Genomic DNA, 72,089 nt, shown 5'->3' on the forward strand with positions numbered 1-72,089 from the left:
CTGTCCATCGTACCTTGCTACTCCAGACAGCAATGCAGTGGGGGAAAGGGTCTTTTCTTTGGTGGCAATTGTGAAAAATTGTAGAAGGTAGAAAAGCAAAAATTTGATTGGTAATGAGACATTGAATGCAATACTAAGAATCCGTACACATTTGCTGTTTCAAAATATGTGTTGTGTTAATTTTAAGGTTACCGTACTTCAGAAATGTTGAAACTCTTTACAACAGACAATAGGCTATGTATGCTGATGGTGGTGAAAGTGATGCATTTGTAGACATTTAGATTGATTTATCATTGTAACTTTGTGATTAAGGCTTGGTTATAATTTGGCAAAATTTTGTAATTAAGGCTTGGCTATAATTTGGCTATATTTTTGAAGTAGTTTGGCTATTTCCTCAGTTGACCACCTGGCAACCCTGATCGACGTAGGATAACATCGGCATGGGACGATATCGTGGCTCGTGGGACTGCGACGACGTGTTCAGGGGACGACATCTGTCATTGGAGTGGAGCGTAGTTACGCCAGCAGTGGTTCTGCTGTCAATCTGTCATCAGATCAGGGGATTATAAACATTCAATAAAAAAAACTTAAAACCCCTGCATTGTGAACATCTCTAAAGACTGATGATGTCAAAGGCATAGCAACCTTTTAAGTTTTAACACAGGTCATGACAACACCACCGTCATTCTGGCAGAATAGTTTTTCCGCTTTCCGCCTAAAAAAGTCATCCGTGAATAAGTGCGAGGCATAAAATGCGACCTGACATACCTTCGAAAAACCTTAAATAAAACAAAAACTCGCAACACGTGCCACTTAAATTTTGCATGCATCGGATTCGGTATTAAATTACCTTTCCAGGGATGTGCATCAATAGGTGGGCATTTGGAAGGAACTCCATGCAGAACGCTCCAAAGATGGAGGATATATTTACAATAAACATTAAAATAATACGATTTTTGCATAATAGACACCACTTCAAACATCTTCGAATAGAACTATAATCCGCAACACGTGCCACTTAAATTTTGCATGCATCGGATTCAGTATTAAATTACCTTTCCAGGGATGTGCACCAATAGGTGGGCATTTGGAAGGAACTCCCAGCAGAACGCTTCAAAGATGGAGGATATATTTACGATAAACATTAAAACAATATGATTTTTGCATAATTGACACCTCTTCAAACATCTTGAAATAAAACTATAATCCGCAACACGTGCCACTTAAATTTTGCATGCATCGGATTCAGTATTAAATTACCTTTCCAGGGATGTGCACCAATAGGTGGGCATTTAGAAGGAACTCCCAGCAGAACGCTTCAAAGATGGAGGATATATTTACAATAAACATTAAAATAATACGATTTTTGCATAATAGACACCACTTCAAACATCTCGAAATAAAACTTTAATCCGCAACACGTGCCACTTAAATTTTACATGCATCGGATTTAGTATTAAATTACCTTTCTAGGGATGTGCACCAATAGGTGGGCATTTGGAAGGAACTCCCAGCAGAACGCTCCAAAGATGGAGGATATATTTACGATAAACATTAAAATAATACGATTTTTGCATAATAGACACCACTTCAAACATCTTCGAATAGAACTATAATCCGCAACACGTGCCACTTAAATTTTGCATGCATCGGATTCAGTATTAAATTACCTTTCCAGGGATGTGCATCAATAGGTGGGCATTTGGAAGGAACTCTATGCAGAACGCTCCAAAGATGGAGGATATATTTACGATAAACATTAAAACAATACGATTTTTGCATAATAGACACCACTTCAAACATCTTCAAATAAAACTATAATCCGCAACACGTGCCACTTAAATTTTGCATGCATCGGATTCAGTATTAAATTACCTTTCCAGGGATGTGCACCAATAGGTGGGCATTTGGAAGGAACTCCCAGCAGAACGCTTCAAAGATGGAGGATATATTTACGATAAACATTAAAACAATATGATTTTTGCATAATTGACACCTCTTCAAACATCTCGAAATAAAACTTTAATCCGCAACACGTGCCACTTAAATTTTGCATGCATCGGATTCAGTATTAAATTACCTTTCCAGGGATGTGCACCAATAGGTGGGCATTTGGAAGGAACTCCCAGCAGAACGCTTCAAAGATGGAGGATATATTTACGATAAACATTAAAATAATACGATTTTTGCATAATAGACACCACTTCAAACATCTCGAAATAAAACTTTAATCCGCAACACGTGCCACTTAAATTTTACATGCATCGGATTTAGTATTAAATTACCTTTCTAGGGATGTGCACCAATAGGTGGGCATTTGGAAGGAACTCCCAGCAGAACGCTCCAAAGATGGAGGATATATTTACGATAAACATTAAAATAATACGATTTTTGCATAATAGACACCACTTCAAACATCTTCGAATAGAACTATAATCCGCAACACGTGCCACTTAAATTTTGCATGCATCGGATTCAGTATTAAATTACCTTTCCAGGGATGTGCACCAATAGGTGGGCATTTGGAAGGAACTCCCAGCAGAACGCTTCAAAGATGGAGGATATATTTACGATAAACATTAAAACAATATGATTTTTGCATAATTGACACCTCTTCAAACATCTTGAAATAAAACTTTAATCCGCAACACGTGCCACTTAAATTTTGCATGCATCGGATTCAGTATTAAATTACCTTTCCAGGGGTGTGCACCAATAGGTGGGCATTTGGAAGGAACTCCCAGCAGAACGCTTCAAAGATGGAGGATATATTTACGATAAACATTAAAACAATATGATTTTTGCATAATTGACACCTCTTCAAACATCTTGAAATAAAACTTTAATCCGCAACACGTGCCACTTAAATTTTGCATGCATCGGATTCAGTATTAAATTACCTTTCCAGGGATGTGCACCAATAGGTGGGCATTTGGAAGGAACTCCCAGCAGAACGCTTCAAAGATGGAGGATATATTTACGATAAACATTAAAACAATATGATTTTTGCATAATTGACACCTCTTCAAACATCTTGAAATAAAACTTTAATCCGCAACACGTGCCACTTAAATTTTGCATGCATCAGATTTAGTATTAAATTACCTTTCCAGGGATGTGCACCAATAGGTAGGCATTTGGAAGGAACTCCCAGCAGAACGCTTCAAAGATGGAGGATATATTTACAATAAACATTAAAATAATACGATTTTTGCATAATAGACACCACTTCAAACATCTCGAAATAAAACTTTAATCCGCAACACGTGCCACTTAAATTTTACATGCATCGGATTTAGTATTAAATTACCTTTCCAGGGATGTGCACCAATAGGTGGGCATTTGGAAGGAACTCCCAGCAGAACGCTTCAAAGATGGAGGATATATTTACGATAAACATTAAAACAATATGATTTTTGCATAATTGACACCTCTTCAAACATCTTGAAATAAAACTATAATCCGCAACACGTGCCACTTAAATTTTGCATGCATCGGATTCAGTATTAAATTACCTTTCCAGGGATGTGCACCAATAGGTGGGCATTTGGAAGGAACTCCCAGCAGAACGCTTCAAAGATGGAGGATATATTTACAATAAACATTAAAATAATACGATTTTTGCATAATAGACACCACTTCAAACATCTCGAAATAAAACTTTAATCCGCAACACGTGCCACTTAAATTTTACATGCATCGGATTTAGTATTAAATTACCTTTCTAGGGATGTGCACCAATAGGTGGGCATTTGGAAGGAACTCCCAGCAGAACGCTTCAAAGATGGAGGATATATTTACGATAAACATTAAAATAATACGATTTTTGCATAATAGACACCACTTCAAACATCTTCGAATAGAACTATAATCCGCAACACGTGCCACTTAAATTTTGCATGCATCGGATTCAGTATTAAATTACCTTTCCAGGGATGTGCATCAATAGGTGGGCATTTGGAAGGAACTCCATGCAGAACGCTCCAAAGATGGAGGATATATTTACGATAAACATTAAAACAATACGATTTTTGCATAATAGACACCACTTCAAACATCTTCAAATAAAACTATAATCCGCAACACGTGCCACTTAAATTTTGCATGCATCGGATTCAGTATTAAATTACCTTTCCAGGGATGTGCACCAATAGGTGGGCATTTGGAAGGAACTCCCAGCAGAACGCTTCAAAGATGGAGGATATATTTACGATAAACATTAAAACAATATGATTTTTGCATAATTGACACCTCTTCAAACATCTTGAAATAAAACTTTAATCCGCAACACGTGCCACTTAAATTTTGCATGCATCGGATTCAGTATTAAATTACCTTTCCAGGGGTGTGCACCAATAGGTGGGCATTTGGAAGGAACTCCCAGCAGAACGCTTCAAAGATGGAGGATATATTTACGATAAACATTAAAACAATATGATTTTTGCATAATTGACACCTCTTCAAACATCTTGAAATAAAACTTTAATCCGCAACACGTGCCACTTAAATTTTGCATGCATCAGATTTAGTATTAAATTACCTTTCCAGGGATGTGCACCAATAGGTGGGCATTTGGAAGGAACTCCCAGCAGAACGCTTCAAAGATGGAGGATATATTTACGATAAACATTAAAATAATACGATTTTTGCATAATAGACACCACTTCAAACATCTCGAAATAAAACTTTAATCCGCAACACGTGCCACTTAAATTTTACATGCATCGGATTTAGTATTAAATTACCTTTCTAGGGATGTGCACCAATAGGTGGGCATTTGGAAGGAACTCCCAGCAGAACGCTCCAAAGATGGAGGATATATTTACGATAAACATTAAAATAATACGATTTTTGCATAATAGACACCACTTCAAACATCTTCGAATAGAACTATAATCCGCAACACGTGCCACTTAAATTTTGCATGCATCGGATTCAGTATTAAATTACCTTTCCAGGGATGTGCACCAATAGGTGGGCATTTGGAAGGAACTCCCAGCAGAACGCTTCAAAGATGGAGGATATATTTACGATAAACATTAAAACAATATGATTTTTGCATAATTGACACCTCTTCAAACATCTTGAAATAAAACTTTAATCCGCAACACGTGCCACTTAAATTTTGCATGCATCGGATTCAGTATTAAATTACCTTTCCAGGGGTGTGCACCAATAGGTGGGCATTTGGAAGGAACTCCCAGCAGAACGCTTCAAAGATGGAGGATATATTTACGATAAACATTAAAACAATATGATTTTTGCATAATTGACACCTCTTCAAACATCTTGAAATAAAACTTTAATCCGCAACACGTGCCACTTAAATTTTGCATGCATCAGATTTAGTATTAAATTACCTTTCCAGGGATGTGCACCAATAGGTGGGCATTTGGAAGGAACTCCCAGCAGAACGCTTCAAAGATGGAGGTATTTACAATAAACATTAAAATAATACGATTTTTGCATAATAGACACCACTTCAAACATCTTCAAATAGAACTATAATCTGCAACACGTGCCACTTAAATTTTGCATGCATCGGATTCAGTATTAAATTACCTTTCCAGGGATGTGCATCAATAGGTGGGCATTTGGAAGGAACTCCCAGCAGAACGCTCCAAAGATGGAGGATATATTTACAATAAACATTAAAATAATACGATTTTTGCATAATAGACACCACTTCAAACATCTTCGAATAGAACTATAATCCGCAACACGTGCCACTTAAATTTTGCATGCATCGGATTCAGTATTAAATTACCTTTCCAGGGATGTGCACCAATAGGTGGGCATTTGGAAGAAACTCCCAGCAGAACGCTTCAAAGATGGAGGATATATTTACAATAAACATTAAAATAATACGATTTTTGCATAATAGACACCACTTCAAACATCTTCGAATAGAACTATAATCCGCAACACGTGCCACTTAAATTTTGCATGCATCGGATTCAGTATTAAATTACCTTTCCAGGGATGTGCACCAATAGGTGGGCATTTGGAAGGAACTCCCAGCAGAACGCTTCAAAGATGGAGGATATATTTACGATAAACATTAAAACAATATGATTTTTGCATAATTGACACCTCTTCAAACATCTTGAAATAAAACTTTAATCCGCAACACGTGCCACTTAAATTTTGCATGCATCAGATTTAGTATTAAATTACCTTTCCAGGGATGTGCACCAATAGGTAGGCATTTGGAAGGAACTCCCAGCAGAACGCTTCAAAGATGGAGGATATATTTACAATAAACATTAAAATAATACGATTTTTGCATAATAGACACCACTTCAAACATCTCGAAATAAAACTTTAATCCGCAACACGTGCCACTTAAATTTTACATGCATCGGATTTAGTATTAAATTACCTTTCCAGGGATGTGCACCAATAGGTGGGCATTTGGAAGGAACTCCCAGCAGAACGCTTCAAAGATGGAGGATATATTTACGATAAACATTAAAACAATATGATTTTTGCATAATTGACACCTCTTCAAACATCTTGAAATAAAACTTTAATCCGCAACACGTGCCACTTAAATTTTGCATGCATCAGATTTAGTATTAAATTACCTTTCCAGGGATGTGCACCAATAGGTGGGCATTTGGAAGGAACTCCCAGCAGAACGCTTCAAAGATGGAGGTATTTACAATAAACATTAAAATAATACGATTTTTGCATAATAGACACCACTTCAAACATCTCGAAATAAAACTTTAATTCGCAACACGTGCCACTTAAATTTTACATGCATCGGATTTAGTATTAAATTACCTTTCCAGGGATGTGCACCAATAGGTGGGAATTTGGAAGGAACTCCCAGCAGAACGCTTCAAAGATGGAGGTATTTACAATAAACATTAAAATAATACGATTTTTGCATAATAGACACCACTTCAAACATCTTCAAATAGAACTATAATCTGCAACACGTGCCACTTAAATTTTGCATGCATCGGATTCAGTATTAAATTACCTTTCCAGGGATGTGCACCAATAGGTGGGCATTTGGAAGGAACTCCCAGTAGAACGGTTCAAAAATGCTGGAGGAAATTTTTGCGATATTTAAGAGAATAATACGATTTTTGCATAATTGACACTTTTCTAAACATCTTCGAATAGAACTATTATCGGTGTGATATACAAGGTTTTCCTACCGCGCCATTGAGGCAACCTCATGCGGTCGCTAGGTTTTTTGTTGAGGCAGGACCTATCGCCAGTAGCCATATTCTACCTGCCTGGTGTGTATCTGACTGAACAATGACGACAACCATGCATAGATACGTGACAATTAATTGTGTCAGGATTTACATTAAACTTGATATTGGCGAGGTTGTATGCAAGTGCACTTTCTACTAATGATTCCACATCGCTCTCATTTGCAGTTTTTACAATTTAGGCCAGGGTTGTTGCCGGGGAAATATTCCATTCACTAGGTGCCGCTGAATGGAGAGCAGTCCTAAAAAGGCATTTCTCAAGCGCACACCCCGAGAGTTCAACTTGCGCCGAATGATCTTGAGCCAGGCGCGTAACCACTGAGCTAACGGGGCGGACAAGCATATTGACCCTATAACCATGAAATTTTGGTTTTACACTTTTTTTATTAATTGGTACAACTAAAAAAAAGTAACTTTAGTGACAAAAAAAATCGCTTTTGTAATGAGTGATAGGCGAGCATTTATTGATTTTTCTGCTAGCGAATTCAACGACTGCTTTCGCAATTTCGCTGTAATTGACAAAGACTTAGCTGATTGCTATTTACTTTTTTCTGTGTGAACCTGATGAGGTTCAAGTTCATTGAGCTTCGCTAGACACTTCAACATAGACCATTAGGCTACTCTGTGCAATGGAGAAAAAACATCAAGAAACGCTTAGAAAACATTGTAAAGCTGAGTAGACCAGACATTTCTCCATCATTGTATGGCAAAATTGTTCCTACTTTAGCATATGTGGAGCGATGATTTTCCTTTTTGAAATCAATGCTATATCCAAACATAAATTTTGCAGACGCAAACATTGTATATGCATAGGTCCAATAAATGAAATTGTACTTAGATGCATTAGAGTTAGACATTTGAATTCTTCTTGAGATTTTGAAGTGATATAACGTAAAAGTTTGGGTTCGTTGTTCGAATATGTTATTCGAATTCGAATATGTTATTCTTAATTATGAAAATTAGCATAAACTTGATGTTTAAAAATTAAAGTCATATATTGTCATATACAGGGTGACCCAAAAAGATTCGTACCCATGAAAATTTCAATTGTGACTTTGATTGAAAAGCTATTTATTTCAAATTACAACCACACATTATTCAGTTTATGAAAGACCATTGACCAGAGTTTTAGCTTTTTCTGTCAATTTTTAGTCAATTTATGGCTTTTCCAAGATGTGTTCCAAATGTGAAAAAATCGAATAAAACATGGGTACGAATCTTTTTGGGTCACCCTGTATCTCAAAAAATAAAGTCATATCTTTTGATTTTTTATATCATAAAAAAGCCTTTTATTAAAGCCCTTGATTAATGATGTAACAAAAGCAAACGTGCTTCCAAATTCTTATCAGCAACAATGATTCTAGCTAATTAATTATGTGAAAACAGATAAAAATGAATATGAGAAATAGCTCGCGGCACCCCAGAGTAGGCTGTTGTAAATGGCACCCAGGTTGAGAACCACTAAATTAGACAATGGAGAATTAGTTGGAGCGAAGTTTTTCGGTAGATCTGTAGGCTATCCTATTCATAACAGCGGGTTAAGTTTGGTGCAAAAATAGTAATTCTTGAAATAAGTTGGTTAATCAACACAATTGCTATATTGGTGAATAATAACATATTTCGAGAATTACTATTTTTGCACCAAACTTAACCCGCTGTTGTTACATGGAACCCTTATTGTTTAAAAGTTGAGTACATAGGCTAGGCCTACCTCTTAAAAGTTTCAATTTGCATAGCCTAAACCAAAGTATAGGCTACTAAAACGTGTAAATGTTGATAAACAAGTTAGCCGATCTAAAATGCAGAACTAAGTCTGTGACTCGATAAAGACACAAATAATAATGATAACTATAGACATGTTGGCGTAGCATGGTGACTATAGAAATTGAGAGCACAAGACAATGCTTTCAGATTAGTTTACTGAATTATCATTGACATCAGTTAAATGCAAAAATAGTAAATGTTTTTAACTCATGTGTCACAAATAGTCTCCTCACCACTCTTGTTTGAAATTTCTATAAATGTGTATGTGTCTATTCACGTTTTGTATCGTTTACGCTTTTAGTTTGTACGTAAAAATACATGTATCCGCAATCTTGTATTGTTTTTACCATGTCACTGTATGAAATCGATCGAACTAATTTGTCATCAAATTTCCAAACCGCATTGTATTTTTCGATGCATTAGCAGATATAATGGCCATTCTCCTTTTCCTCACCTAAATGTGCAATGACACTTACGAGTTTATAGTTATATTAAAGCCCGTGTGCATCTTCAAGAGTTAAATTTTTGTCTGCTTTGACTTGTCTTTTGGATTTGCGCAGGCCAGTATTTCTAGCTAAACACAATACTAGAGCTTTGGGTAAACGTAAAAATTTTGTATTTGTGGTATGAATCACCATTTTGCAATTATTACAAAGTGAGAGTTCTTTACTATTGAGAAACGTTTTAATATAAAGCGATAAAAAATTATTCTCCTGAATAGAATCATACATTGGTAACATCAGCAAGACTTCTTCGCTTCTTTTCTCATCAAGCCTACTTTTTCTGCCACAAGAATTGCACTGATGAACTGTGACGTATTTCGATATCGATGTCACGTCACAGTGCTTCAATAGCAATGGTAATGATGACTCGGCAAAAAACTCTGCTGGATCATGTTGACGCCCCAATGGAAATTTATTTTTAATATCATTCAAAGCATTTTTAATTTGTTTTTCCTCTACAGTCGCATTACCAACAAGATTACGTAATAACAGAAACATATTTTTGTCCAGTGTTTCAATATGTTTGTCGTTTTCATAATGCAACATTGGAACATCACATGCTGCTATTACACATTTAAGTGCTTGCAATACAGTATTAAACCAGCAAGAGTTTCCTACGTTCATCAAGCCCAGTGGTAAATTGGCATTACATTTGAATGCATTTATTAAATCAGAATGAACATTTATAGCATTTGAAACAATATAATAAATCATCCAATGTCGATAAGATGTGAAAAAATTAAGATCCATTTTTGAATGTTGAGATTTCAGATCCATGTCGCTGCAAAGAATATCAGCAGTTATGCAAACTGCCACCCCACAAGTATTACTGTCCGGTTGCATCACGATATGTTTAGAACTTACACTGTAATTCCCTGTGTATAACTGATTAGTTACCAAGAAATCTACTAGGAAATCTGCACCATCATGTAGAAACTTTGAAAAGGCTGTACTCATTTCTTTATTCGAAGAATCGTAACAATGTATGAATTTATTTTGGGTGGAAAAGTGTAACAAACGAAAGTGGCCATTGCACAAGAAAGGAAGGAGAACGACCGGTAGCAATTTTTCCTCAGTTTTTGTCATCGCTGTTTTGAAAAATTTCACGGACTTTATTGGGGATTTTTGCAAAATCTTCCCTGTGGAGTCGCAATCTAAAACCCCTATGGCGTTTCGGTTTCTTGGTTCACTGGCTTTTAATAAAAAGTAGGCGTCTACGAGACGTTTGCTTAACCAACTGTTATAGTCGTCATTTTATTTACGTTGAATATATGTAACTCGTGACCAGCGTCACTACATAATCACCGTTCAGCGTTTTCTGGTACAGACGTTGGAATTTTGGTATGCTTGGCAACTGCAGAAGAATTTTGGTAATGCTTGGCAAGTTCGTTCGTAATTTTACTGCAAGGATTGTTACATGCTGTGAGTAAATCTAGCCAAGATACTTCGTGGTTTTTATCGATTACAACGGCGGTATCCGACAAACAGTTACGATTTATTGCCAAACCGTTTCATACCCAAGTTGAAAATTCAGCCATGTATTCAAAATCTTTGGCTGTTGCTGTCCAAAAGTCACGAATCTTTGCATAATTGCATTTCGAGTGGGCAAAAGCAGTCGCATTGCACATAGAAATTGTGGGTGCGGACTCGCTAACAGCATTGACATATCGAATATGTTTTTTAGATTCATTTGTAGTATAAAATCCATCTGAACGTCGTTTTTTTGGCTTTCTAAATTTTGAAACTACCAAGTTAGTGCGATGTTTCGAATGTTTACTTGAAGCTTGATCAGCATACGTTTTGGCCGAAATGTAACTTTTTTCGTAACCCTGGTGAATATAATGAGCAGAAAATATTTTTTCACTCATTCTCATTTGGTTTTCGTACTCTTCTACAAAATGATCGATACCTACAACACGTTTTCCTTTTAAATAAATTTGTTTCAAATCCCAAAAATGCTGCTCGATGATACCTTGTGTTAAATTATCCCGAGAAATATTTTTAAGTTTGGATGAGATGACTTGCTTAAACCAAAAAGAATACTGGGAGTAAGCCTGGTAATTTGGCCGTTCATGTGACGAATGCCGGGACAAATTTCCAAGAATTAGCTGCGAAGTGGTACATATTCTACTCAGAATAATTACAATAAGTTTTAAACAAAAGTTCTTATCCATGTAAACATTTTCGTGCTGCAACTTTGAATGAGAAGGATCATTGAGGTGATCCAAAAAGTCAGAAGAATTTAGAAACGCCATAAGTTGGTTGTGGTAGCGTAAGTAAAATGGAGAATTTAATTCTTGTTTTTGGTCGTCACGCATACTGGTATGAAAATAGTCGTTGAGTTCGTCTTTTTCGTTTTCTTCTATTTCGTTTGTTACGTTTCACAAAAGTTCTGAAAATTTAAAGCCCTGATGCAGTCTGTTAAAATGATAGTCAACTTTGGAAGACGTACTCTCGCAGTTGGTTACCCAAATAATACTTTCCATTATTTCATCTAGTTCAGACAGGGTTGTACATGCAAATAACAAAGAAATCCAATGCATAACTGTTAATGTGTGTTTCTTAGGTTTGTAATATTTTTTAACCATAATTTTAGCTGCACGCATGGCGTGACTCAAACAATTATGAACGAAAGTTTTTTCCAAGTCGTATTTTGTCGCCTCTCCTGAAACTACACGCCAGCATCTGTTGTAATAACCTAACCTTGTTTCATTACACATCGCACTTAGTACAGCATTCCACATAGCCATTGATCCGTCAATCATCATTAACGCTGGTTTTTTTACCTTTCCACAAATTTGCACAGTGTCCATTAGAAATTTACCTAAAAAACTCCGTATGCTTTCAGAATCATGATTCGTTGCAATGTTTGTTGCCACTGGGAGCGCTGGACCTCCTACGTAGGGGCTTCTGACTAAAAGCGAATAAATTTGAAAATCTTTTTCACCTTCCTGCCTTTTAACTATGCTTCCTGTCGCATCAAAATATATTATATCTACAGGGCATAAATCTCGATAAAGTTTCACTTGTGCATTAGAATACAATATAACGCCAGGGGGGTATGTAGTTATGCGTCTTATAAAGATTCGCTTTTTTTTTCAAACTCATACTTCAAGCGATTGATGTTATACATCCAATTTTTGGAATATCTATTGCAAAGCTTACCTTCACTTTTTATATTTCTCAAAACAGACGAGGCAGGAGCAAAATTGTATGCACCGTGATATAGTTCATTTTCAGTTAAGTCATCCACCAACTTTCGGCCAACTTCGCTAGGATGTTTACATTGTAATTTCTCCATGAATAATTTACGCTGCTTCCCCGCAACCGGCCTACGTTTTACGCAATGCATTTCATGATTACGTTTCCCCATCACATTTACGACAACTTCAACTTTATCAACATATGAAAAAATACGTACATCCCCTTTTACTGAGCATCCACAACAACCCGAGTGCTTGCAATACACGTTGGTATGACCATTGTAAAATTTTGAATCACCATTACTTAAGGATTCAACCGCTGCTGGTTCTACCAAATAATTATTTCTAAAACAAAAAACGCAACTGTCATAAATTTTTCTAAGTTGTTTGCATATAACATCGCGATACAGACTGGAGGAAAATCGATGCTTGGTGCGATTGAGGGTCATCTCTTTCCATTCATCCAACGTAAGGAAAAACGACTTATTAGTCACATCAACCCATTCACAACGTCGTTCACGCTTTTGTGATATTGGTTCGGCAAAGTTTCCTAACTCATTCAATGTTTCATCGGAAATTGAAGGTATCTGGTTGTCATAGCGTCTATGAACACCATCTGTTTCGTCATTTTTAGTTTCTGCGTCATCATTGTCAGTTTTTGCGTCATCAGTGTCGGTTTTTGCGTCAATAATGTTGTTTTTTGTCACTTCAGTTGCATTCTTTGCATTATCAATGTCAGTTTTTGCGTCATCTATGTCAGTTTTTGTGTCATCAGTGTCGGTTTTTGGGTCATCAATGTCGTTTTTTGCTCCCTCAATTTCGTTTTTTGTGTCATCATTGTCAGTTTTTGCGTCATCAGTGTCGGTTTTTGCGTCAATAATGTTGTTTTTTGTCACTTCAGTTGCATTCTTTGCATTATCAATGTCAGTTTTTGCACCAAGAATTTTGTTTTTTTTATCATCAATTTGGATTTTTGGTTCAGAAACTTTTTTTTTTTGGTCATAAACTTCGGCTTTTGGCTGATAAGTTTTGTTTGTTTTCGCCTTATTCATATCAATTTTTGTTTCGAAAAAAGTTATTTCAGCTTTTCCGTTGTGAGTTGCAGCTTTTCCCAAACTTTCATTACAGCGAGATATGTTTATATCTAGGCCTATCATATTATCAGACAATGATAAATCATCAAGATGAGTTAAAGAAAGATATTTTGCATCATTATTAATGAAACTTGATTTCTGCTGAAATGGTGATGATGAAATGTTTAAAGCCTCAATGGACTTAGTGTTTACTTGAAGAGTTTTGTGACAAAATACCGAATTTGACGAATGCATCACTACGTTTACACCCTCACATACAAGGCGACTACCAACGCGGTCCCATTGTTTTTCTGTGAGCGCTAATGCCAGATTGTTTGGGGGGCATCAATAGGTCTCCACAAATCCGATGCATGCAAAATTTAAGTGGCACGTGTTGCGGATTATAGTTCTATTTGAAGATGTTTGAAGTGGTGTCTATTATGCAAAAATCGTATTGTTTTAATGTTTATTGTAAATATATCCTCCATCTTTGAAGCGTTCTGCTGGGAGTTCCTTCCAAATGCCCACCGATTGATGCACATCCCTGGAAAGGTAATTTAATACTGAATCCGATGCATGCAAAATTTAAGTGGCACGTGTTGCGGATTATAGTTCTATTCGAAGATGTTTGAAGTGGTGTAAATTATGCAAAAATCGTATTATTTTAATGTTTATTGTAAATATATCCTCCATCTTTGGAGCGTTCTGCTGGGAGTTCCTTCCAAATGCCCATCTATTGATGCACATCCCTGGAAAGGTAATTTAATACTAAATCTGATGCATGCAAAATTTAAGTGGCACGTGTTGCGGATTAAAGTTTTATTTCAAGATGTTTGAAGAGGTGTCAATTATGCAAAAATCATATTGTTTTAATGTTTATCGTAAATATATCCTCCATCTTTGAAGCGTTCTGCTGGGAGTTCCTTCCAAATGCCCACCTATTGGTGCACATCCCTGGAAAGGTAATTTAATACTGAATCCGATGCATGCAAAATTTAAGTGGCACGTGTTGCGGATTATAGTTTTATTTGAAGATGTTTGAAGTGGTGTCTATTATGCAAAAATCGTATTGTTTTAATGTTTATCGTAAATATATCCTCCATCTTTGAAGCGTTCTGCTGGGAGTTCCTTCCAAATGCCCACCTATTGGTGCACATCCCTGGAAAGGTAATTTAATACTGAATCCGATGCATACAAAATTTAAGTGGCACGTGTTGCGGATTAAAGTTCTATTCGAAGATGTTTGAAGTGGTGTCTATTATGCAAAAATCGTATTGTTTTAATGTTTATCGTAAATATATCCTCCATCTTTGGAGCGTTCTGCTGGGAGTTCCTTCCAAATGCCCACCTATTGGTGCACATCCCTGGAAAGGTAATTTAATACTGAATCCGATGCATGCAAAATTTAAGTGGCACGTGTTGCGAATTATAGTTCTATTTGAAGATGTTTGAAGTGGTGTCAATTATGCAAAAATCATATTATTTTAATGTTTATCGTAAATATATCCTCCATCTTTGAAGCGTTCTGCTGGGAGTTCCTTCCAAATGCCCACCTATTGGTGCACATCCCTGGAAAGGTAATTTAATACTGAATCCGATGCATGCAAAATTTAAGTGGCACGTGTTGCGGATTATAGTTTTATTTGAAGATGTTTGAAGTGGTGTCTATTATGCAAAAATCGTATTGTTTTAATGTTTATCGTAAATATATCCTCCATCTTTGAAGCGTTCTGCTGGGAGTTCCTTCCAAATGCCCACCTATTGGTGCACATCCCTGGAAAGGTAATTTAATACTGCTTCCGATGCATGCAAAATTTAAGTGGCACGTGTTGCGAATTATAGTTCTATTTGAAGATGTTTGAAGTGGTGTCAATTATGCAAAAATCATATTATTTTAATGTTTATCGTAAATATATCCTCCATCTTTGAAGCGTTCTGCTGGGAGTTCCTTCCAAATGCCCACCTATTGGTGCACATCCCTGGAAAGGTAATTTAATACTGAATCCGATGCATGCAAAATTTAAGTGGCACGTGTTGCGGATTATAGTTCTATTTGAAGATGTTTGAAGTGGTGTCTATTATGCAAAAATCGTATTGTTTTAATGTTTATCGTAAATATATCCTCCATCTTTGGAGCGTTCTGCTGGGAGTTCCTTCCAAATGCCCATCTATTGATGCACATCCCTGGAAAGGTAATTTAATACTAAATCTGATGCATCCAAAATTTAAGTGGCACGTGTTGCGGATTAAAGTTTTATTTCAAGATGTTTGAAGAGGTGTCAATTATGCAAAAATCATATTGTTTTAATGTTTATCGTAAATATATCCTCCATCTTTGAAGCGTTCTGCTGGGAGTTCCTTCCAAATGCCCACCTATTGGTGCACATCCCTGGAAAGGTAATTTAATACTGAATCCGATGCATGCAAAATTTAAGTGGCACGTGTTGCGGATTATAGTTTTATTTGAAGATGTTTGAAGTGGTGTCTATTATGCAAAAATCGTATTGTTTTAATGTTTATCGTAAATATATTCTCCATCTTTGAAGCGTTCTGCTGGGAGTTCCTTCCAAATGCCCACCTATTGGTGCACATCCCTGGAAAGGTAATTTAATACTGAATCCGATGCATGCAAAATTTAAGTGGCACGTGTTGCGGATTAAAGTTCTATTCGAAGATGTTTGAAGTGGTGTCAATTATGCAAAAATCGTATTGTTTTAATGTTTATCGTAAATATATCCTCCATCTTTGGAGCGTTCTGCTGGGAGTTCCTTCCAAATGCCCACCTATTGGTGCACATCCCTGGAAAGGTAATTTAATACTGAATCCGATGCATGCAAAATTTAAGTTGCACGTGTTGCGGATTATAGTTCTATTCGAAGATGTTTGAAGTGGTGTCTATTATGCAAAAATCGTATTATTTTAATGTTTATTGTAAATATATCCTCCATCTTTGGAGCGTTCTGCTGGGAGTTCCTTCCAAATGCCCACCTATTGATGCACATCCCTGGAAAGGTAATTTAATACTAAATCTGATGCATGCAAAATTTAAGTGGCACGTGTTGCGGATTAAAGTTTTATTTCAAGATGTTTGAAGAGGTGTCAATTATGCAAAAATCGTATTATTTTAATGTTTATTGTAAATATATCCTCCATCTTTGGAGCGTTCTGCTGGGAGTTCCTTCCAAATGCCCACCTATTGGTGCACATCCCTGGAAAGGTAATTTAATACTGAATCCGATGCATGCAAAATTTAAGTGGCACGTGTTGCGAATTAAAGTTCTATTCGAAGATGTTTGAAGTGGTGTCTATTATGCAAAAATCGTATTGTTTTAATGTTTATCGTAAATATATACTCCATCTTTGGAGCGTTCTGCTGGGAGTTCCTTCCAAATGCCCACCTATTGGTGCACATCCCTGGAAAGGTAATTTAATACTGAATCCGATGCATGCAAAATTTAAGTGGCACGTGTTGCGGATTATAGTTCTATTCGAAGATGTTTGAAGTGGTGTCTATTATGCAAAAATCGTATTATTTTAATGTTTATTGTAAATATATCCTCCATCTTTGGAGCGTTCTGCTGGGAGTTCCTTCCAAATGCCCACCTATTGATGCACATCCCTGGAAAGGTAATTTAATACTAAATCTGATGCATGCAAAATTTAAGTGGCACGTGTTGCGGATTAAAGTTTTATTTCAAGATGTTTGAAGAGGTGTCAATTATGCAAAAATCATATTGTTTTAATGTTTATCGTAAATATATCCTCCATCTTTGGAGCGTTCTGCTGGGAGTTCCTTCCAAATGCCCACCTATTGGTGCACATCCCTGGAAAGGTAATTTAATACTGAATCCGATGCATGCAAAATTTAAGTGGCACGTGTTGCGGATTATAGTTTTATTTGAAGATGTTTGAAGTGGTGTCTATTATGCAAAAATCGTATTGTTTTAATGTTTATCGTAAATATATCCTCCATCTTTGAAGCGTTCTGCTGGGAGTTCCTTCCAAATGCCCACCTATTGGTGCACATCCCTGGAAAGGTAATTTAATACTGAATCCGATGCATGCAAAATTTAAGTGGCACGTGTTGCGGATTAAAGTTCTATTCGAAGATGTTTGAAGTGGTGTCTATTATGTAAAAATCGTATTGTTTTAATGTTTATCGTAAATATATCCTCCATCTTTGGAGCGTTCTGCTGGGAGTTCCTTCTAAATGCCCACCTATTGGTGCACATCCCTGGAAAGGTAATTTAATACTGAATCCGATGCATGCAAAATTTAAGTGGCACGTGTTGCGGATTATAGTTCTATTCGAAGATGTTTGAAGTGGTGTCTATTATGCAAAAATCGTATTATTTTAATGTTTATTGTAAATATATCCTCCATCTTTGGAGCGTTCTGCTGGGAGTTCCTTCCAAATGCCCACCTATTGATGCACATCCCTGGAAAGGTAATTTAATACTGAGTCCGATGCATGCAAAATTTAAGTGGCACGTGTTGCGGATTAAAGTTCTATTTCAAGATGTTTGAAGAGGTGTCAATTATGCAAAAATCGTATTGTTTTAATGTTTATTGTAAATATATCCTCCATTATTGGAGCGTTCTGCTGGGAGTTCCTTCCAAATGCCCACCTATTGATGCACATCCCTGGAAAGGTAATTTAATACTGAGTCCGATGCATGCAAAATTTAAGTGGCACGTGTTGCGGATTAAAGTTCTATTTCAAGATGTTTGAAGTGGTGTCAATTATGCAAAAATCGTATTATTTTAATGTTTATCGTAAATATATCCTCCATCTTTGAAGCGTTCTGCTGGGAGTTCCTTCCAAATGCCCACCTATTGGTGCACATCCCTGGAAAGGTAATTTAATACTAAATCTGATGCATGCAAAATTTAAGTGGCACGTGTTGCGAATTATAGTTCTATTTGAAGATGTTTGAAGTGGTGTCAATTATGCAAAAATCATATTATTTTAATGTTTATCGTAAATATATCCTCCATCTTTGAAGCGTTCTGCTGGGAGTTCCTTCCAAATGCCCACCTATTGGTGCACATCCCTGGAAAGGTAATTTAATACTGAATCCGATGCATGCAAAATTTAAGTGGCACGTGTTGCGGATTATAGTTTTATTTGAAGATGTTTGAAGTGGTGTCTATTATGCAAAAATCATATTGTTTTAATGTTTATCGTAAATATATCCTCCATCTTTGAAGCGTTCTGCTGGGAGTTCCTTCCAAATGCCCACCTATTGGTGCACATCCCTGGAAAGGTAATTTAATACTGAATCCGATGCATGCAAAATTTAAGTGGCACGTGTTGCGGATTAAAGTTCTATTCGAAGATGTTTGAAGTGGTGTCTATTATGCAAAAATCGTATTGTTTTAATGTTTATCGTAAATATATCCTCCATCTTTGGAGCGTTCTGCTGGGAGTTCCTTCCAAATGCCCACCTATTGGTGCACATCCCTGGAAAGGTAATTTAATACTGAATCCGATGCATGCAAAATTTAAGTGGCACGTGTTGCGGATTATAGTTCTATTTGAAGATGTTTGAAGTGGTGTCTATTATGCAAAAATCGTATTGTTTTAATGTTTATCGTAAATATATCCTCCATCTTTGGAGCGTTCTGCTGGGAGTTCCTTCCAAATGCCCACCTATTGGTGCACATCCCTGTAAAGGTAATTGAATACTGAATCCGATGCATGTAAAATTTAAGTGGCACGTGTTGCGAGTTTTTGTTTTATTTAAGGTTTTTCGAAGGTATGTCAGGTCGCATTTTATGCCTCGCACTTATTCACGGATGACTTTTTTAGGCGGAAAGCGGAAAAACTATTCTGCCAGAATGACGGTGGTCATGACAACGTGCAGTTTAAAATTTGACTGAAGGCATCTGTTTGTAGCCTAGCTAAAATTGCTAGTATAAGTTGATAATTTGAGTATGAATTATAAATATAATCTTTGTTTATATTTTGTATAATTTTGTGTAACTTCTGCACAGTGTTGTACGCGTCAATGAAATTAATTTACGGTGTAAGCTGGCTCTGGTGTCAGCGTTAGCGCAAATTACCTAAAAACTTCACGGCGTAAAGTACGGTACTGCGTAAGCTCTTAAAGAAATTGACAGCGTTAGCGCTAATTTCTAGCGCTTTTTTATCCAGGGTCTGACAAAATGGAAGTATTTTGCCTTACCAAGTTTAGGCTAGCAATAGCTATAAATAAAGAGCAGGTACCATACCGTATTATGTTTTGAGACTGTAGCCTATTCATATTCTAGTTAGCTGCTTAGCTTATTAGTAATTTCCTTGTAAAAACATAAGCGTTTCAAATTGTTTGTCTGGTCAACAATCTGCTTCGTTTGGGACGCATAATGTCCTTTCCAAGTGAAAACATGCGTTCCACAGCAGCACTGGATGGTATTGGTGTGTTGCAATTTAGAAACAAGTCTTGAAAATGTTTACTCGAAAACGAAAAATGACGCATAGCGCGTGACGCTTAAAATCGGCAAAATAGTTGACGGTGACAACGTACAACACTGCTTCTGTGCTATTGTTATCATTATCAACCAACCATTCAAATAACGGATTAGGTTTTGGCAAGTGTGGCAAAACATCTGGCAACACTGCATAAGTCAAAAACATACCACCAGTCTTCAAGCGAAAATGCCTGTTTTCTGTTATGTTTAGGGCGATTTTTTTGTAACCTAAAAAACTCAAAAATGTCACTTTCATTTTGCGAAAAAGTAACTTTATTCAACAAAAACAAGAAAGCAAATGAAAAACCAGCAATTCAACATAAAAAGCATCTAAATTAGTTTCAATTTGTGCTCAAATAATAATTACACATATGTAGTGTTTTAAATCAAATATATAGTTATTACTATCTAAACCCTTGACAGCCTGTTTCACCTAAAAGCAGGATCATCAGAAGGTTCTTATTCAAATATTTCTGTCAATCAAGCACTTCAGCTGTTACAGAAAAAACAAGTGGCTAAATATAGTTAACACAATTTGTTTCATCAAAAAAATTACTTAACGTTTACGAATATTTCGAGAATACACGCGATATGAACAAGCATGGGCTTGTGCAAACCTTAAATCCGTACCATAGTAGAAGATATATTAAAAGTCTTGGCATTACATAGAATGTAAATTCATCTCTCCAGTAGCAAAAAAAGATAAATAAATAGGGGAATTAGACAAAAAACGTATGCAAGATAAAGTAACTTAACAAATGAAAAGTAACCTAAAAGCACAAAAAGTGACTTTTAGTAGCCTAACTTTATAACTTCATAAATATTGACCCCATAACCATGAAATTTTGGTTCTACATTTCTTTTGTTAATTGGTACCAATCCCTGATTGATACAACCAAAAAAAAGTAACTTTAGTGGCAAAAAATTGCCCTAGACTTATGTCCTTTGAAAATGGACAGTTTCATTTTGCTATAGGCTTATTTGTGTAGCCTTGTCTTTTTGTTTGCTCCTGACAATTTTACTAAACTGGTCATTATTTTTGGTAGTTTTGCATGTTCAATCGATGAAGAATTAAGTTCAATAATCTTTAATTTAATTCATTTGAAAAAATATGGCTTGTATGTTTGTACGACCAAAGCATTTGGCCACTGTGTGTACCAAGTTGACCAAGCAGAACAACCTGGTCCTTTTCAAGTCAAAATACCACAGCACTGCTTGCAAAATCTTTCAAGCAGATCTCAAGGAAGATCCAATGCTGCATGGCGGAAGTGTCAATTTTATTAAAAGAGTATACAGCAACTTAACTGTTGAGGATAAGATTGAAGCGGAAGAAGATGTGGCAGTATCAGCCTCTCTTAAAGAATTTCATGCTTTTGATAAACAGCTACAAGAAGAGTTTGAACACTTTATTCCTCTCCCAGCTCCAACACATTCTAATAATTTAGCAGATTTTGCAAATACTTCAAAATCTCTGCAAACTTTGATAATGTTTGGAGTCAATCTTTATGCTGTAAGCAAAAAATTTCCTGATTCCTGTCAGTATTTAGTCACTTTAGATTTAAACAAGGAACTAAAACCAAAGTTAGAATTTTTAAGAAATATTGGCATCACTCCAGGTGAATTTGGAGAAGTTTTAACAAAAAATATCAATCTACTGGATCCAAAAGTCGGCATAGATGATCTACAAGAAACGTAAGATATAAGTTGCTACATGTGGTGGCTAATACTTTAGTTAATGCAAGTACACTTGTGTTATTTCCAAACTCATCTGTTTCTCATATTACTCACTAGCCAATATACTAACTGTCATTTTTCATGTTTGACAATCCAATCAGTTATCACTCAGTATGCTGAAAAAAACAAAAATAGAAAAATATTTGAAAATTATTAGTATGTAAACAGTTTTATGTATGTATAATTGTATATTTAAGATTGGATGAGACTGTTCACTCGAAATCTAATTTTCAGTGAAGTGTACTATTTTGCTGAGAAGTTGTAATGGACTGTACAAAACTTTAAATATATATATACACTATGCTATCAAAAGATATCATTGGATTGATTGACATAACCCAACATCAAGTTTGTGTTTGGTCGTTTGGAACTTAAACAGAAACTGCTGAAATGCATTTTTCTATTGCATAGAAATATATTTTTAGCATTGAATATTTGACATCAAAGAAGTTTAAGAAAGCGGAAATTGCATCACTTGTTGCAAGGTTTTCTCAAATTTTTGATCTTTCTATTCCAAGAATTGATGGAGTTCTTGGGTTTTATCAAAACTTACCTACTAACTATGAAAATCGACCAATACATTACAAAGCAAAAGATCTGAGATCCATCATTATCAAGTAAGAATTAAATAAGTGATAATAATTTTCTAATTGTTTAACATTATAACTAAGCAGGGTTGTCGGTATTTTACCCAACCCAAAAAAACCTGGGTGGGTTTTTTTGAAAAAACCCATAAAAAAAACAGAGCATCATATTTGTCCAGCTTTTATTAGAAAATTAAAAAAATGAACAAAAACACTACAAGGCACTTAAAACAAACTTTAAATTAGGACTTAAGGATGTGATTGTGAAGTAAATTTCCAAGAATAAACTGAAAACGCAGTGGATATTGTACAGTACACAAAAATCAAGTAATGCCACTTTGTGTATGTATACTACATTGATTGATTGAATTTTTATCCTCGGACTGGGAAAGCTTCTTGCAGAGCTTAATCCTGGCAGATTCGCATACTTGTAGAGGCTTTGAATCACTGACGCAGGCCCGGTCACCGAGATTGACAGAGTGAAGTTTCCGATTGTTGAAGTCTTGTTGCCGGGGAACTATTCCATCCATTAGATGCCGCTGAATGGAGAGCAGTCCTTAACGTGCGTTGCTCAAGCGCACACCCCGAGAGTCGAACCAGCGCCGCTTGATCTTGAAGCTTCTTCGTTCCAGAAGTGACGCGCTAACTAATTGAGCTATCGGGCGGACATTAAAACTCATTCATGCAAGAAGGCCTTATAGTTAAACTGGTGAAAGTACTACTCTACTGTAGTCTGTATGTATGATGTGAAATACAATTTAGGAGGCTATTTACCAATTACAGATTCTGGATTCTAACGCATGGCTGTTATATAATAATTTATATATATATAAATGATAAAAAATATTTAAACATGATGGCATAAATGCTCCTTGCCTTCAAATTTAAGCAAATGATGCAATAATGTGATTTCTACCACGGTAGCATCAACTTGGTATAGAAATCAGTGGATGATGTAACATCCAACTTGATCTTGAAATTAATGGATGATGCAACATTCAAGCAACAACAGCCCTAGTGCATTATTTTATTGAGCTATGCAAGCATGTACTGTGAGTGAAAGGCACTTCATTCGTAAAAAGTAGTTTTGAGGTGAAATAAGCATGAATCTACCTTTTTTTGCATCTTTTTTTAAAAAAAACAAAAAAACCCGGGCGGGTTGAGCTTTTTTAAAAAAAAGGGGGTTTTCTCAACCCTGTAACTAAGAGCAGTATTTCAAGTCATTTTCATATTTGTGGGAATTCAATAAAGAAATCTCACAAGAAAGTTTAAATAATTCTGTTTGAAAGTCTGGAAAAACTGGGTGTATGCACAAAAAATTAAATACTGTGTGTACTATGGGTTCAATTTCTTCCGAGGTATATAAATGGTCAATTGTTGCGCCTTGAATCAGTTATCATCAACATTATGCTGGGATCTTGTTTCATTTGCTATCTTTTTGTGAAAATTTTGTATATATGCAGAATACAAATTAATTTATCTTTATCCAGCTGAAGCATGCAACCTTTCATCATGAACTCGTTTGTACCGATATTTTCACCATATTTCTGAATTATTTAATTTCAAATAGTGTAAAGTCTCATTATGTTTTTCAGGTGTCCGCGCCTAATTACTGCTTGTTTGGAAGAGGTGTATTTGGTTGTGAAAATGCTTGAAAAATCATGTCTATTTAGTATTGCAGAAATGAGACAATTGTTTCTAGAAAGACCACAGATATTGTTGACAGGTAGCCTATCTTATTACACACAGATATTGTGTAGTTGTAATAAAATTCTGCTGCGGAATTATTTATTGTAAATCTTTATCCTCGGAGTGAGAACCGTTTTAGAAGATAAATCCTGTCAGCCTCACATAATTGTAAATTAATTGAACACTGACTCCGAGTCGGTCATCTTGATTAGCAAAATGATTGTGCCATCAGGTATGGACGAATGTGGTACTTTGTTCTATCGCACACAGCTCATCCCGCCAGTTAAACCGCCTTTGCTTCATGCAATTTTATACTCACAATGAAAGGCCTTCACCCAACTGAATCCAATCTTGCGGTAGCGTTTGCTGAATCTTGTTCTAAAATCATTTCACTTTTAAAACTTTTTTGCAGATCAAAAAAAGTTTGAAACACTCTTCAAGTTTTATGCAAATGAAATGAATTTATCAAACGAGCAAATAGCTCGCAATCCATTTATTTTTGATACAAGACTGAAGGTAGGCTTGATTTTGCAACATGTCTTTTTTCAAATTCTATTCTAACCTCTACGTAATACCAACACTCTGTATTTCCTTGCCTTAATTCATTTCTTCATTAACATTTCTACAGAAAAGTTTAAGATGTTCTGTCGAAATTTCTTTGTGTTTCGTCTGAAATTTCTCTGTTTGTTTGCCAAACTGAGGACCATCACCACCCAGTAGTGTGGATTTGCCACAAACATTTTCATTGAGCCAAAGAGCTTTTAGAGTAGACGGGGTATACTGTTTTTTTTTCTTATCACTAACAAAATTGGGTAGTCGTTCATGACACAAGACTGGTTTGATGGTTATCCAAATGATATTTTTTTCATCAAATATGTAGGTTGTGTGTATTACGCTGTATCGCTTGTGTGGTGTAAAAATTGTACAACATGAAATAGTTTGTGACCAAAGTTTACAGCATGTTGTCAGCTATGAGCCGCTGTTACATAAATACTGAGCCACATATCAAAATAAATGTCTGTTTGTTTAGTGTGTAATGTTTTTGTTAAATGTTTAGTGCTGGTATCCATTGCAGATATCCAGCATATTACAGCACTCAGCTGTATCAACACAATCAGATTTTTCGCGTCTTCCGTAATAAACGAATGACGCTAGACCGGAATGCATGAATGACGCGAGATTTAATTATTTCGTACTAGGAATAATTGAAGTCGGTAGTAGTTTCATTTGTCACGGAAGCTTTGCGTTATGGCAGGACACTTACTGGATTCGACGCTGGTTCGACTCTCGGGGTGTGCGCTCGAGCAACGCATTCTAAGGACTGCTCTCCATTCAGCGGCAACCTAATCGATTGAATAATAATTCCTCGGCAACAACAACAATCGGAAACTTCGCTTTGTCAATCTCGGTGGCCGGGCCTGCGTCAAAAGCCTCTACAGGTATGCGAAATTTCCAGGAATAACCAATCAAGGCTTTGTCAGTGCGAGGATAAAGATTCAAAACTAAGAGAGGGTCGTGAACCACAGATTGAGGACCATTGTTTTAGGTCGTCAGTTCGCTGGCTTGATACTTCTACGTTCGAAAGGTTTATGGCTTTTTTTTAGTTTCTTGTATTTTGCAGTTAATCTCCACTCGGCACTACTATTTGAAATCATTGGGAAGAAATGTGTACGACGAAAAGACGCCTGGCTACCAATCACTGGACAATATTGTCCGCTCTACGAATGAAGAGTTTTGCCAGAAATGTCAGATTGGTCCGCTTGCTAATTATGAGAAATTTATGAGAACTGTTTAGTGTCAAGTCAATTTATTTTGTTTCAATGTGAAGGTATGTGACCAAACGGCCCTGTCAAGTAGGCTACTTCAATTGAGCCGAGTTAACTAACATATCACTTTATGCAATTGATTGTGTAACTAATCAACTGAAAACAAATTTTGCAACATAAAACGCCTAACAACACAGAAACTCAACAACCAGCAGCCTCAAGCTAAACGAAAGAACCACACTAAAGAACCACTCACTGACCTCAACACCATTCAGCTTGCGCAACTTACTATTGCCACAGCAAACTCGCAGCATCAGGCTAAGACAGATCGTTTAAATCTACCTTGTGAAATATCACTTTATGATGATCAATAGACTACGATGTTGCCAAAACCGTGACATTTCCGGGCAATAAAATTATATTTTATATGATTTTACTTTTTGTATCGAATATGATCGTATTGTCGTAGCTTGCAGAGTCTGGTTGTAACACACACGTGTAGCCTAGAACAGCAGTCCCCAACCTTTTTCTCTTACAGACCGGTTTTAAAATGAAAATAGCCTCGCGGACCGGCGATAGAAAAAACGAAGTTTGAGGTCTATAGCCTACTTATCGGAATTTGTTTCATTGCTGAATGATGACAGATGGATTAGATTTCTTGCTTATTTGGTTGATATGTTTGGTCCATTGAATAAACTGAATCTGAAAATGCAAGGGTAAAACACCAATATACGGTATATATTCAATCTCCGTTTAAAGCAAATCGGCAGCAGTGGCCGAGTGGTTAGCGCGTTGGGCTCGCAGTCGAGATGTTCGACTCCAGCCACCCGCAATTGCTGTTGTTTCTCTGGGCAAGAAACTTTACGATAATTGCCTCTACCCAGTGATCGATTTCGAGTAATGGGTAGTACCAAATTTAAGTCATAAGTAGAGTCAGAGATGGGCAAGATCATCAGTATTGGTGATCTTGAAGATCAAGATCTCCAAGAATAGGTGATCTTGAAGATCAAGATCACCAAACTATGTGATCTTGAAGATCAAGATCACTTTTTGTGTAGGCTACTTGAAAAAAATGAAGTTTTTGATCGATGATGTTGCAAAAAATAATTACTATAAGCAACCTGGGTATATACTGTAGTTGGTATTGCCAACTTTTACTTTTAACTACTCGATCGCTGGCCTAAGAATTGTAATAAGTCAGTGATTTTTGCTATTAGGCTTATCAATTATTGTTGATGTAGTTTGCGTAGAATCGCAATGTCACACCCAAGGCCGAGTTACAGTAGCACTGAAAAAGTCGCAAAATTTGCAATCAGTTTTATACATTTTATTTATAATAAATAAATAAATATAAACTTTGAACTGCATCATTGTTTACCAAATTTTTGTCTGGTTATTGTGGGAGTTTTTATTCGTGTTACTAAGTAGTTTTAACTTTCACTGTGTCAATGTTTATTGCACCATAGAGTCTATGGCATAGACGATTGCACAATTTACCCATCTGGCAACCTTGATAGGCTACTGTTGTCTGCTATCAAAAAAGTTCAGAGGTTTGCGGTCAGACAAACCGCTCCATACTCAGACACTAAACAAGTCTTAGTCTGGTTGATTTGCTGCAATAAACTACTTTAGGCTACATGTCCAAAGTCGGCTAGAGTCCAGATTTTTTTAACACCGCCATTCTAGACTTTTGAAACATCTAAATTGGGTCAAAGAAAACAAACATTTCTTTAAAAGTCATACATAGAAAAAATTGTGAACAAAGTTAAATCATTTTTTATTATACGTCAACATAAAGTACACGGAAGTTGACTTCTTTATTATGACCAACACAGAAAACTTTTTTAATTTTGAAATGGCAACACTGATCAGATTAGATGGAGACTCTAAAGTCTAAATCGTCTTTTGTTGGACACATATCATATTAAAAGTGGCTTAATGTTAGTAGTTGCCACTAACTACTTTGGACAGCACGAGTTCTAAAAAAATGCCTCTATCTAGTAAGTAAATTTCAATTTTAAAGTGATCTTGATCTTATTGTTCTTCAAGATCAAGATCACACAAAAAAAAGTGATCTTAGATCAAGATCACCTAAAAAAAAGTGATCTTGAAGATCACGATCTTGATCTTCAAAATCAAGCCCATCTCTGAGTAGAGTAGACAACCGGAAACAGACATTGCCGTCGGCTGCAGCGTGGGTCAGGTGTATGTCGGAAGGTGTACACCGATGCATAGCGCTCAAGTCCGCTTTCCCGCAATGCAGGATAAAGATAAACAAACAAACATACATTCCCTGAACTTTGCCCAGCCCAATCTTGCCCTTGTTGTCACCGCTGCTTCAGATCCACCACTTCCATCTATCCGATCACCCAGATAACAGAAGTCTGTCACTGTTTCGATGCCATGGCAGAACTCATCATCATGGCCTTCCACTTCATTCCTTCCTTTACTGCATTTCCCACAAACAAAACACTTCGCCAATCTTGTTACGGCTCTCTTGACATTAGCACATCTTGCATGTACCCACTTTCCAATTCCTTGCATTGCATTGAATTTCTCATCACTCTCTTGCCACATATTCCACAGGGATCTACTAAAATTGAAAGAGAAAAGTTAGAATGAACAATTGAACATGTTTAAAGAGTTATCATCGATGCCGGTTGTTGACCCCAAAGAACAAGTTTTTCCAGAGTTGGAAAAAGAAATGATTTTGCAACATCTCACAGCATTAGAACTGGAATTCAGTCGATATTTTCCTGAAATTTATGACGATGAGCTTGATTTAACAATCTTCATTAATTAAATTATTTTAGTATGAAAAAGATTATTACAAGCTAAAAACCTTATTACTAGTGAAAGTTTAATTTTTCTGCCAAAACTTAGATTAAAATATTAATGTAAACAAGTTTTTAACAAACTAAATTTATAGGGGGGGGGGGGGGGGGGAATTTCGATTTTAATATCGACTAAAAGGTTCCACCGGATAAAAAAAAAAAAAGGTAGGGAACCACTGGCTTAGGCTATAATTTTGCTTTCCATCACAACAAAACACAGCAATATTATGGAGTGTCAAGCTAAATTCAAATTGTAGACTATTTTCGTAAACTAAATTATTTCAGTAGACTACTACTAAAATTTAGTAAAAATATAGTTTTGGCAGCAAAATGCAAAAAAATGTTCGGTTAAATTAAAACAATAAATGCTATTAATAGCCTACTACAAAAAGTGCTCAATGCCAAGCGAATTAGCCTACATCAAAATTAGTCACTATTTCATCGCCAATTGGAAAGTGTAATTTTTTTAGAAACGTAATGTCGCTTCTTGACATTTATCACATTAAAAACACGTGAAGCAGCTGATGACTCGATGACTAATATACTCTTTCGCTGCTTCTTGTCTGTTGTGGAATCTAGATAATCATGGTGCTATTTTATTCGCATTGTTTATAATTGTATCGTATAGTATTCTCGCAACAGACGAAATAAAAGGTTCCTCTCTACCTCTCCCCCTCTCTCTGTCAGTCTCGGTAACCGGGCCTGCGTCCAGCGCCAGTGGTTCCAACTTCCAAGCCTCTGCAGTCTGCAAGTGTGCGAAACTGCCAGAATTAATCCCGACTTTTTAAAATAATCCTTGTTTTCAACAATTGAAACAAACAAAATATTTCGGAAGGTAATTTTGCGCACGTAAAATTTTCTGTTTGAAAGGATATTTATTTTTTATATCTGGCAACTTTAGCTTGCCGCCTTTGGTTGAAATTGAGATTAAGAGAATCGAAATCAGCGATGCCACTCTTGATGTAATTACATCAAATTTGATGTTTTTGGGTAACCTTTTGATGTTTGATGTTTTTGCCCAAAAATCTGATGTTAAGCGATTTGGTGTTAGCTAGCTCAGACTAAATAAAATATAATCAATTTGCTGAATTCAATAACTTTAAAAGGACAGCTTCTAGCTCGCCAACTTGTATCTCAAAGTAGTGGAGGCTGCACCACCTGGCAACCATCAAATAGGCTACAGTAGTGGAAAATATGAGCAATGGTGGTCCACGTAAGAGATACGGTAGGCTACATGAGCATGGTGAGCGGTTGTGAACAAAACTGATAGGCTGGTAGTAGTATCTAAAATAAAGACATTAATGGCCATACTGTTAAAACCTTACTTGAGCTCAAGTCGGCCTTGACTAAAAATTCGACCTCATATAGTAGGCTAAAGTGTAATAACAAAATGCCACTAACTAGCCAATTGCTGGACTTGATTCATCATAAAAGATTCATTTTGTAAAATCAGTTTGCATTACATTCGAAGTGAGTCAACTTGAAGTCGAGTAGGGTTTTAAAATACAGGCCTAAGTTGTATTGTAGGTAAGCTTATTTGCAAATGTCAGCCGCCAAAATTAAAAAGGCACCGTATTGAAAACGTACCTACTCACTGGTCTACACGATTTTTGCTCCATGAACTTTGAAAACTGATTTAGAGTAATTTTGGGTTGCTGAATCCGACTCTTACCTCAGATTTATCCTTAAATTCCTATCACGTCAGGTTTGTGAGAATAATAACAGCAAATTGTTACTTTTGTCAAAAGTGGAAGATTTGATGTTGCGTTTATTGCACATACACATTGTGCTATATTCAGAAATCCAGGCCATGTGGTGCATAAGTATCTGAAGTATACCCACCAACTATAATTTTGATACCAATTTGTTGTCTAAGCAACATTATTAACAAGGCAGTAATAACAAGCTAAAAGGGAGGCTAAAAGTATAACTGGCCCCTCCCCCCGTCAATGTATTGCATGAAACCACAAAGATTTAAGCAGGCCTGTGACAATGCTTGTCCACTGTCCAGTAACCTTATTTAGGCTGTTTTGGCCCGTCTAACACTAACCTTTCGTTATAGCACTGCATATGTTGGTGGTAAACGCAACGCCAAATATTTCACCTTTGATAAAAGTAACGATTTGTTATCATATCTCACAAACCTGACTTGATAGGATAAATCTGATGCCAGATTCGGATTCAGCACCCCAAAATTACTCTAAATCAGTCTTCAAATTTTGGAGCAAAATAATTTTTTTTGTAGACCAGTGTCACTTTAGTTGCACATAAAATTCTGCTAGCCAAGTAGTTTTTCTTGAAAACTTGTTTTTTAAATAAACTTAAGTAAATTTTACGAAGAAAGTCTAGATTTAATGTCATTATTGTCTTTTTTTGTCATTTTATTGACAAAACACACCCGAGCTTTCAATTTGATGTTTTAATCTTGAATTTGATGTTTTTTAATGAAAAAATTTGATGTTTTAAAAATTGATGTGAGTGGCAACACTGATCGAAATGTTTAGGCTAACTTGTTTGGTATATTTTATTTTTCGTCATTAACGCGTCCGGGACGAAAAAGATACTAACTACAAAAATCGATATAAACCTACTAGCACGTTAACGAACGGGAAAAGGTGGCAAAACTTTGAAAGGTTTAAAACGTGCCTGAATGAAAAATTACGGTATGTAGTCGGCTATATATCAGTAGTTAGCATGGCCACAAAACCCAAAAAACAAATATACTTAGCAAAAAATAAAACAAAAACAGAGAGAAGCACACATGTAGTAATGAATGACAGCCTAATGAAAAGTGTTGTGGATTGAATTTGCCAGTTCCAATATTGATGTGGATGAGCAGTCATAATAATAGGATGGAGAAAGAAAACCGGACATAAAAGAAACCCATCCTCAGGCAAAAGCCCGTTTCAATGTGGCCCAGGAGAGCAGGTGTTGAGCTCTTTCTATTGTACCGTAGCCTTTGTAGTTTGTAGGCACTCAGCAGTATTCTACTATTCTATATCTTAGATGAGGTAGCTTCTAGCTTGGTAGATAAGGTCATGTCAAAGGTGAACTTGTGACGTCCTTGTACCGTACATCTTTTTGTAATCTCCAGGGCATCACACCTTTGCATTGAAAATATTTTCAATTAGATTTCTATAATGATAGACTAAAAAACCTTCATCCTGGACTAAGAAAGCCTTCTTTGAGAGCTGTGATAAATTTTTCAAATGTAATAATAGGAAACATAACTTTGCTAAACACAAACTGTTTGATTGCTAACTGGCACGTGTGATTACTTTTCATCTGTTAGTGATATAAAACAATCCAATCAATCATAGTTGATGACTAATCCTAGTAGCCTACTGTAAAACTTAAACTTATTTGTAAATCCCCCAAGTCCAATGGCAATGCCCTAATACATTGACGAACTTAATCAATTTTAAACTAACTATGTCGTTCCATTGTTTAATCATTAATGTTACATATATTACGGTTATTCTATATACCGTAATCATCTAATTCTGTTGTGATAATAGGCTAGGCTACTATACCGGTATATACTGGTATATAAATTTAGAAGGTATGACCTTAATCAAGCATAAATTGGAATAAGAGATCTTGGAATGGCAAAAAGTAAATTTCATCAGGTCAGTCAAAATCTCTATTAAACAGATATATACACCAATAATCCAATATAAATCTATTAACGGCTGATTTTGGTACAGTACTTTACTAATTACAGATGAAATCTCTTAATCGAATCACCTATTTGCCAGGCGTTTTGATACCATTATACGATTGATTCGTTTAACCAATTTACTAAAAAAAGGTTTATTGTGAATGGGCGTAATTGTTGGGAAGATGTCTGTGCTGACTAGGCTGCAACGCACATTACAACTGATGCTTCCTACAACTGTTTGCAATTCTGGTTAAACTTTAAAGAGTTTACTAGTTCTGTGTTACATAATACTATGCTGTATGTTCCAGCCAGCAAAACTGGTCCTTTTTACATTGATTTATCATCTGCAGGCGTTGAAACAATGTAGAAAAGACCAGCTTTGCTGACGTGGCTGAGCAGGTATGATCAAAGCATTTTTCTGCAAACTGCGGCAATCGGACTTCTTTTAATCTCACCGATCTATGTGACGTCACAACGCGAACTTTGACGTTTTTGATTCAAACCTGCTATTTTTAGCTCGTACCAGTTGTGTAGTTTTGAGTATGGAACGTGGCCTACGAAAATAGTGGTATGGCAGAAAAACACGGCTCACACTCATTGTTTTGAAATCGCAAAGTTTTTTTTTCAAGTCTTTTGCGCTGTCTGGTAAAATAATTAATTTGCTATGTTCTTCAACTGAACGAAACTGCACAAATGAATTTATGCACTGCATTTCACAACAGTAGGCTACTTTTTTTCAGCAATTTAAAAAAAATTCTCCAAAGTTTTCTGGTCATGTCCATTCCTTGGAAGGCCAGTCGCCGACGGATGACATCAAAAGCATTTAAACTTCTTTAGTGTGATTATTCCTTTTGTGTGCTCTTCTGTTTTAATGAAGCCCAGCTGTGTGAAAATTGGTTCTTTGTAGTGCGATGTCTAGCACATAAGATTATGGCCTGGGATTACAGACACTTGTCTTTGTTTTGAGCGCATGCCTCTGTCTCAGTCTTCGAAATTAGCATATTTTTACTTCGGCAAAAACGTTGCCGAGGCCAAACGGCAAAAGTTGAAATTGCCTCGGCAATTGCTGTGAACGTTTATTACGAAAAATTTGTAGGCTACCACAACATGTAAAACGAGAAGCGAAAAATTAAATAGAGTAGTCTATCAAGACCGCATTGTTTGATTTGTTGTGATGTAATTATACCAAAAGTAACGATAAAGCGAGCAACGCGATACGCACGCTGTTACGATAATTCATGTTAAATAACTCACGGGAGGGGAAGTATGTTAATTTTGGGTTGATTCAATGTTCGAGTCAGCACAAATCGATTTAATTTTCCCGACCGGTTGTATTGCGTTACAACAATGCCCAACAAGATATGACGACGTCATTTCTTAAGACGCTTGAAGCTTAAGCTTGAAGACGCAAAACTGTCCGTTCATGAACGCGCGATGTCATATGATCGGAAGCATTACTTTTCTTTACTGCCAAAGTACCATTTATCCAATTTTGTACTACTTTTTTAACTGCGCCCCGTAGCTTTTCTAATTCCGATTTGTTTCCGTCATAAAATTCTTTACAAATTTTGCAAAATACTACACTAACTTTTCCTTCTGTCCCCTCTGTTTCATAACCAATAGCAGGTAAATTCCACTTTTTAACTGTACCTTTCTTTACCATGATTTATACTGGCAATGACACTGGTAAAGAACAAGCATTCGATGAAGGAATAACTTTTGCGTAACAATTAAGCCAGTATTTATAAGGTTGCAAACTTTTTTTATAGTTCACATGAGCATTGTCAGCGCATAAAATTGCACCTGTTGTTGTTACGCAATCAGACATTTATCACAAACCGCAATTAACAAAGCTCACTCTAAAGCATAACGCGTTAACCTATTACTTACATGTATTCGACGTCAGTTGATGTTGTGTGGTTCGTTGTGAAAGCGGCGCGATCATTTCTGATACAGCTGGACGAGATAACGGAAGGCGAAGCGCGATAAGGAGTAAATGCTTACAATAATTTGACGTCTACTGGCGTTGAATCAATGCAAATAGGGTGATATTTCTATAAAAGATTCAATTCTCCCAGCTGGGCACGTGTCTAAGCGCCGGCGAAGTAGAAAGTAACCCAAATAAAAACATCAAGCAATTGTAAGATTGAATCAACCTCCTAGTCCTAGTCTGGTGTGGTCTAAGAAAATTAGGGTTATTTTTGTAATCTTGTGGTCCTTACAAGCGCTCGTGTGGCCTCGGCATTTTTATTGCCGAGGCTAATGTTCCATTCATGCATCTGCCTCGGCAATTGCCGAGGCTAATTTCGAAGACTGTGTCTCACCTTTGCTTCATTTCGCCTTTGAACATTGCAGACAATAATGCGAAGCAAAAAAGAGATATTCTTTTTTCGCTAACGGGTATAATTATACGATTAAATGAATGAAGTATGCAAACTAGAAGCAAATCCTGATGCTTTTATCTGAATTATTCTTTTAAGCGGTATGCGCTTAACCGATGTTTTTACTTAACATCAGATTGGATTTGGTTTGGGATTTCTGGTTTTGATTCAAATAAACGATTGATACGTTTAAGCAGTATGTATACTATTAACCGATTGTTCCAGACAATTGTTCACCTAATCAAACGTCATATAAAAACCGTTCAGGTCTACTGAATCTTAGCGTATTACGCAGGGCTGGGGAGCCGGAGCTGGAGCGTTGGAGCCAAGCATTTTCTCTGGAGCCGGAGCTGGAGCCTTTTTTAACATTTCTTGTGGAGCTGGAGCTACAAAATATTTATCAGCTCCAGCTCCAGACTAGCAAAAAGCACAACAAAAGTCAACAAGAGTGTGGCTTCCCTTGTTTTTCATTCAGCTTAAATCTGAAATGTGTGTTTATATTTTTTAACAGAATTTTAAGCGCTGCAGTGCAGACTTCTAAACCAGTGGTTCTCAACCGCCGGTCCTCGGACCGGTGCCGGTTTGTGTAATTTTTTTGCCGGTCCGCAGAAGATTTTACTTTTTGCAAAGCTTATTTTAATGTGGAGTCATTAGCCTATTGTGAAATTGTGATCGCACTGTGAAACATGCACAGCTGTAGGCCTAAAACTGACATATCTCCATGTAAAATTGTTTGATAATAAAGGTGAACTTTTTGATGACCTAATTCTGTGCCGTTGATAATGTTTTTGTGACAAATTGCGTGTAGTTTTCAAAAAGTTTTGAAAGACAGGGTACATGACCAAATGGGGAATTTTATCCTTGATTTTGAAAAATTTCAAAGTTGTTGGAGGTGAAAATTTAGAATTAGATAAATTTGAAGTTCCGGGATAAAGTCAGGCCTGCAACTGAAATTTGCCAGAACCGGAGTTTGAGAAAGAAAAGATCTTGTTTTTCAAAGACGATGCGGAAAATAGCGCTTCGGAATGGAATGAGGACAAGCGAATTTGCTGTAGAAAATGCTGGTGAAATGGAGTGGTAAAAAAAGTAAAAAGAGGTGCTGAGCATTGTGAGTCAACACTTGAAAAAGTTGACTAACAATTTTGACAATCATTTTGCGTAACATGAAGATCCTCGACATGGAAACTTTTGGATAAACAATCCACGCATCGATGATGTCAACAAATACGACCTTAATCTTCGTGAAAAAGAAAGTCTGATTGAATTACAATATGTTGTGCTTCTACTTGGCAGTCCAGATTCGAAAAACGTCATTGTCACACTTCTGGTTATCTCTTGCAAACGAATTCGTGCCTAACTTTCAAAACAATCGAATTGATGGTAATTGTTTCAACTAGCCATTTAGAAACGACAATTCTTTTTCATCTCTAGCTTTAATAACAAAGCAAAGAAATCGCCTGGATGTCGAAACAGAGCTACGTGTTTTAGAAACATCTTTGATATCTCGTTTTCCTCACATAAGCTACAGGCAGCGTAACAGTAGCAAGTTTCCCACTGACATTGATTGTGTATGGAAATGAATTGATATTTTGCTGTTTGAGTTGATTGCTGTGTTATTCTAATTTTCGTCCTGAATACAAATCATATGCTAAAACCTTGCATTATGGTGCGCAACGACGATTTTGGTTAACAAAACGTTGCAAATATTCATTCTATTCACTACGACCTTTGGTTGCCGGTCCGCAAACATTTTTGAAAAAATTTGCCGGTCCCGCACTGTTGAAAGGTAAAGAACCACTGTTCTAAACCATTCCATCCTACTGTGACAAATGCTACAAAACACTGGCGCCGACTTACGGGGTTACGGGGTGGCCACGCCACCCCGTAACCGCTGTGGCGGGGTGGCAGCCACCCCGTTCAGGTTACATTACTTACTGCAAATAAATGTAATTTGAACGGACGTTTAATTTTTTTTGGTCATTGGTTTTCGCTTCAAGTCAACGTAAAGCAAGAGGTGAACCAATACAGTATTGCGAAGTAAATGATTGTGTTTGTCACAAGCATGATACTCGCGTAACATCAAGCAAGCTACGTGAAGATTACGCAACACGTGGCTACGAGTTTTTTCCTTGTTGTTGCGATCGTTTTATTTGTTACTTGTCATCAGAGATGGGCAAGATCACCAGTATTGGTGATCTTGAAGATCAAGATCAAGATCACCAAGAATAGGTGATCAATTCAATTCAATTCAATTTATTTTTCTTTGTCAGAATGCAAAAGAAATGATATTGAGAAAAAGAAATACAGTAACAAAACTAACAAAAGGAAGGGAGCAAGTCTTTTAGGCGCAGACAGTTAGGCGCGGGTCAAATAGGCGCGCACACTGTGCCGTCAGGATATTTAGGTGCGAAGCACTGTGGCGCCCGTTCATTTAGGTGCTATTCCTAGTAAAGTCTGCAGATTGTATCAGCTTGGCAGGTAGGGCAATGCTTTTCACACAAAATGTTATATTGAACAAAAAAATATGTTGTTTTGTTAATGCGCGACTGCGCGTGCATTTACTTGTTGTTAGTGTTGGCTTCAATGAGTGAAGCTGCTTTGTCCGGCAATGCTTTTCACACAAAATGTTATATTGAACAGAAAAATATACATATTGTTTTTTTAATGGGCGTGTTCGGCATTTACTTGTTGTTAGTCCAGGTTTGCGTCGGCGACAGCTTTATCAATAAATTATTCAAGTTTCCGAACATGACTGAGTTCACTTTCAGTTAAGTCAAATAATAACTACACTAAACAGTAAACATCAGTAAAAAATATGCTGTAGCCTATATTCAAGCGGGTGGTAGGCTTGAGTGAAGACTGAAGAGTAACTTAGTTTTCCGTCAAAACCCCGACTAGGTTTTGCCAAAGCTGAGTTGATACTATCTGCAGACTTTACTAGGAATAGCACCTAAATGAACGGGCGCCACAGTGCTCCGCACCTAAATATCCTGACGCCACAGTGTGCGCGCCTATTTGACCGGCGCCTAACTGTCTGCGCCTAAAAGACGTGGACCCAAAAGGAAAAGGTGGCAAAACCTTAATGGTTTAAGACGTGCGTGAAAGGATCTAATATTGCGGTATATGCATCAATAAATATAGTTAAGCACGGCCACCAAACCTGATACTTTAAAATAATTTGATGAATTAGTTAAGAATCAGTCGCCTCCTCGTTCCTGGAACAACTGGAGCGCCAATTCTTAAAGCAATGAGAACACGACTGAACCCAACATCACAAAAACAAACTAATATACACAGTTACACACACATATTGAAATTACATAACGGACTATCAAAACAAGGACTATTTACAGATTTCATACAGAAATAAAGTGTTCGCAGCAACGATATTAAGTAGCCTATATATTGTAGAACAAATACATAATATGGCAGCTCATTATCAAGATAAAATAGTTAAAAAAGCTTTGTTTTTTAAATTAATTTCCTGCGCATGTAAGAGCATAACAAGCATGATGATATAGCAGCGTGTTTTTGGTATTTCTAATAAGAGTTGAATCATCTTTGATAGCGTCAGTGAGGGATGGAGTGTTTTTGGTATCGCTAATGAGAGGTGGAGACTCTTTGGTAGCGCCGATGAAGGATGTAGTGTCTGAGTTGTTTCATGCATCTTTTCCAAACCAACCTAAATAATAATCTTACGAAAAGTCAAGCGATCCTCTGAACGAACATAATAGCTTATAATAATCAGGGGAGTAGTTAGATGCAAGCTGGTAGTAACTTAGTGATATATTCTTATCTGGCAAATATTAAATTATGCAATACGGTATAGTAGCTTATTCATGAAAGAGTAAAGATAGTAATCATCATCCTTATCCGGTCGGGTGTAATATATAAGATATACGTATAGTAAGATATGTTAATGTATAATATAGTAATATATGATATGTAGGATAAATTTACAAAAGTGGCTTTTTTTACAATTTTACAAAATTTACAAACTTGAAGATCAAGATCAAGATCACCAAACCATGTGATCTTGAAGATCAAGATCAAGATCGTGATCTTGAAGATCAAGATCACTTTCAAGATCACTTTTTGTGTACTTGAAAAAAAATGAAGTTTTTGATCAGTGATGTTGCAAAAAATAATTACTATAAGCAACCTGGGTAAAGGTATATAGTTGGTATTGCTAACTTTTACTTTTAACTACTCGATCGCTGGCCTAAGAATTGTGATAAGATAGTGACTGTTGCTATTAGGCCTATCAATTGTTGATGTAGTTTGCGTAGAATCGCAACGTCACACCCAAGGCCGAGGTTAATTACAGTTGTTCTGAAAAAGTCGCAAAATTTGCAATTAGTTTTATACGTTTTATTTATAATAAATAAATAAAAATAAACTTTGAACTGCATCATTTTTTACCAAATTTTTGTCTGGTTCGTTGGAGTTTTTATTCGTGTTCCTAAGCAGTTTTAACTTTCATTGTATTATGTCAATGTTTATTGCACCATTTACCTATCTGGCAACCTTGATGCTGTTGTCTGCTATCAAAAAAGTTCAGAGGCCTGAGGTCAGACAAACCGCTCCATACTCAGACCTTAAACAAGTTTTGGTCTGGTTGATTTGCTGCAATACACCACTTTACATGACCAAAGTCGGCGTCCTAGAGTCCAGATTTTTTAACGCCGCCATTCTAGAGTTTTGAAACATCTAAAATTGAGTCAAAGAAAGAAAACATTTCTTTAAAATTCACACATGGAAATTATGAACAAAATTAAATCATTTTTATTATGCGTCAACATAAAGTACACGGAAGTTGACTTCTTTATAATGACCAACACAGAAAACTTGTTCAATTTTGAAATGGTAACACTGACCAGATTAGACGGAGACTATCGTCTTTTGCAGAGCCGGATTAAGGTTTTGATGGACCTGGGGCTACATGGTAATGTGAGGCCTATATTTCATTCCCCTCATTGTACCAATCACAATTAAAATGAAGAACAAGAATTATACCCGAAGTACAGTATTGACTTATTAAGCACATTCGACTGACATGTTTTCTGAATTTAGACAAAGCAAAGCTGTTAATAGCATCATCAGTGTCAATTTTTTTCCAAAATTTTGTTTTCAATGAAGAGTAGAGCTAAGGAATGCAACCTTTTCTGGCTCATGGATGAACGCAGTTGATTCTTTACTCTTTTAAGCACTGAAAATGAGCGCTCAACTCAGCAATTATAAATCCTCAAGCAAGGATACATTCTTAGTAGGCCAACAACAGATACGTCAGGAAATGCATAGTTGCATAGGCTACATAAATTCATTTTCATTGATGAATCTAAACATTTGAATTGCTTTGGTGCATTCGGTGTTAAAATGGTGTTGTTTTAGCAGTGAGGAAAATGAATCACCTCTTCAGGCAGTGATTCTTCTAGATCATCTGGATATGTGAAGCAAACGAAAATCTTATTTGAAGACGATCGTATGGTACAATTCGGGATTTCAAACACAAAATATATAATTTGGTCAATGATTGGTAAATATGAGTCCACTTTGAATCTGTTCGATGGATCAAGTGATGTGTCTTCAGCTCCACCTTCGCTATCCAAGCAACTTTTCTTCTCTTCTTTCTTGAGATTTCTTCAATATAATGATGACAGCCACTTACTGTAATATCCTACCCTTTTCTACTAATTCTTGAAATTGGTACCTTAATGTTTAAACAAAGTCATGTAGACCCTGAAGCAAATTTGTTGCCTTATTCAAAGTAATTTTGCTATCCTGCAGCGCCCGACTAGTTTTATGAAACCGTTCCATTATGCACGACCATAACTCAATTAAAATAACGGTTTCAAGCGTTTCCATTGACAAGATAAACCCCTTGGCTGTTTCTTTAGTCTGTGATTGTTCGTCATTGTCATTAGACATTGCTTTCAAGACTTGAAGAACTGCTTGACAACCTTTTCTTAGTGCATGTATCGCGCCTCTCAACGCATCGTGCCTCCCAACGTGTATCAGACAAAGGCTTAATTGTTGGCAAATGAAGTGGTTTAAGTAGATCTCGCGCCCCTTAGAAATTAGCTGACGCCTCCCTGGGGAGGCATGCCCCATGGTCAAGAACCACTGGTTTGTACAGTTAGCATTCGTTCTATGATTTTAGTCCTTTATTCTATCGATCCTGATAATAAGCATGTCAGTTGCTCTTAGTGAGTTGTTATCGGTGGGCCTATATTTTTGGTGGGCCTGGGGCTGCAGCCCCATCAGCCCCCGCCTTAATCCGGCCCTGGTCTTTTGTTGGACACATATTATATTAACAGTGGCTTAATGTTAGTAGTTGCCACTAACTGCTTTGTACAGTACGAGTTCTAAAAAAATGCCTTTATTTAGGAAGTAAAATTCAATTTTAAAGTGATCTTGATCTTATTGTTCTTCAAGATCAAGATCACACAAAAAAAAGTGATCTTAGATCAAGATCAAGATCACCAAAAAAAAAGTGATCTTCAAGATCAAGATCACGCCCATCTCTGCTTGTCATAAGTCATTGTTACATTTGTTAGGTTTGCAATGGGATTTATTAATCAATAAAATACGATCTTTGCATTGCCTCCCTCAAAAATCTTTTTTTGAAAATTTTTAAACGGCTCATAATATCGCTATAAATTATGATAGCTATAAAGTACTTGGAAATAAAATTATCTCGATGATTGATAGCTCCACCCCCTAAATGAATATCTATTTTCAAATTTCATTAAAAAAAATGCAATTTTCGAAACTTTTTGAGTTTTATTTAAAAAGCGCACTTAGTAAAGTAGCAGTTCAGTTCAGTTGTTTTTATTTCTGACCATCATATCAAAACAATACACGTCAACATAGCAAAGGTCGAGAAAAGGGTAGAATCGACAAAACGCGAACGTTAAAACGTGCATGAGACCGAAGTAAGTTATTGATTTGAAAGAAATTTGGCACGGTCGCAACACCTTCAGAAAAATTTAAGATATAAAGGGGAAATAAAAAAAGAAAATGTTACAAAAAAAAACAAACAAATAAACAACATATATTTAGGCTATAGCTTAATTAGCCCACATAGCTTTAGCTGATATATTTAAGATTTGTATGGACAGTTGCTATGAAGATCGGCCATGGTGCGTTATCAAGAGTGCTGATGGTCGTAAGGGGAACACGTCTTGATGCGTTTAGCTCATAGCAAAGAAGAGCAAGGCAGGCAAAGAAAACCCCACAAAGAAATCCTACCACGAGCAAAGCTATTTCAAGCGCAACGCACCAAAGGCCTTGCACGACTCACAAAATAGATAGGCTATAACTTGACGACACTGAAAACAATGACGAAAACAAATAAAACAAACTAGCAAAAACAACATCATCATCTATCGGAAATTCAATTTTACCCAGGGAAGTTATGTCTTGAAGATATCAAGCGTGCTTTGATAAAAGTTGCGTTGATAAAGCGATAATTTTAAACCCCAGTCAGCTAAACTCGTCACTTCCACACTGATCCAACGTTAGCAAACGTTGAATTAATGCAAAAACGACAGGCATCGCTAGCTGGGAAGTAGTAGTGGCATGTCACAGAAATATGATAAATTTGGGTTACCGTGTATAATATATGTTTTACACGTTAAACCATAACAAAAGTGATAAAGAAATCCAATTTGGCATGTTAGAAAAATAGATAAATAATCAGACAATAGCATGACGATCCAGTCCAAGATATTGATATAAAAAACAACTGGTTGGAGCACATGGCCACCGCTTCACCGAAAGATGGCGATTGGTCGAAGAGGATGGAGAAACTTCTGAAGACTCTGTAGAACATCTGTGGACAAAAAACACAAGAACCAGAAGGCCAGTAGGAGTACTTACAACCTTAGCCTACTATTTTGTTAATGAATCTACACACATTGGCCTATCATTTCTGGGCAAAAAAAAAATAATATTAGTATTGGTGCATGTAATACTTAGATAGGATCATTTTAAGAAAGATTTAGCTTGTTCAACAGTTTTAACGTTCTGCAAATTTACACGTTTACATGATTCTATTTGAGGAAAGCTACACCCCCTGCCAATTCCCAATACTGTAATAAAAGCAACCTTTTTCAATTACTCAAGATTTTGCATTTTGAATTATTTTCCAATTTCAATTGGAGTGTACTGTCATCTACTTCATGCTTTAATTTCTACTTAGTTTTTTACTTCATGCAGTACGGTAATATTGCGTGTCAATGCGTGACAAACTGTGAGGCGGGAATTTATTGGTCTGACATTGGAGTTGCTTGTTACATCATAGAAAAAATTACGACAAGTTGTCCAGTAAAAGTTTTCGCTGACGTTCCAGTTATATTCAGCTTAAAGATGCCACCGAAAAAGCGTTCAAAACTGCAGCCCTCCATTGAGTAATTTTTTTTGCGTCTAGTTAGGATTTCAGCCAGCATGAAAGTGACCAAACGCCTGAACGAAACGAAAGTGTGCCACTGCCAAAAGGCGTTAGCACGATCAGGGAGGTGGAAGATTATCGTTACCTTCCACCACCTGCGGAGCGATTGTTTAGTGCACTCAGGCGCATGAAAACCTGCTTGCGATCTACCATAACGCAACAGTGATTGAACCACGTCCTAATTTTAAATGTTTATCAAGCTGAAGCTTCACGGCTACAACTTGACCAGTTGATTAACAGTTGGATCGACAGAGCTGCTGTTCGCAAAAATACTTTTGCCAAATGTTAAGTGTCAGAGCAGCAACGTAACAACAAAATTTACGACATACCTCCTGTGCTTTGTTTTAAAGTTGCTTTGTAAATTATTGAGCTACAAATCAGGTGTGAAAAGACAATTGCATCTACGAAACACGCTTAGTAAAAATCAAACAAAAACGTGCAGTTTGAAAGTTTTTAGGTTGCCATATTGTGCTATCCGCCACCCCGTGCAAAAATAAAAGTCGGCGCCTATGCTACAAAACACTCTTAATGGAGCCGGAGCGGAGCTGGAGCCGGAGCCGCTGTTTAAAAGTTTATAGCTCCGGAGCTGGAGCTAGTGGATGAATGCTTGATAGCTCCGGAGCTGGAGCCGGAGCCTATGCTTTTTTGCAGTGGCTCCCCAGCCCTGTACGTCATGGAATTTTTCCTAAAAAATGAGCCAAAATTGCACCATCGTTCGTAAGACTTGTGTCAAACCTGTTTAAAAATGAAACATTGCATCACCAATTTTGAACACCTGTTAGAATTGCGTGACAATGTCTTTCATTATTGCATCACAGTTACTGTTTACGTGAGTTTGAGATATCGCAAATTATTCTAGTCATTTTAAAATTGTTGCTTGAAGAGGTTGGTCGCATGTTTAACTGTTTTGCTTAGTGCTTGTCAGCTGGACGAAAATTTCCGTCTTTTATCCAAGTAATCTGTTCTGTAGTGACAAGTTTTTAGTGGTGTATCGCCCCCCCCCCCAATTTTCGACAGCTTTGAGGCTATTTTTACAGAAATATAATTCTCGAATAGACGTTTCCTGAAGAGTGTTTTTTTTTCGGTCATTACATACAGACAAACGGATCTGGGAATCTTATGTTACAATTTTCCCACGAAGAGATTATGGTTTACCGCTTTGACCACCGATTTCGTCTGTACTGAAGCAAACAGATGCAACCTATTTCTTCCCCTGAACACTTCGACCCTTGAAATCCCCACAAAATAGAAACATTTCTAACCCTAACTCTCAATAAGAATGCAACCTATTTCATCCCCTGAAAAGATCGAGAGAAATTTTGAAAGTTTGCTGCAACTCCGATCAGCGACTTCGGCTCTATTGTTTTGTTTTTTTTTGGCAGCGCTATTTGACCGGCGCCGGTTTTGAATCTGAAACACTATTTGACCGGTCATGACGTCACTATATAGGCATTTTTTTTCTTTTTCTCTTTCAAAGCAAAAGACGAGAAGAGTGCCTATATCGTTGGCGTAAAACCAAATGGAGTTGTGTCCAAAATCATCAAACTGAGATAACCGCAAAAAATTGTTTGAATGTTTTTGATATCTCAAATGGATCAAATCAACCAGTGCCACAATACTTACAACCATGTAAGTGCCACAATACTTACAACCTTGTTTTGCAAACCTGGAGTGCTGGAAAGAACTACGCTCAAAAACCGAGACACTGCAATAAAACTAAAAGTGGACATAACCCTGTTTGGTTTTACCTCAACGATATAAGTTCTAAATTCAACACCTATGTTCAACTGATTCTGTGGCGCGTAGCCGTAGGATACGTATCGGGCTGGTGCTGCAGAAGGAATGAGTTCGATACTACGCGGAAGCGTTTTTTTTTAATTTTTAACTAATTTTGACCCGAAGTGACTCAATCGTTAGGCTTCTGCATTTTTGTGGTCAATTTTTAATTTGAGTAGCCTACAGCCCAATTTTTATGTCTTCAAATATGAGTAATAAAGTTAGAGTTTTTTAATTTTCTTGAATTTAAGAATTTCTCTGGATAATTTTCCGTTCGTCATAAGAGGATGTGACCATGTTTGCCGAACGGAACGACGCATTACATTTTTGCGTCGTTCGGCAAACACGGTCACATCCTCTTACAACAAATGGAAAATTATCCAGAGAAATTCTTAAATTTAAGAAAATTAAAAAATAAAATTAAGTAATAAAGTTAAAGTTTTTTATTTTCTGGAATTTGAGAATTTCTCTGGGTAATGTTCTGTTTGTCATAATTTTGCATTCGTCATTACATTTTTGCGTCGTTCGGCAAACACGGTCACATCTTCTTATGACCAACGAAAAATTATCCAGAGAAATTCTTAAATTCAAGAAAATTAAAAAACTCTAACTTTATTACTCATATTTGAAAAGACATAAAAAATTGGGCTGTAGGCTACTCAAATTAAAAATTGACCACAAAAATGCAGAAGTCTAACGATTGAGTTACTTCGGGTCAAAAGTTAGTTAAAAATTTAAAAAAAAAACCTTCCGCGTAGTATCAAACTCATTCCCTCTGAAGCACCAGCCCGATATGTATCTTACACGTCACAGAATCAGTGAACATAGGTGTTGAATTTAGAACTTATATAGGCACTCTTCTCGTCTTTTGCTTTGAAAGTTAAAAAGAAAAAAATGCCTATATAGTGACGTCATGACCGGTCAAATAGCCACTGCCTTTTTTTTTTCGACCTTTTCAGGGCACGAAATTGGGGGACGAAGTGTTCAGGTGACGAATTAGGTTGCACCCGAAGCAAACAATCTTTGAAAAGTTGTTGTCCAGTGCAATCAGTAAACTAGCTAGTTCTAGAAATTGTATGGAATTAAAAATGTTTTTAAATTCACCATAAATAATGAAGAGTAAAGGCTAATCTGTTAAATCAATACATTTATGTTATGGCATTTAACAAGAATGTTGCATTATAACTAGGATAATAGCAATGATCTCATTTTACCGTTATCTACATACTTTGCAGTTGCAAATCGATTTTTCATGTTCATCTCACAATACTATTCAAGAAACAACTTCAAGAATACTGCTGGAGTATTTCCAATTGGTTTTGTATCAGCGATCCCAAATCCCTGAACCAGTTCAAATTATTCAGCGTAAAATACAAAGTATGTTTGTTCAAATTATAAGTTAGTAACTGAGTATGGGACCTTAGCCTTGTTGTTTAATTTTATTTTATTGTGGTTGTAGTTTGGATATTTTACAAATAGAAATCTAGTTTTTAACATTGTCATTAAATTATGCGTCAGACTCAGAGGTCGGGAACCTATAGCTAGTAAGCCATATAAGGCTCTTTTAATAACGTCATCTAGCACATAGATAAATCTAGCCTTCTAAAGTTCAAAATGCAAAAGTTTTATTTTAACTTTTCATATTATACTCTACCTCAGAAGCTTGCCAGATCTTTCGTCCCTGCGTTTTGGCTCTTAAATTAAGGCTTAAGGTTGGATTGTTCACCCACCAATTAGGGATGGGCAAAATAGAATACCGAATATAGAATAACCGGTTGTAGAGTCTAACCGGTTTCAAAATGCATATGAAATCGGATAATTGAAACCGCTTTAACGATCTACTTCGTACTAGTCCGTTTGATCGCAACGAATTTGCTGCAGCGAAAGTAGAATTGTTTATCGATTCAGTGCGATGCGGCGTCGGAAAAACGCACGAGTTTCATTGTTCGCATTAAAGAGATCTTTCTTGTCAAGCGCTTTGTAGTCCTCACAGTCTTGCGGAAGTGTGGCACGAAACAGCTTAATCCGCTTTCAGGATTTTTCTCTATTTTGGTACCACAAACCTAAGTTGTTTCTGGTAGAATACAAGGGTCCTTGCCTTCCCTGAGCCACCCAACATCGTGAGCTCCCACTCAAAAAAAAAATGCAAGGCAATGTCGACCACAGGTTGTGCGCATTAGCGACCCTCCCTGCAGAACTACGTACGGGTAGTTGGCTTTGTCTTAGCTTTTACTGTACTACCGCAGAGCAAGGGGGGCAACTTTTTTTAGGGGGGGGGGGAGGCGAAAAAATTTAAATGGGCAAAATCATTACAATTGTAGCTGTTGCTCGAGAATGTTGGGATTTTGCCAGGGGGGCAATTTGTTTAGGGGGGCAAGGCCCCCCTGGCCCCCGGCTGGCTACGGGCCTGTACTACCGGTATGCCAGTACAGTGACATGGACGACTTGTTGAGCTGTGGGATTGAAGATGCTACTTGCAGTAGTGAAGATGAATCAGCAAATTTGGCTTCCCCTGTTTCAGAAATAGATACCTATCTCACGTTGTTGAAAGCATCCACTACATGGAAAGCAAAACAAAAACCAATTTTCTTGTTTCTATCAGTTAGTTTCAAAATATTTTTGTGTACCTGCTACATCTGCTTCTTCAGAGAAATGTTTTTTAAGTGCAGGTTTAACTGCCACCAAGTTAAGATCTCGTTTGACTGGTGAAAATTTAGAAAGCCTAAATCTGTTACACTGCGATAAGCAATTTTTGTGATGTTCATTGTTTTTGTAAAGTCATAAAAATCATTAAAATGTGTCGATGGTAAAAATTGTCAATTATTCTAGAATAGATATCTGTATTCTATATTCGGTTTCAGTATTCTAGAATATTCTAGAATAGCTAATTATTCTATTTTGCCCATCCCTACCACCAATAGGGAACGTGAGCTGGGTTTAGACCATCGTGAGACAGGTTAGTTTTACCCTATTGATGAACACTAGTCTTGCCACCGAGGATCGTCGAGACAGCAACTCTGCTCAGTACATACGAGATAAACCCCAGATTCCGACATTTGGTACGTGCGCTTGGCCGATCGGACAGCAGCGCGAAGCTACCGTCCACGGGCTTACGGCTGAACGCCTCTAAGTTGGATTTGTTGGCGCCCAGTCCGAAGCGGGCAAGATAGGACGGTCGTCTTTCAGCAACCGCTTAGCGAAGCCGCGTAGAGGCCGTTCGGGTCGGTCGTGGCAAGACGAGGTGTCATGATCACTAGAGCAGTATTTCGACTGCGATTCGTTGAGAGTAAGCCTTCTGGTCTGCGATTCGTCTTGTCCCCCATGACAAGGGCGCGGTTGCAGCGTACAGCCGCTCAGGTAAGGGTTAGCTACAGTCTAAAATAAAGATACATGTCCACTTCGAATAAAACTTCTTTTCGGTCGCGGTATTTTTCCACTCTCAATCTCACAAGCTTGCCAGATGTTTTGTCCCTGAGATCTTTCGGTGGTGTTTTGCCACTCTCAATCTCGGAATGGCCCGTTTCGATGAGTCCGATTCGGTGAGTCCGATCCCTTAACGGGGATTTTTTCAAATTTTTTTTTTAATTATCGGGTACCGTAGCCTAATTATCATCGCCGTTTTAGGGTTAGGGGTTAGGAGTTAGGGTTAGAGGTTAGGAACTCACCGAATCGGACTCACCAAAAAGTAGCAGACCCCTCAATCTTGCAGTTTCCACCAAAGTAGCCGATGTCTGGTAAGGCCGAAACATCTCAAAGACGAAACATCTGGCACCCCCTCAAAAGAATAATAGTGTTATGAATTCCTCTTCAATTCTAATCATTTATTTGCCTCTCATGATCTGGTTTGCAATCGTTTCCTTCAAAACCTTACATAGTAGGAACCGGAATGGCCCGTTTCGGTGAGTCCGATTTGGTGAGTCCGATCCCTTAACGGGGGATTTTTTCAATTTTTTTTTTTTAATTATTGGGTACCGTGGCCTAATTATCATTGCCGTTTTAGGGTTAGAAGTTAGGGTTAGAGGTTAGGAACTCACTGAATCAGACTCACCGAATCGGACTCACCGAATAGTAGCAGACCCAGTAGGAATAGTAATGGCTACTGTCATCGACGTGAAGTACGATTGCAACTTAAATCAGCAGGCTGAAGAGAGGTGAAAAGTACTGAAGCATTGTATGACCATTTGAACAGCATTTTGCTATTGTCATACTCATGTCATATGTACCAAAACGAAACAGGAATGTCCTCATGATGTCTTCTTCACACTCTTTTGTTTCAATAACTGTCAATACTGTCACAAGAAACCTTCAGTTATCAAGGATTATAAAAAGCATAACTTAAAGGCAGACTTGAAATTTTTGATGAAAACTGTGAGGAATTTAATTGCTTGAGTTATCAATTAATGTTTGATAAATGTTGCCAGTCACAATGCATTTATCATAATGAGACACAAGTTTCAGCTTGCTCAACCGTATGTCAGCAAAAAGAAATTGGCAGCAGAAACTAAACTATTTACTTGTCTAAAAGTTGGGGTTCATCGATGCTGCTACTTTAAACACTTTGAATCACACAGTTCAAGGTATCGAATCGGGAAGATGTTACGTATGTGGAAAGCATACTCGATCTGCATTTGTCTCTTGCAGCCGGCGGGTTTGCCAAGACCCAAAAAGCTTCAGCAAAACCAATATTGCTTGGAATGCTAAATAATTATTTCTTGGTGTGCAACATGTTTTGTGTCTGTTAAGCTTTCTTTGTACTTCGCCTGAGAGCTAGTAAATTAAAACTAAGCCCTGGGTAGGAAGCAGACCTCCCAATTGGGATTTATGATTGTTTTGATAAGGTTATCAATCATTAAATCATTTTATAAGAACAACTTCACTGAAACAATGCATTTGTATCCAAAAATACAAGGAAATGCTATGACGTTGGCAATTTGTCAACATTTGTCCCGATTGAGTTACCTAAAATCTCTGTGCTAATAAGGGTTAATTGCCACTTGTTTTATTGAATCATTGGCTTTATAGATCACAACTCACCAGCTGCTACTATGTTAGTTGTAGGCTACAGTATTAAGCATTATTATGGTTCTTACGGAAATACATTTCTAAATATCTAGCTCTTATGGCTCTCTTACCTAAAAAAAAGTTCCCGACCCTTGTTCTACATCATCATCAGGTTCCTTCCTCTTATCGAGGGTTGGCAGAATTGAAATGCCAAGTATTTTTGTTTTGAGATATTTTAAAATTTTTACAATTAATGTCATGTTTTCATTTTTAGGACAAAAAAGATGCAATGACTTATCAGCTAAGAAGTAAGTTTTTTTTTTATTGTTTCAGCTACCATGAGATTTTGAATCTTGTACAGTAAATAAAAAAAAAACGCTGCGATTACAGATGTTATAAAAGTATCCTAGGTACTTGTAGTGGAGATGTACGACAAGTCTATGTGTTGCACTCAAAACTTTACAACAGCCGTATGAAGGTACATTTAAGTGCTAAGCAAGGACGAGATTTAGATCCATCTTTATAAAGTGTTTGGTGTGACTTGACAAATTGACATTTTATTATGTTCATTGTTCATGCCTGTCGACTTGTATGTTGACACTCTAATTACTAAACTAAGCGACCGAGCTGGTTACTGAATGACTTTTATGCATTTTTTACTGGTTTCTTGTTTTAGTTTGAATTTTGTTCTCATCACCACTTATTTCCTTTTTTCAAAATTTCAACAACCTTAAATTAAATTTGAACTTTAGAGACTTAAAGAAAAGTGCCATCAAAGACCATATTATGGAGTGTTCCTTTTGCACAAATCGAAAATTCTCTGCTAACTCATTTAAAATTTTACGCAAAGGCAAATCCCAATTTGACACAAAAATTCAGGAAGCGCTATTAATCAAACGCTACAACCCAAATTTAAATAAACAATTATTTGCTGGTGGCGCGTCCTTTCTACTAAACATTTACTAAGTTAGATGGATCACGTTCCCTGTGGTGCTAATTCGTTTGTAGTCATGTAGTTGCCTTTTTCTAATGTAATTTTGTTTTCCGTCCGTCTGTTTGTTTTCCACACTATTGCTTTTAACCGCTGCGTATTTCTTGATGCTTACAATTAGTTAGCTAGTTACCTTCAAGAAGTTGAAATTTATTGCATTTTATTAATATTTTCAGATTCCTGATGAGGGCTTAGGCCTTAGGTTAAGCCGAAAACGTTTGAATGTTAAACTATTTTGTAAATATGTAAAATATATACTGTTGTAATGCTCAACCCTGTGGTATTTTTGTGTCTTGCCTGTCTTTGGTATAAAAAAGCAAACTCTCTCCCGAAACTATATTAAATTAAAACTATTTATATACTGTCATAGCCTATCGTTTCAACATATCGCTTGATAATTTGTAATAGCTCTTTAGATTTTAAATAAGTTGCTGTTTCAACTTTTCTCATTATTTTCCAATCTAACGAACCCTATCCTAACTTCGCAGTTTAACTACATAGACTCAAGGGCAGTATGTATATGTTTTGTATAGCAATCGTAAAAATAGCAAAGAATCACAATACGTTAAGCGATGCAAGCAATTGCTCAAGAGTGTGGAAGAATTGAAGGTTTGCATTGACGAACTGGTTCAGAAGTGCGACGACATTGAAGCAGTTGTTATCATCGGTCCGACTGCTGTGTCTACCAAGGAGGCATTTGCTTTTAAAACCACAAGAGAAGGTATGCGTATTTTCTGTTGGTTTTCTATGATAATGTGTCTCAGAGGAAAAGAAATTTCCTTTACATGGATGATAAAAGAAACTTAATTTTTTCGAAATTAGTTGAGATAAGATGACATGCAAAGCAAAGACAGCAGCTTGACAATTCATAACTCACTCGACCCTGACGGCGAACCGAACATGTTTTTCCTCATGTACACCGGTAATCCTTTTGGATTTTCCCTTTGTTTACTATTCACCTTCAGCAGGCTACATCTTTATGTTTCTCGACAGCCGATTGAAGCAAGAAGTGACAGCGATAGACAACACCGTTGGCGGCAACCTTTACTTTATGGAGTAAACGGTTTCAGAGTGACTTGTGATTGAAGTTTTCTTTATAAACGTTTTCAAAGAAACTATGCTGACATATGTCGTCATTCATAAACTGTTGTCAATTAGATTTGCCAGAAAACCATATGGTGCATGACAAGCAAGTCATCGATTCCCACGCGAGAAAATTCTGTATGTTGATGGTCCAAGCTCCTCTATACGGCCCAACTGAGCTAGCCTTAACAAACACGCGTTTATTTGTAAGGGCTCAGAAAACCACTCTTGCTGGTCTCAAGCCTTGGCCTAATTTCAGGTTTGTCACAGAGGTACAATAACTTCAACAATTACCGCTAAATCATTTAACAAACAATCCGGTTTAATCAAGTCTTTAAATGGTGAAAATTAGAGTTGAATTAATGGAGAAGGAAGTGGAAATGAGCGTAATCTTTCAATCTACATTTACGCCATTAGTCGAACTCAACGATAACCATTAGTCTCTTCTCGGTTGTAAGAAATTCCATTTGCTTAGAAATTGTTTTATCAGCATTGCATTCATTAGCACACAAAAGCAGTAGGCTTGTGATTTTAAAAAATAAAAGACTTCAAGAAGTTATTAGTAGCACATGCACACCACATTTCTGCTATGCAACTGTCCGCCCCCATAGCTCAATTGGCTAACTAAAAAACTTTACGAAGGAAGAAACGACAACATTAAGCGTCGTTGGCTCGACTTTCGCGGTTGTGCGCTTGAGCAACGCATTTGAAGGACATGTAGATGGGATAATTCACAGACATCATCATTTCAACAAGCGTAAACTTTAGGTTGTCAAACTCGATGACTGGCCCTGCGTCATTGGTTTAAAGCCTCTGCAAGTATGCGAAACCACAGGATTAAGCTCTAACAGAAGAACTAAGAAGCTTTCTCAGTCCTTCTTGCGTTTGAGACCACCGCAGATCACGTTGTTCAATCCAAGCACAGTAGCCAATGAATTGTGTGTTCATTGAGCGTTGTTACGTCCACATTCTATCCTGGGGTCCGTTGTAGGACATTAGTCGATAATGTATTTCTCAGTCCGAGGATGAAGATTCAATCAACCAAAGATAAACCTTCTTCCAATAATAATTGAAGAAAGTTTTCCTCATTTGCAAACTATGAAATCAAATGTTCAATGCCCTTAGTATTTGAGATTCACAACAAATTTCTTTGCAGTAGACCTTGAAATTTTGTGTTATCTTCTGCTATGCTTTGGTACAAGCCATGTCAGAAATTTTTATTTCAGTTTATTATTTTTGCTTTCTTTCTATGTATGGAAATATCTTCGCTAAACTGAACTGAGAAAGATAATTTTTCTTCAGGTATCCTGTCCAAAAGAAGTGCCTTTCTGTAGAAGTTAATTTCAAAAATTCCACGGCCCCAGTTTCTGTGCTGAGCGATTCATTTATTTCTTCCACTGAGCGTCTCAATGTGGTCGCTTCTTCAAATGAAAGTGGTGAAGTTGAATTGCTTCCTCTTTATTCGCCGGTAACATACCCGTGGTGGTGTTGTATTTAGTATTTTTTACTTCCTTGTACTTAGTACGCTTTTTCAATCCTGTTTAATTATTATTCATAGTTTTATTTGCTTTTTAAGAAAATCGCCAAAGACCTAATCGACTTCTGTCACCAAGTCTTACCCATTTTATTTTGTATATTGTCTGTTATATCTGGTTATTATTATATAGTATCTACTATTATAATATCTAATGTATTATATGCCTTATCTTATATTGTATGTTTTATATCTTGTATCTGTTCAGGAACGACTAAATTCTTCATCCTCCAGCGATGACCAACAGAGTGAGGACAAATATGACATCATTAAAAGTAGTGGCATAAACGACGATTTGTCAGAAAGTAAAGGATCGATACGAGGGCCTGTACCGATCGAACGACCCCGCAGACTATCTGCCATTGAGGTTTTAAATGCTGTTTTAGCTGGCGACGACTTACCCACTCCTACTGGTGATGATGAAAATGAAGCAGCCGGCAAAGAAAACAATATAAATCATGCCTGTGATTCCAGTACAATGTGGTTTGAAGTACCCGTCGTCATTCGGGGGTTCAAATTTTAAACAAACAATAGCTTTTCTTTCTACTTGGTGATGTTGTCTGCGAACCTTTTTCAATAGAAACTTACTTGAATGAGAACTATTTTTTAAACAAACTGCTGGAGCAACATGGGCAAGTAGCTTTTTTATGAAGGGCTTACCAATTATATTAGCCAGCTTTTGTCTTACAAGACTGCCATTGTAATATGCTGTACAGGGAATCCCTGATGCTGTATCCAACTATCCATCGCAGAAATACCTTACTCTCAGTGCTTCACAAAATAGACAGTGTCAGCGCAGCCGAGTACATTATGTTACTGCCAAATACATTTTGTGAAATGTGGGTTATGTCAATGAAATGTTTGTGACCGAAGAGTTTCTTCTATAAAAATGGTATTTTAATTGCAGCTCATGCCTTCAGGATACTTCCATCTGTCTTGATGCACTTACAAAATGAAGTTGTTCGAGTTCTACGCCACAATGTATTGCACAATTCTTTGCATTTTTGTAATTGTATGGTGCTTGTATAAAACGGACTCTGCTTGTGATTGACCTGTTTTTATGTTTTTGCAATCTTTCTTAAATAGAACTTTGATGTTTTATTTTGTTGCACGGCAAACTTGCTGAACTGAATTGAGCCTACGAGAGTCACTCAAACAGTAATGAACTCAATTCGGCTTGTTTTAAGTTTAGTTTATTTTTTATAAATTTCAGTTCAGTTTATTTTTTTGTTTTGTTGGCGAAAAAGAAAGACACAAAAAGCAAAAACACAATAAACACAAATAATACCCTTTCAACACTTTGTCGTTGAAAGGGTATGTAAATGAAATAACCACGTTCTGCAGATATCCCTCAACTCGAATATTTATGTTTAAAAATAGCCTATAGTATAGCTTAAAGCTTTTCATTTCTTATCAACAACTGAAGGCCTGAGTTAAACCACTAAGTCCAAAATACGACCTTTGAGATAAAGTTACTGTAGTTATAAATTTTTCAACGTTGTTTAATCTTTGCTATACAAACACTAGCTTGTGTTACAGCGAAATTAAGCCGTTTTTTGAATCAAGTTTTGCGTGGGAATAGGCAATGACAATCATACAACATAGGTTCGATAATAACTCAATTTCGACTAAACGCGACTTAAGTAGTTCTACAACTCAGGTGTTCACTTGTAGAAATGGTATACCTACTGTAGTTGTTTCACGCCCGCAAGAAGCAGAAAGTTGTGATTGGAACATCTTGAGACTTGAGTATTGCAGAGATGATTAAAATTTTCCTCTTTTCTGAAGAATGTAGCGACTAGAGTTAAGATCGAGTTATCATGAGTCTGAGTTGAGTCCAGCATAGCTTATCTGGATAAGCATGTCAAGCAACCTGTAAAAAAAGCTGTTTGATAGGCTGGCGCACAGGTCCACGTTCATCGATAATAAATAGGTTAGACGATGTTGGGAAAACGGGAGATTAGCCTACATTTAAAAGTAGCGTTAAAATTACTTGTTTTTGGGCTTATTATATATTGCATATTAGGCCTATTGTATTTTTATTTTAACAAATAATTCTGGAATAGATATGGTAGGCTACATTACTTTTGACTAGCTGTTGTATAAAATTCTGTAGACACGTACAGTGTTTTTTTAAGGTGTTTTGGGGGACCGAAACGGTCCCCCAAATTTCTCCAGCAGTTTCCCAAAATTTGGACTTGCAACTACAGTAGAAAAGTAATGGTTGTTTCTCGCTATGTCTTAAGCAAATATGGCTATTTTTTGGCATTTAAATGAACCACTTGCGGTCTCTTAAAACTACTTAGCGGTCACCCAAACCTTAAAAAAAAAACCTGGACACGTATGCTCTGGCTTAGCCTAACGCATTAATTCACTGTATTTTATGTATGTATTTTCAACTTTCCGTTGGATTTCTGGATACACAATAAAAATGACAGCTGAAAATTATGGCATGCAATAAAGTTGCAACCGATCAGGCTGATAGTGACACCATAACAGGGTGATAGTGACCGTGACGCGACAATTCATCGAATGATAATTTATCGAACGACAGTTTATCTAATGACAATTCATCGAAACGACAGTTTATCGACCGACTGTTTATCGAACGACGAAACACATATGCAATGGAATATTCTGGGGTTAAGTTTTCGATTAACTGACGTTCGGTGAACAGTCGTTTCGATAAACAATCGTTTCGATTAACCGTCGTTCGATTAATTGTCGTTTCGATTAACTGTCGAAGTACCGATAGTGACACCATCAATAACACGAACCACCTTAAAATTTCACACCATTCGGCAGGGCCGGATTTAGCAAATGGGGGCCCGGGGCACATTTAGATCAGGGGCGCCCGTGCAAAATTTATTTTCAAGCCTACGGCGCGAAAAACTACCTCTACGTCTACAGTAGCATTAATCCAGCACTGCACAGCATTTTTTAGAAACTTTAAAGGCTCAAAGGAAAAATAATGACACAAAATCACATTTTTTCCACGTAGAGGAGCCCTTCAACACTTATATAATGTCATAAATACAGTCTTGGAATGTTATTTCACAACTTTGGTCCAGAAAACCAAGTTTTCTTCCAAAGGTCTTTGAATGAATGAGCTGCAATAATTAATCCTTGTTCAATTTATTGTTTCAGTGTCTAGGGTTTGTAGACAGTTAGACATGATCCTTGTGTGATCGCGTTTGTTTCTTGTTTTCATGCTCTGAACAGTCATTAAGTATATTATTATGGTGGGAGATTCGAATCTACTTCCGTATTTTGGCTCATCTTCCAGATCAAAAGGATGACCTTTGTTTCTGATTTTCATAATGTATTTTTAATTGGCTATTCAGAAGAAGTAGGAATGAAGTTTTAAAACAATTTCAGGGTTCTTAATTATTGAAAGCTAGTTTGTAGTGAGTAGGCTATAGGGTGTAAAAAATTGTCAAATTGACACTTTTAGGCAAGACTCACACCGAACATACAAAACTGTCTTCAGCAATCATACAAAAAATGACGCATGTTTGTTTTCTTTTACCATTCACACCGGAAATTGTATTCCTAGTTTAAATGGAACCATAGGCATACGAAGCCGAGCAACTTTATCAAGTTTAACATAAGGCACCTGCAGCTAATAAGGCCCGCTAATTTTCAAACCTCAATATTTTTCTAAATACTGCATAATTTTGAACGAAACTTGGAATGAGGATACTTTGGGTCTATCTAAACAACATATCTATGAAACAAGTTTCTAAGTAAAAGGGATTGTAAAATATTAAAAAAATAAAAAAAATCTCAAGCGGGCCTTATTAGATGCACGTGTTGTGAATAAGGCCCGGTTTGAATTAGCACCAAAAGTAATGGAAAATGTGTATTTTCACTATAACAACACCACAAAACAAATTCTAATCGACAACACAGGCACATAACTAATAAGTAAATACACAGAGACAACTCTTCCCTCCCCCGCCCCATGCTCCATTTTATAAAAAGCGACATGGTGTTTTTAGATATGGTAGGGATGATAAAGTATTTTGATTCTGAAATTATGATATTTCATTGCAATAACAAATTAGATTAATGGTGTAACGAGAATTGTTTAGGTCACTCAAGTCTTTAACCCTCACTTTCTTAACCAGGGGTGCACAACGTTACCCCAGGGGCCCATGGGCCTCATTACCAAAATTAGCCTAGTCTGATCATCATTATCAGTCTTGCTTTAATTAGAAAAAAAGTTCAAATTTATTGGTTTTACTGCATCAGCATGCACATATCTTTCACATAAAATGCAAAAAAACGGAAGTCAAAGCGGTTTGTTAACTGCAGAACAGTCTAAAATATGTGAAAATTAATAAAACCACTCAATTTCAGTCCCCCCAAACTTCAACTTTCCGTGACTCAAAAAGTTCTCAACTTTAGACTGTGAAACTTTACCAGTTAGTCTCCATTCACCATAGCAGCAATCAGAGCTTCTAATTTTGTTTAAAAAATTTGTAACAATGGAGATCCAGGGGGTGGGCCTTATTACTGGCCGGGCCTTATTAGCTGCAGATGCCTTATTAAAGATTATTATATTTACAAAAAACACAAAACTACGCAACAATTAAATATCGAACGTTTTCGACATCACAAGATAGGCTATCCTCTTCAGGAATAATATAACTTAACTACATCTGAATAAAATACAATGGTTTACTAAATCTATAAACAGGAAAAGACAAAAACTGCACAGTAGGCTACTTCTGACTAGCTCAAACTCAACCATAGGCTCCACGAGAATCAAAGGTAACTGCATCAAAAAGTGTTTAAACAGATCACCAGATATGGTAGAAAGGCAAGGTGCGAAAAAACTAATTTTAAAATACAGAGAGCAAGAAAGACGAGCCGCAAGCATACAATTGTCTGTTCAAAAGTGGATTGTGACGTTTTATGTACAAGGCTTCCAAGATCTTAGTCTGATAGCCTACTCAGACCTGCCTCTGGACATGATCTCGAATTGCTTGATAGAAACGTTGTTTTGACATTCTGTACATGAGAAAATGTGATCTTTAATTGCGCTTTTCTGTACAGAATTCAAATTGAGGTGTCCCCCAGCTCTAGTCGATAAATGTTTTGTTGACATACCGATGTATGGTGCGTGGCTTGCATCACGCAAACAGCTGAATTTATAAACGACATTAGAACATAGAGCAAAGGGCGTAGGCGACTTCGGCTGGAAATATCTGCCTACTCTGAACGTTCTATATACGGTACAGGGTAAATGCAGGGTAAATGTCACAATCAAATTTCTTTTATTCCTGAAGAGGACATCTTGTGATGTCGAAAACGTTCGATATTTAATTGTTGCGTAGTTTTTGTGTTTTTTGTAAATATAATAATCTTTAATATGTTAAACTTGATAACGTTGCTCGGCTTCGTATGCCTATGGTTCAACAAGACAAACTCTCTACCGAAGCTGTAGTTTAAATGGTAAAAAGAAAAAAACATGCGCTATTTTTCGTGCAACGTTTTTGTATGGCAAAAACAGTTTTGTATTGTATGTTCGGTGTGAATCTCGCCTAAGTATTACGGGACGCGCAACTCCGTTGTTCCGCCAAAATTAGAATGGTCAATTGCCAATTTGACATTTTTTTTTACGTTTTGCTGGTGGCTTGCTTCCAACTAAGATCCTTAAATTACTTTAAAACCAATTTCACTCTTCTTATATTTATAACCTATAAAAAGTAGAACAATATTTTGTATATCAGAAAAAAAAACGTAACCCTTTTATCTAGGAATTTTATATTAATAACATAAAGTAATATAAAGTCCCTACCCTTCTAGGGTTGCGGATAAGTCAAAAGCGGATGTAGTTTCGTATCCCTATTAAGTATGAGCGAAACAGCGGAATATCGTATTCATATTCCCTTCAGTGTCAGCTGATTATACGCCTCAGTGCTTTCGCAGAAAAACAACTGCTGCGGTCAGGTGCGCTCATTGGTGGCGCCAAGTGGCTTTTCAAGTTGGTTTGCTGTTTTCGAACAGTTTGTGTTTGAGTTAATAGAAAAACAAAGTTCTATATTAAAAAAAGTGTTTTTGCCTGCTTCTCAAATATAGGATATTAGCTTGTGCTGGATGGCAGAAATTTTTCTAGTGTCAAAACAGAACAAAGCTTTTCATAAAAAATTTAATCTTAAAGGAAATATGTTGTTTGAAACTTTCTGTACTGAGCAGTAAGAATTGCAAGCCTGATTAATGAATATTGAAAAATAAATTTGACTTCCCAGCAAAATGAGTTTGTTTTTTTTGCAATGAAATGGAACAAATGAAATGAAAACAAAACAAAGAAATGAGTTTTATTTTTGTAATTTACTAAGCAAAACCATGTTAGATTATTAACGTGCCAATATTAATATGCAGGCTATTCAGTGGTAGATTCGGCAAATGAAAATTTGAGCAAAAATGTTGACTCATGGTAGTCTAGAATATTTGCAAACTTGTTATACACTGTACACATTGTTACTTTACTCCAACTCGATAGCTCAGTTGGTTAAACACCTAACTGTGTGGATGAAGACTCCTCAACATCAAGGGGCAGTGGTTTGACTCTCAGAGTGTGCGTTTGGGCAATGCATTGAAGGACTGTCCTTTTGTTCAGCATCTATTAGTGGATGCAATAATTCACATAGCCTACATCAACACTTTAACAACTATCAGAAACTTTACCAATCTCTGTAGCCAGGTCTACGTTTGTTAAACAATAAGTGAATATGTAATAGCAAATATAATACAATATAAAATATAAGTATATACAGACGAAATCGGTTAAGCGCATACTGCTTAAACGTATCAATTATTTTGTTGTATCAAAATCTGAAATCCCAAACCAAAGCTTATCTAATGTTACGTAAAACTATCTGAGTATACATATCCCACTTAAAGGAAAATATCAGATAAGTGTATCAGTATTTGCTTCTCATTTGCATAGCCTACGTCATTTATTTAATCGTATCTTTGCCTTTGCTTTTAAACATCTGGACAAAGACAATGAGTCATGTGACAAATGTTTACCGATAAGCAAAAGTAGAATGTCCCTTTATTCCTTTGCATAAATGTCTGCCATGAGTGCCACATGGAAAAGCAAAGTGAAGAAAATAAGGTCACCAGACAGATGTGTTCCATTAAAAGAAAAACAAGCGACAGTAATCCTGTGCCATGATGTCATGCGCAAGGCATTGTGCCACAAAGATCTACTTTTTGCACAGCTGGACTTAGTTTAGGCAATAGAGCAGACAAAGGAAATAATCACACTGCAACATATCTACAAATAGCATGCTTGAAACAAAGACGCACATCTTGTGACATCACAACAGAGATTGTTAAGAAGTAGTTCGATTGCCGCAGTTTGCTGGAAAATGCTTAATATCAAACAACCGATTGCTGGCAATGTATGTACTGTGTTGTGCTGCAAAGCACTGATGAACTTCTTCAAGTTTAATTAGACTTGCAAACAGTTGTAGGCTTGAGCAAATTGGTTAAATGTATCAATCGGATAATTGTATCAAAACGTCTGGCAAATTTCTGATACAATTTTAAAACTAATTTCATCTGTATATATTTATAATCTAAACTATGTTAAGGTATTTTTTAAAGAACAAATAACTTCTGGGTCTCATTATGAAATCATTTTCAAAAATTGCTCTTATGTTGAGTATAACAGCTGTGGTTTACTTTTTGATGCAGAGTTATTATGCATCTGAAGTTGAAAACACAATTGCAGAGGACAGGTTTGGTTTTTAATTATTTGAAACTCGTCATTATTTCATCAAACAATTTACCTAAAAGTTTTTTTTGTATGTGTTCTTTGTTTAATTTTTCAAAATTTGTATCAATTTTAAATGGTTTTGCTTGTATATATTTGCATATAACATTGATATCAGTTATTCTCACTAGTAATTTAATAATATTAAGCCTGTTGACTAGTAGTTGTATTTAGAAATTATGCCCAATGGCATATTTTAAAAATGTGCATATGGTAAACAGTTAATTTTGTTTTATTGAAAAGTGAAGTTTTATAGAGTGTATCTTAACTTCAATTAATTAGTATTAACTCGGCACAATTTATCATTCAGGCCTGTTGATGTACCGGTACCAGCAGAAAAAGATGATCTTCGTATTTCACAATCCTTGATTTGTGAAAGCTCGGATTTGAAAGAGTTAAAAAAAAATGATGATGAATCAAACATGTTTGAATTGAGACAACAATCTACAAAAACATATCTTACTGATAATAATTCGTAAGTAGTAACTAGTAGTATCGTAAGTAGTATCTAGCAGATGAACTAAAGTTTGTACGTGCTGCAATTACAGAAGTTTTTTCAACTAAACCTACCATAGTTTATTTTTCTTTGGAAATAAGATTTTTCAGTGTGTTCATCCTATGTCATTTAATGAGAGTCAAATGCCCATGGGATTGGTCAACATTTTTTCTTAGCTACCTTAAATGTTAAATTGTATTTTTTGGTCTATTTGGGTGTAAGTTTAGTAAGTAAGTTTTGACAAAAAAGCTAGATTTTATGATGATGTTTTACAGTAATAATTTGAGTATAGATCTGCAATTTGTTGTACATTCTTTTTATTTTGGTACATTTAACATTCCTTTAATCTTGATATATTTTTTCTAAATACCACTAGCACACACTTAAAGTCAGTTTGTATTTCGTATTTGACATAAATAATTATTAATATATAATATATTTATTTATATATAATTATCCCTTTATAGGCTAACTAACCCTAACCATTCAACATTCTCGCACCTACTAAGAACAGTTCTCGCACCCCTAAGGAGTGCAAGAAACCCTGCACTAACTAGGGCTGCGGAGTCAAGCAAAAAATATACGACTCCAACTCCTCGATTTATATTGGGCAGACTCCAACTCCGGCTTCAGTGTTGCCTAATTTTAAGGGGTTTCCAGATTTTTATAAAATTTTGTTCTTCATTAAAAAAAAAATTGATTTCATTAAAATTGTGACCAAAGTTGAAACAGCGACTTTCACAAAACTGACAAGAACCAACACTTCTATTTTTTGGTAAAGGTTTGGAGCACAATACAGAGAATAAGAAACAATATTTTGAAAAAGTGTATTGCAAACAAAAATTTGATTGTTTATCGTTTTTTGTCAAACCAGAGTCGGAGTCGGCCGTTTTTTTAACGTCTTCGACTCTGAACATGCCAAAATCCCTCTAACTCCACAGCCCTGGCACTAACATTCAATTAGTGCCAGTGCGTATTTGACATGTATATACTTATACACTAATGAAGAAATAGTATAACTTTGGTAGAGAGATACTTTTTGAATACCACAGACAGATAATCAATAACAGCTTTATAAGATTGAATTGCATAATTCAAAAAACAATACATAAAATAAAATAGCTACATAACTTCGAACGTTTTCGGCAAAACTTTATGCCCTTGTCAGAAAAATACCTTAATTCATCTAAACAAAAACAAATATTCGTGAAATGTTAATATTGAAGAAATAGTTTGTTGCTTGTGAGACATATGCAATAATAAAACTTGGTCTTTATGTTGTTGCCACACCAAACATATGACAAATTGAACATTGACTTGCCAAGATCAAATTCCTCAATCGTGCTCCACCATTCTACAACACAGCCATGACTACAAAGGACAAGTTGTTATTTATTGGTAAAACTAAAACACACTGTTTTTTTAGAGAATGAAACTCAAATCACTTGCATAAAATTTGAGTGGAAAAAGACCAGGTGAAAATTCAGGGTCTGCTACTATTCGGTGAGTCCGATTCGGTGAGAGCCTTTTTCGGTGAGAGCCCTATTCGGTGATTTTTTTAAATTTTTTTTGGAAAATTATTGGGTACCGTAGCCTAATTAAAACCCCTAACCCAAAACCCCAAAAACCCAAACCCCAAAAACCCCCAAAAAAAAACAAAAACCCAAACCCCAAAACCCAAACCCCCAAAAACCCAAACCCCCAAAAACCCAAACCCCCAAAAACCCAAACCCCCAAAAACCCCAACCCTCAAAAACCCAACGTCTGCGGACGTTGAATCAATGTACAAATGACGAATGTTGCTGTCCTGAAGAGTATATGTATGCAAACACAACCACCGCTGCGGAGCCTTTACAGTCTGCTTCAGTCCTACCTATTTCATTCTAAGGTAGGATCATCAGAAAGTCATTATTCAAATAGAATTGGGTTCTTCGAGTAAATTTTTACTTCAATTTGATAAAGAAACTAATGATGGTCTATTTTTATGCTTGGAAAGGTTTCTTGGGTTATTATGATTTTGTTTGCTTGAATTTACTTGGGCATTGAACACCATAGTATTGGTGATAGCCTACCTATTGCATTATGTATTTACTTAAATCATTCAGCACTTAGCATATTTCGAAGAATTTCAGTTTTTGAATTAATCTGTTATAGTGTTTTGCTTGGAGGGATTTCTATCTAATGGCATTTGTAGTGTATCCGTATATATGCAGTGTCCTTTTAATTAAATATTTATTATAAAAATTTTCTATAAAACGTTGCACGTAGGAAATATTATTTTAAAGAGCTAGTGGATGCAAATTTAGCCAGTATCGGAACGTTTTCTGCATTCTCGAAATATTTTCTTTACTGCTGAGTCTTACTGGTTTGTTTAAATTCAATAATTTAGTTTATCATTTTGTAGCAATGGGAGTCGTTCGAACTGAGTCTAATTATTTCCTATATTTAGATAAAAACCTTCTGCTGACCCCAATAAGGGTGAAAGCTGTAAAAGGTTTTTAAGTGATTAGTGATGTAGTAACTGTACTGGATATAATTCGCCGTGCTTGGCTTTTTTGCTTGGAATTGAGCACTTTTTGTTGCACTGTTGTTTGTATTTATTGGTTTATTTCCAAACTTTAATGATTTCTCCATCCACACAGCTGGATTGAACGAATTTCACGGGACAAACATTTCTTTGTCACATGATTTGACGTTTCACGTTGCTAGTGGCTTTCCTAGTTACACGTACTACGCTGAAGGCTATGTTGACTGCATTGACTATATTTTCATTAGCCCTGCAACTGTAGAAGTGAATAAGGTATGAACAAGTAGTGTAAACATAATTATGAATAGGCTATTGTTTAACTTGTTTAAAGCATGCACGTTGTAAGATGAAATGTTTGAATTGATTTTCACACTTTGTGGTTTGTAATTTATTGGATCTTTAAAAGTTCCCGTATTTCAAGATGGACGTCGGATGTAGCAAGTTTGGTTTTTGCTTCCAACAAAAAGATCCAACAGAAACTTTTTCCTTTTTTGGCACATTTTTCTTTTAATGTTAATTAAAAAACTGATTGAAACTAAAATAATTCTATTTGAATAAACACGACCCTAACAATTGGTTCCGGATGCAACGCTATGCTGCTCCAAGCTTCTTAGAGTTGCCCATCGTTCTACTGTCATAAGCAATAAGCATGTGATCTATATATACTGTATATGACAATTTGATTTCGTCGTTGCTGTGTTTAATAAATCTCGTATTGATGTATTGACATAGAGAAATTACCTAAAACTTTACACAATACGCTTTTGAAGATATTTTGTATACATTTTACTATGAGGATAAAGATTCAAACCATCCTCATAATAACTTTGTTGGAACTTTGAGCGAATGATCGCATGCTTATATGGAGTCTTAGTGAGGGTTCTAACTTTTGTCAAGTTCAACATCGAGCATACCGTGTAAGGATTTTAATTTTATGTATAAGTTTCTTTCAGGTATTAGAAGCGCCTCCACATGAGTTGGTGACAAAGTACACCGCCCTGCCAAGCATCATTGCCCCATCCGATCACATCGCTCAAGTTGTTGATTTATCATTGATCCGACATGGCAGCAATAAGTAAGCAACGAAGCTATCCCTGCCTTAGAATTTGTGAAAGATATATATCCGCTTCTCTATTTTGTTGCACTACCGTATCTACATCGTGCAATCTTATTCTCATTTGTGTGTATTCACTTACCAGTTGTCGACTTTATCCTACTGTTTATGCGCTCATTTAAATCATAAAACTGTTGGTCCATCGTTGAAATGCCCCGCTGACTGAACTGATTAGCAAAGTTTTTAATGCTAACGTTTTTAACAAGTTTTACACACGACAATTTTTTAGTCAGCATATTTCTGAATGCAGGCCGCGCAGTCTCATTGTATTGTTCTGCATTATGAGAACATATATCTGCATTATGAGAACATATCGCCTTTATCGTACTAAATTCATTTCCTTTTGACAATGGAATGGATTCATAACCAGCAGCAGAAGCACTGGCTTGCGGCCAAGCGCAAAATTAATGACCACTGTGACTGTGACACGTATTGCCGATCCCATGTTGTTCCAGACAGCAAAAAATGACGGATTTTGCTGTATGGGGTGTAACCTGGCCGGTAGGGAAGTTCTTTTTAACATGGATTAAAGGTCTGCGGACATTGAATCGTTATAAAAAGAACTAATGTAGGACTGGCAGAAACTAACTGCACATGACAGTAACCTCAAAACTAAAAGCTTTTGAAGTCATTTGTTGGATAGTTGTGGAAGCAATATTGCGATTACATGACGCAACCACAACTTGCGGTGAATTAACGCATTTCACTTTGAAATTATTGTATCTTACACCAAAAGAACTACTCATATTTCTAACAGAATCTTTGAAGTGGTAAACAACCTTTAAATAACTGACACACCAGACCCGATAGCCTATGTTGTATAGTTGCTGTTTACATACTTTTAAGATTGAGTGATGATTATTTTACGTTTGTAAGTTGAGTGACATGCAGGTCTACAGTAAAAGTACCAGGAGCGCACTTTCTTGTTTCATTTACTGATTTGTTCGATCGAATGTGTTTTCGTTCTGTGGCATATAGTCTATGGATTTTCCAAGCTCAAAGTCGTTGCCTAGCCTAGAGGCTTTTCTGGAAGAACTTAAACTGTTTCTTAAGTAGGCTATTGCTAGCGGCTTCTACAGATTTATCACCTTAGAAGATCATATATTAACATTCGTTGGGTTTTTAACGACATTTAATAACTATAATTATTGAGCATTCACGCACCCCTCTGGGAGCAGTCTCGCGCTCCTTAATGGTACGCCAATCTTCGGTTGAGAACCCTTTGGTTTAATGGCTTTTGTTCAAACTTTGTTCGGTGTAATGCAAATAATTAATACTCAAATAAAGAACAAGTCTGTATTGAGTGAAACAGCTATTGAGCAATAACTTCAATAAGTTGCAACTGAAATTTCAGTAACCGGTCCTGCCATTGTGGAAACATTACAGTCATGCAGTAGGCCTACTACTGATGTTGCTACCATCTTGTTTCGGTCTCGACCACGTCGTAACGTTTACATTTTTTCGTTTTTACCTTTTCAAGGACTCCTGCTATATTTTGGCAAATAGCTTATTTTCGTTTTGATTATCAGAAATAAAATCAAACCGACCCAAACAACGTGATTTAATTGAGCTGTTGGCAATTTTTCTTTGTGTTTGTTTCAAATATTTTTTTTTGATTTACCAGGAATGTTTCACACTCTGAAAAAGTTTATCTGTTCGAAGCGAGACAAAGATTCACGAAAAATCACGTTGTCGGCGCGGATAGGTATGTGAAGCAAAGGCTTACACTGCTTTGTTGGATTGTTAAGTTGAATGAATTGTTATTGGGAGTGATCAAGTAGTTTTGGTTACACATTAGAAGTCCGCCCCGTTAGCTCAGTGGTTACGCGCCAGGCTCAAGATCACGCGGCACAAGTTCGACTCTCGGGGTGTGCGCTTGAGCAACGCATTTCAGGACTGCTCTCCATTCAGCGGCACCTAGTGAATGGAATAATTCCCCGGCAACAACAATGGGAAAACTTCGCTCTGCCAATCTCGGTAGCCGGCCCTACGTCAAGAGCCTCTACAAGTATGCGTTACTACCAGGAATAACCAATCAAGGCTTTGTCTGTCCGAGGATAAAGATTCAAAACCAAGCCAACTAAAATAGTGCCAGAATCTATATAAACAAGCGAATATTCAAATGCAATCGAATTTAAGTTAGCTATTTGAATAGTGGGGCTGCTACTATTCGGTGAGTCCGATTCGGTGAGTTCCTAACCTCTAACCCTAAAACGGCAATGATAATTAGGCTACGGTACCCGATAATTAAAAAAAAATTGAAAAGATCCCCCGTTTAGGGATCGAACTCACCGAAACGGGCCATTCCGTCTTAGTGAGTAGCCTATAGAGTGTAAAATACCTAGCCTACTCTTAATTTTGTTTCGCGCCCTCTAAATTACAATTCGCAACCCTATGTGGGGTGGCTACGGTTTAAACACTGACTTAGAGGAAAGTTAAGGCTGGGACAGAAACATCACTATCCTATGTTGCAACAACATATTGTATGAGCAGTGAGCACAATATTCAACTTGATTTCAGGTTTCGATTTGTGAGTTACAATATCCTTGCCGACTGTTATGCGTTGCTTAAATACTTTCCCTATTGTCCAGTGAGTGCTCTTGACATCAAGTACAGGCTGCCTCTTCTGCATAAAGAAATACAAGGTAGCATTAGTGCCTTGTGAAACTGTAATGAATAAAAAAAATTACCACTTGTCTAAAAAAAATTGTTTTTATTGGCAGCGTAGTAGATCAGTGCGCTTCAGCCTTCTTAAACGGGTTCACCCCATCGTAAATGCGATTTCTGCAGGTTGAACGAAGTGCAAATTGAGGTTTTGTTTTGTGCAAAATGGGGAAGAATCGGTTTTCCAGTTCAGTTGGTGTCGAATTTCAGCCTTTGGCGCTTTGAATCATTTGAAGTCGTCACTTCAAGGCAAAGATGGTGACAGTTTTTTCCAAGTTTTAAGATAAAAATTCCTGTAAAAAAAAATCAATAGGCCTATGTCCAGATTGTCCACGGCTGCCACGTGGATCTAATGCGTTTGTTCTAGTAAGATTTTTGTCAAAAGAAAATCTTTAATTGTTTATGGATAAGGTGGACATGGTGATTAACTTCTTTGCCTTCTCTTCCAGCACTTAAATCTAAACCTTCAGCCATTCGGCATTAGCCTCATGCGATAAAATGTGTATCAGGTTACCATGGCGACATTGTATGCTTGCAAGAAGTGGATGAGTATGTGTTCAAGGATCACCTTCAGCCTGAGATGAACAAGCGCCGCTACGGATCTCAATTCGTCCAGAAGCCAGGAAAGAAAGACGGGAGTGCCATATTTTATCATCAGGGAAAATTTAAGTGAGTACCACCACAGCTCGAAATCACACTTATATCTGTAAATCAAACTATAATAGGTTCTTAAAATTTGATTCAGCAGTTCATCAAGGCAATTGACTTTTTTCGATAGGCTAATTTATTAAAGAAGCATAATTGTCCATCTGACACTTTGTTGCAGTGAGCAAACGATGCTCGTTTATAGCAATTGGTAAAACGTACAGTGGAAACACTGGTAACTTCTGACCCACAGCAGCTCTGTTTCACAACTGTAGGGTGTGACCTACTGATGTACATGAAATTTGAATATGTCGGCACTGCAAATGTGAGCGTTAGTCTGTACTTGGCAGTCGCGGTTGTCGTAAAATATTTTCTTGGTTTGTTTGCAATAAACATGGTCTGTTCATAATAAATTCATGCCATGTCATAGTCCTGGATAAAAGTCCAGATTAAACCTGAAATCTGTAGCTACATTTTTTAAATTCTGTAGATTCCTTTGGTTGAGCGTGAAAGAAATAATTCGCATAACGAAAACATGTAGTGCTCTCTCTCCAATAACACGGCTGCTCTTGTTGGTGTTACCGAGTTGATAAAGTTGCATTTTTTTTTCGGCTTATCTGACAACTTTGACATAAAACCAGCAACTTTTCTTTATTTAGAAGTATTGAAGTAAAGTTAATAAAAAATGAAACTTTCTCAAATTCTATGATATTGTAGTGAGGAAAATTAAAGGTGAAATGTTCAACTGTTCATATTTAATGTAAAACTCGCCACGTTAATACTTTGTTCACTGCAGATTGGTTTCATCGAGGAAAGTTGTTTTAAGAGAATCTCTCAATGAAGACAATGCAAATAAATCACTTCTAAAGTTTACGTCGCACAATCCTGCCTTTAAAAATCGTGTTATGCTATATGAAACTTCCGCCTTGGTGAGCAAACCTTACACCATTAGCTTACACAAAGATCTTACACCAAGATCGTTGGGCCTTGGCTTTGCAATTAAGCTAAAGTTAGTTATATAAGTTAGTTATATAGTTATAAGTTAGATATAGGTCCACTTTGAAGCAAACCTTTGCTTGGGAAAAAGCAGACGCACGAGTTACTTGTTTCTATAAAGCGAACATAAATGAGATGGCATCAACATTTCTTTTGCAGTAGCCTGTGAATATGTTTCGGCAAGTGATCACTAACTTCGCCGTCATGAACTTTCATGTTTATTGTGGGTTGAGATTTATGAGTTTATCATCATCATCACGTACCGTCTCCGATCCGAAGGTTGGCTGTCATTTTCTTCCACAAGGCACGTTCTTCCACTACTCTTTGGGTTTATGAGTTCATGTAGCAAGAGAGGTTTCTTGGCATAAAACACTGTATTTGCTTTTCTCAGCTGTCTGTGCTGCAATCCGTTGAAGATCCAACTCGTTATTTTGTTGTCGTCACAACGCATCTGTATTACCATAGCAGTGCCAAACATGTGAGACTAATCCAGGTAAGACGGGGGTGCATCAGGGATATCTAGAGAAGAGGATATGAAGGGTTTTATTACGTCTGACAATAGAAGGGCTTCTATTTATCTTAAATAATCTCTGTTTATGGTAAAATAACAATTGGCACCTATAGTAATTTAATAAACTCTGTTATGACAACCTGCAATTCACTATTACCACCAGGTATGGATATTCAATGAATGCTCATAACTACTTGTTAATTCAACTACCCGTATACTTGCTTTACACCTAGCCAACTGCAAGGGTTTTGTCAAAAAAACAGCTAACTGGTAACCTTTCAACTGTCTTTTCAAACAAGTATTTTTTAAATATGTTCTACATAACACTTGCTAACTGTCTTGTGTAGCTGAGTGTATCAGCTGCACAACAAAACTTTCTGCAATTGTAAAAAGAACCGCATGTTTAACGCGGTACCAACTACCGCCCTTTTAGTGTCATGAGACTAAAGCAATCGCACTGAGCCTTCGTATCCCCTTCTTTAGATATCCTTGGAGTGCACACCTAGGTGTTTAAATCAATTTGTTTATATTTCGGACCACCACAACGAAAACAGAAACCTACATGCTAAACATAGCAGCGGTCAAGAAAAAGATAGAAGCGACAAAACATGAACGTTATAACGTGCTTGAGACCGCTATCAGTTTAAAATTTGCGAAACTTTGTTACATGAGTTACAGTGCAGCACAGGGATTGCTGTTTTATTGAATTGATTTTGCGGAAATATTTGTTGGGTCGCAATTTAAAGATGAAAAACGATGTAACAGACTCAGAGAAACAACAATACGTACAACAATCTATAGAAGCACTTCTTAAGCTCAATGTCCATAAAAAATTTATGCTTTGTCAAAAAAGGTTTAGCAACCAGTAGTGATTCTCCAATTAAGAAATTTTGATTCGCATTATTTGTTCCAGATAGCAGTCATATTGAATCTCATACAAGATACGATAAAAAATCTCCAGCTAACTCTAAGCAAAGGATCCACAGTTTCCTACGCCATTTGCGGTGACTTGAACAGCACTCCGTCAACGGGTTTAGTGGAGTTTATCTTGTCTGGCAAACTTCATTCTAACCACAGCGACTGGTATTCTGGTAAGCCGCTTAATTTTTCGTTGAAGAGTGTAGAGTAACATGCAGATTTAAGTTGTTTCTGTGTGATTGTGGTTTACATCGTTTTTTATTTTGTTTTGCTCAACTCTGCAAACATCTAGACTTATTTTACACAATAAATACTATTAACACTACAAAAAGTGCGCAATGCCAAGCAAAAAGCCAAGCAGGGCGAATTAAATCAAATATAGTTATTACTCTCTCCAGAGGTGACGAACCTGCGGCCCGCGGGCCGCATGCGGCCCGTCAAAGAATTTTGTGCGGCCCGCAAGACAATTTGACAATTGCTCATGCATTAAAGACAAAAGACATCTCAAAGGTGTTTTATGCCTTCACTTCTAAAATGCACTTTACAAAAAGTCGTTACAGGTCGAGGCTGACAAATGAAAATCTTAGCCTAGTAGGCTATGCAGTTGAGAGTTGCCACATCGTCTGTTCGACCTATAATACTGAACGCTTAGTCAAGCAAAAAAACTTTCCAAAAATCCCACTAAGCAAAAAAA

At 36.6% G+C, this 72,089-nt stretch overlaps 3 protein-coding genes across 3 annotated transcripts in view; all 3 read left to right on the top strand.

Annotated features, from left to right (window-relative positions):
- Window positions 1–21,296: 21,296 nt before the first annotated feature.
- Window positions 21,297–27,279, top strand: LOC145776158 (transcription termination factor 3, mitochondrial-like). Its single transcript, XM_082587561.1, has 5 exons — window positions 21,297–21,938; window positions 22,406–22,597; window positions 24,160–24,290; window positions 24,666–24,769; window positions 25,875–27,279. The coding sequence occupies exons 1-5, from the start codon at window positions 21,358–21,360 to the stop codon at window positions 26,046–26,048; spliced, it is 1,182 nt and encodes a 393-aa protein (XP_082443687.1). The 5' UTR covers window positions 21,297–21,357; the 3' UTR covers window positions 26,049–27,279.
- A 5,087-nt stretch (window positions 27,280–32,366) lies between these two features.
- LOC145773248 (uncharacterized) lies at window positions 32,367–56,143 on the top strand. Its single transcript, XM_082584792.1, has 7 exons — window positions 32,367–32,482; window positions 46,359–46,500; window positions 50,399–50,432; window positions 51,649–51,836; window positions 52,274–52,457; window positions 53,501–53,666; window positions 53,941–56,143. The coding sequence occupies exons 1-7, from the start codon at window positions 32,459–32,461 to the stop codon at window positions 54,253–54,255; spliced, it is 1,053 nt and encodes a 350-aa protein (XP_082440918.1). The 5' UTR covers window positions 32,367–32,458; the 3' UTR covers window positions 54,256–56,143.
- A 7,666-nt stretch (window positions 56,144–63,809) lies between these two features.
- The window catches only part of LOC145785167 (2',5'-phosphodiesterase 12-like), an 11,939-nt gene continuing 3,659 nt past the window's right edge, over window positions 63,810–72,089 (top strand). Inside the window, exons 1-9 of the mRNA XM_082596892.1 lie at window positions 63,810–63,840; window positions 64,591–64,820; window positions 65,501–65,622; window positions 67,286–67,366; window positions 68,182–68,306; window positions 68,835–68,994; window positions 69,767–69,899; window positions 70,358–70,459; window positions 71,391–71,568. Coding sequence (XP_082453018.1) covers window positions 63,810–63,840; window positions 64,591–64,820; window positions 65,501–65,622; window positions 67,286–67,366; window positions 68,182–68,306; window positions 68,835–68,994; window positions 69,767–69,899; window positions 70,358–70,459; window positions 71,391–71,568 — 1,162 coding nt within the window. The remainder of the gene's footprint in view (window positions 63,841–64,590; window positions 64,821–65,500; window positions 65,623–67,285; window positions 67,367–68,181; window positions 68,307–68,834; window positions 68,995–69,766; window positions 69,900–70,357; window positions 70,460–71,390; window positions 71,569–72,089) is intronic.

The sequence above is a fragment of the Aplidium turbinatum genome, chromosome 1 (genome assembly GCF_918807975.1).
Source record: "Aplidium turbinatum chromosome 1, kaAplTurb1.1, whole genome shotgun sequence".
NCBI lineage: Eukaryota > Metazoa > Chordata > Ascidiacea > Aplousobranchia > Polyclinidae > Aplidium > Aplidium turbinatum.

Bases quoted from the DNA above. Each gene is read 5' to 3' on its own strand.
- LOC145776158 (XM_082587561.1), top strand. From the start codon at position 21,358: ATGGCTTGTATGTTTGTACGACCAAAGCATTTGGCCACTGTGTGTACC. The intron at 21,939-22,405 runs GTAAGATATAAG...ATATATTTTTAG, and splicing joins ATAGATGATCTACAAGAAAC to CATTGAATATTTGACATCAA. The intron at 24,770-25,874 runs GTAGGCTTGATT...TGTATTTTGCAG, and splicing joins TTTTTGATACAAGACTGAAG to TTAATCTCCACTCGGCACTA.
- LOC145773248 (XM_082584792.1), top strand. From the start codon at position 32,459: ATGGCAAAAAGTAAATTTCATCAG. The intron at 52,458-53,500 runs GTTTGTCACAGA...ATTTTTCTTCAG, and splicing joins AAGCCTTGGCCTAATTTCAG to GTATCCTGTCCAAAAGAAGT. The intron at 53,667-53,940 runs GTAACATACCCG...GTATCTGTTCAG, and splicing joins TGCTTCCTCTTTATTCGCCG to GAACGACTAAATTCTTCATC.